The sequence below is a fragment of the Cavia porcellus genome, unplaced genomic scaffold, assembly GCF_034190915.1.
Source record: "Cavia porcellus strain 051 isolate PalLab524CR breed Dunkin Hartley unplaced genomic scaffold, mCavPor4.1 scaffold_26, whole genome shotgun sequence".
NCBI lineage: Eukaryota > Metazoa > Chordata > Mammalia > Rodentia > Caviidae > Cavia > Cavia porcellus.
The window spans coordinates 24566475-24638563 of NW_026947509.1; the positions used below are offsets into that span (position 1 = coordinate 24566475).

At 37.3% G+C, this 72089-nt stretch overlaps 1 pseudogene and 2 gene segments (V, D, J or C); all 3 read right to left on the reverse strand.

The window, feature by feature from the left end:
• Positions 1–15332: 15332 nt before the first annotated feature.
• On the reverse strand, positions 15333–16092 carry LOC101787021 (T cell receptor alpha variable 12-2-like). The segment is given in 2 exon segments: positions 15333–15700; positions 15883–16092. Coding segments are annotated over 2 exon segments (477 nt in total).
• A 4382-nt stretch (positions 16093–20474) lies between these two features.
• On the reverse strand, positions 20475–37009 carry LOC100716842 (TP53-regulated inhibitor of apoptosis 1-like; annotated as a pseudogene).
• A 1593-nt stretch (positions 37010–38602) lies between these two features.
• Positions 38603–39449, reverse strand: LOC134473123 (T cell receptor alpha variable 7-like). The segment is given in 2 exon segments: positions 38603–39136; positions 39295–39449. Coding segments are annotated over 2 exon segments (447 nt in total).
• Positions 39450–72089: the final 32640 nt, after the last annotated feature.

Here is a 72089-nt window from a genome sequence, read left to right on the forward strand (position 1 = left end):
GATTCTATTATTTGACTCTTGCATGCTTAATTGATTCTTCAACTTTGTCTCATCTAGACTTAAAACTGTACACCTACCTAAGATGAAAATGCCTGCATTCTACTGAGGGCCACTAGTTAAAAGCTCTTCAGAGTATTCCTGGCTGCCGTTCAACAACTTCAACCCCCTTCAGCCTGAAGAAGCCAGATTAAACACCATCCATTATCCCTCATGGCAGTTTGGGTTACTTCTTCAGAGGAAAAAATGCTACAGGCAGCGATGTTAGTTAAAATATTATAGGCAGTCAGACAGCCATCTGGCTCAAAGTAGCCATCACAAAGGACCAGATGTCTTGTGACCATGAAGAAGATATACACCTCCTGCTATGGGCCAGATCCCAAGACTAAAGGCCAAACTTGGTCCTCAAACTCCACAGAGAGATCTTCTTAATATGGCTTTTTGTGTTTTGTTTTCAGGCCATTGTTTTAAGTTCTCAGTCTCTTTAGTAAGTGTTGATGGCCAACCTACAAAGCCTCTACAGACAGAGCTTATTCTATGCAGGTTCCAGACTCTCTACTTTATGCATAGCTTCCTAGTAATTCCAACATGTCTCACACCCCTTTTAGATAGAGATCTTCTTCAAAAGCTTAACTTCTCCTTTACCTTCTCCCAGACCACAGCTCTAGTCCTCCAAACACCTTCACAATGTGCTGCAAAGCCATCCCCTCCTCTCCCATAGTTGATCCCATAGTTTGAGATCAACATAGTTTGGGATACCTCCAACCCCACCTATATATCCATGCCCTGCCTATTTTAATTTGTTTCAGGGATCCTTCAACTTTTCCTTGCATTCCCAATATCCTATATCTTCCAAAAATTTATGAGGACTTAAACCTATAATCAAACATCTTTGAGACAATGGTTTTCTTAAACCTACCCATTCACCCTACAATACTCCCACTCTCCTCCAGCCTAATGGGTCTTATCATCTAGTACAAGATACTCCAGCCTAATTGGTGCTACCATCTGGTACAAAACCTTAGAGTAATCAATGATGCTGTTACCCCAGTCCACCCAATGGTACCAAACCCTTGTACTAATGTTCTCTCATATCCCTCCCTCCACCACTCACTTCATAGTCCTAGACCTTAAAGGTACCCTTTTTACCATCCCCACTACATTCTGATTGTCAGGATTCCTTTGTTTTTATGTAGACTGATCCAGACACTCTCAGGTCTCAACAACTTATGCCTGTTATCTCTATATTAGAACCTCTCCTCAGAGACACATACCACCCCCTTCCTTTCCTATTCATCAGTTTCACAGACACATCCCTGTTCAGGACTGGCAGATAGATTTTACACATGCACCACCATGAAAGTCAAATATCTTCTCACCGGGGCTGGGGATTTAGCTCAGCGGCATAAGCGCCTGCCTTGCAAGCAGGCAGTCGTGAGTTCGATCCCTGGTAACGATAAAAACGAAAAAGACAAAAAAAAATATCTTCTCACCTTTGTTTGTAGTCTTTCAGGATACATAAAAGCTTTTCCCACAAACAAAGAGACTGCTGATATAGTTACTAAAGTCCAATTACAAAAAATCATTCCAAGACTTTACCTCAAAGTATCCAGTCTACCTCTATAATTTCCTAAACATAATTCAACTTTCAGGTCTTATGTTTCTCATGCTTCTTATTCTTTGCAACTCAACTCCTGGAGCAAGGACCAGTCCTACCTACACTTTTAACTTTTACCCTTTCAGATGGGGGAGTAACTATCTCTTGTAACTCCCAACTCTATGCTTATTTTTCAGATTCTTCCTCACCATGGCCCTGATGGAACAACACATTTGGACCAAGGGCACTTTTCTTTCTGCCTTTCCAGAATCCATTATTTATGATAGTGATCTGCTTCCTCATAGCATCTTGTATTTTTATTTTTCCAATCTAGGATGCGAGTGCTCACCAATCATTAATTCCTTGTCCTGGCTGAAACACTTAACACCAGCTTCTACATGGGCATCAACTGTCATTCAGTCAACCTCCAAACCCTAATGCTACAACCCTATCCAGCAGGAAGTAGTAAGCGACAGTCTTCACCATTTTCCTAACAATGCAAATTGGGAATGAAAGATTCTTGCCCTACTATAAATTACTGTACAGTTAGGGCAGTGGTCTAACATGGCAGAAGGCCAAAGTGGGAAGGCTTACCACCTCCTGTTTCTTTTTCAGCCCTAATTGCAACTCCCCTTCCTGTTTGCATGCAAAAGAATTCCAATTGGTTACCCACACGCCATCAGTATCCACCCCATGTGCCATTGCCAATCAGAGGTCCTGTAACCCTCTGCCTGTCTGTATCTGCTTGAAGGAGACAGCCCAGCCCCCATGTGTTGTGGGCTCCTTTCCACGTCCTCAACTCAATAAACCTGTTCATTTTTGTACTTTTGCTTCTCTATTGCACCAGAATACTCTAACAAAAATCATATCTTGATTTGTTTCTGTTTCATGGGTGCCATACATAGAAACATTGTAAATGTTTTCAAGAACACAGATGCTGACAAAATTATACATTATATATTCCTATGTTCCACTGTGATTACAATTTTCAGAGTGGATATCTCTCTGGTAGCATTTGTGGTCTCTACAAACACAGAATCAGTGAGCTAAGATGGAATCAAAATCATTTGACACAATTATCATTGCTTATTTGCTAAAATGCTTTATTTTATTAACTTTTCTTTGTCCAATTATCCTTCTCTAATAATGACATTGGTGAGAGGGTGAATGTGCAGTGGCTGTGCTGATTTTTCTATTTAGCACTAACAATCTCACTAAGCAGGCCCTCCACAGTGTCTCCCCCAGTCTGACTCTCATTGCATCTCCTTCAGAAACCTGCATCACAAAATAGGAGCTGGAGACACAAGGCTCTTTCTATGTACTAGAAAAAACTAGAAAATTATCCCTCCATAGCCCACTGCCACTAGTTTATTGGCTCATCAGCAAATTGATGAGAAAAATGTCATGCTGAACAGACAATTTTCTTGAAACTGATAATGGTTTTACGCCCTTAAAGTTTGTTCCCATTCCTGTCAGAGTGGATGGGTGGGTAAGACAGGACAGAGATATATCAAAGCTCCTTGTGTTACTTCTCAAGTCCAATTTGGACAATCTCAAAAGAGAATATGATCCTTAGAACAAATCACAGGAATCTTCTTTTTCATCTTCATTTTGTCCTATAATATTTATAGAAAACAAGTGTCAGACTGTTTAAAGATTTGCTAACATGAGCAAACAACACATTTAATGTGGAAGATCTTCAAAGTAAGATTACATTTTTGTGTATGACACAGAGAAAGAAAGAGGAAGTGGGGGAGAGAGAGAGAGAGAAAAGGAAAAGAGATTTTAAAAACTATACCTATGGATGAAATAGTCTGTATTGTATTATCTGTAATTAACCTGAAACCTGTAAAACCACAAAAGACAATATTCTCATTTCCAGCATAATATATTTAAAAAAGAGCCTCTTAATTGTAGAGAGTATAAACATCCAATGTCCTATAAAATAACAAAGTTTTTAAAAAATAGAAATTACATTTAATCCAGCAATATCTTTTTCTGGGCATCTTCCTTAAAGAGCTAAAGACATCCTATTACAATGATACATGCATATCCATGTTTATTACAGCACAACTCATAATAGCTAAAGGGAGAGAGTGGGCTGTATTCCCATCAACAGCTGAATGGATAAAGAAAACGTGTTATATATATATATATATATATATATATATATATATATATATATACATATATATATATGATGAAATATTACTCAACCATAAAGCATTAAGAAGGATATCCACTGTAGAAAAATGGATTCACTTTGAACCCATAAGGCCAGGTGAAATAAATCAGACACAAAACCATAAATATCACATGGTTCCTCTTGTATGAGAAACCCAAAGTATAAATAACAAAAGAGCAAAATAAAATATACATGGTAGAAAACAAGGAGGTAAACTTAGGAAGAAGATCAAGAAATATGGGAAAACAGGAGGCAAGGAAGGAGAAGAGTCAGTAAAAAGGATCAAGATATGATGTGATGGAATTAGAAAAGACCTAGGACAGCAAAAGCAATCCTGGACAACAAGTATAAGACAGGGAGCATCACAATTTCTGAACTGAAATAATGGTACAAACCTTGTATGATAAAAACAAAATATAGTATTACCCCAAAAAGAGGCTTCAGGATTAGTGAAACAGAATAGAAAGAGCAGAAACAACTCCAAGCATACTAAGCTACATTATCTTGACAAAGGATCCAAAAATCTGGAATAGAGATGAGTGGTTAAAAGGATGGGAGAGGAATGTGGGGCAGGGAGAATTAAGCTACTACAAACAGATCTCAGTTCCCCACAATGAATGTGATCATTATGTGTGGAAAACATTGGCTAATAAAAAATAAACATAACACACAAAAAACAAAATAGCAATGTATATGTAGACACGTTCTCCAATTAGTGTATTTATTATGTATCACAAACATGTACTAATAAAAAAATTGAAATAAAATAACAAAGTTCTACTTTTTCAGACAGAATGTCCACACATTATTATTGAGGTACATAGGAAAAGACAGGTAGATAAAAGACCAAAAAAAGTTTAGCTTTAAGAAAACTACTTTGAGTAGCCATCACAGATTTTCCTCCCCAGTAGCAAGTTTGGTCTGGGGGCAGCAGCTGGCTGCCCCTGCCCCTGCACACAGTCCAGTGGCCATTGTGGGGGCTCTCTGCCAGTGACCATCTCAGACAGAGGTGACAGCAAGCCCTGCCCACGTGCACACTCCATCAGCCACTGGGAGCCAGTACAGTCTGGGAAAAGCAGCACACAGCCCTGCACCAGTGCACCCAATGCCACAATCAGATACCTGTAGCCAGCACTGGCTAGCAGAACCAAACAGCCTCACTTCAGAGAAATGATAGCCAAGGCAGGAAGCACCTGGGATCCCATTAACCACTTGTCCAGAAGAACCCAGGATTACATCAAGATGAAGAAGCAAAAGGCAGTCTCAGGCCTCCAATCCAAGGACAGCAACTCCAGGGGATGTAAACATGAAAGAGATTGGGAGTCACACACCTGAAATTTATGAAGTGGTGGCAGTTGAAGTAAATAACAACTTAATTAGGCTATAAAAGAAATTAGAACAGAAATACTATCTCAAGTAAAAGAAGTGAAAAACATAATAAAAAGAGTTGCTAAGCAACTCTAAAGAAGATGTAGATTTTTTTTTAAATGGAGACACATGGGGAAATGAGGGAAACCTTAAATGAATAATATAACAAAGATTTAGAATACATGAAACAGATTTAAAGAGCTATCCAGGAAATTAAAAACTCCTTTTAAAGTTGGCAAAACCACTTGAAAGTAACTGAAGATAAATGTTCAAACATTGGCCAGAGTTTTAGCTCAGCAGCATAAGTGCCTGTCTGGCAAGCACGAGGTCCTGAGTTTGATCCCCAGTACAAAAAAAAAAATGTTCAAGGGGCTGGGGATTTAGCTCAGCGGCATAAGCACCTGCCTTGGAAGCAGGGGGTCGCAAATTCGATCTCTGGTACTGATTAAAAAAAAGTTATTAAAAAAAAGTTCAAACCTTGAAGACATGTTTATAGCTTGTGATTTCAAAAGGAAAGAGCTCTTAAAAATAACAAAGAACTAGGAATTAACCATCCAGTGGCTGCAAGACAACACAAAGAAACATAACTTTAGAATCAGAGGTGTGAATGAAAAAGCAGAGGTCAACAAAAATGACATAATAAGTCTATTTATGAAATAATATCCCAAGCATGGGGAAAGGTAGTGACATTAAGATAAGTGAGGCATATAGAACTGCAGCTGGCCATAAGCAAAACAAATCTATACCCTGCCTACACCTATGTCTTTAAGGTTTCTATCTACCTTGTCTTCCAGTAGATTCAGTGCTTCTGTTTTAACATTTAAATACGTGATCCATTTGACTTTAGTTTAGAGAATGATGATGGGCATAAATATAGAGAGCCATTTATTAAAGAGACTTTCTTCCATTGTACAGGTTTGACCACTTTGTCTTTGACAAAGTTTGGTTGGACTGTGTCTGCATCTTGTATTCAGTTCCACTGACCCTTAGGTCTGTTCTTTTGTCAATTAATATTGATTTTTATCAAGGTAGAATTTGCAGACCTTCAGGTCTGTTCTTTTGTCAATGTAATGTTGATTTTTATCACAGTAGAATTTGCAGTGTAATTCCAGGTCAGGGATTGTGATGCCTCCTGACTCGCCTTTGCTGCCCAAGATTGCTTTTGCTATTCTGTCTCTTCTGATTCCAAATGAGTTTTAGGAAGCTCAGTAGTGGTATTTTGTTTAAGATTTCATTAAATCTGTATAGCAGTTTTGAGAGTAGGATCATTTTCACTATGTTTATTTTTTTCTATTCATGAACCAGGGATATATTTCCATTTTCTGGTATCCTCTTCAGTCTCCTTTTACATAGTAATAAAATTTTCAGTGTATAGATCATGTACTTCCTTCATTAGATTGACCCCTAAGTATTTGATTTTCTTGGATGCTATTGTGAAGGGTGTGGTTTCCTTAACTTCTCTGTTTGTGAGTTTTTGCTTGTGTACAGGAATGCTATTGATTTCTGAATGGTGAATTTGTATCCAACTACACTACTGAATTTCATTGTTAAGTCTACTAGTCTTTCATAGAGTTTTTGGGGTTTCTATGTAAAGTGTCACGTCATCTGCAAATAATAATTTTACTTCATCCTGTCCTATCCTTATTCTTTTTATTTTTTGCTCTTTTCTAATTGTTTTTGAAAGTGTTTCCCAAACCATATTGAATAAGACTGTTGTTAGTGGACCTCCTTGTCTTGTTCCTTATTTTAGAGAAAAAGCTTTTGATTTTGACCATTTAGTATGATATTAGCTGTTGATTTGTCATAGATAACTTTTATGACCCTATGGTAAACATCATCTAGTCCAATTTTCTGTAGGGTTTATTATGAATGGGTTTTGGACATTGTCAAATGCTTTTTCTTCACCTATTGTGGTGATCACATGAATTTTGTCTTTAGTTATGTTAATACAGTGTATTACCTTTATTGATTTGCATGCATTGAGTCCTTCTTGCATTCTTGGAATGAATCTTACTTGATCATGGTTTATGATCTTCTAGATGATTTGCTGTATTCTGTTTGCCAGTATCATACTGAGGATTTTGATGTCTACATTCCTTAGGGAAATTAGTCTGTAATTTTCCTTTTTCTTGGGTTTTTCTCTGGTTTTACAGTCTGGATAGTATTTGTTTCCAGCAATAATTTTTGAAGTGTTACTCCCCTTTCAATTTCCTTAAGGAGTTTCAGCATTAGTGGCATTAGGTCTTCTTTAAATTTATTTTGGAATTCAACAGTGACTCCAGCAGGGACTGGGCTGTTCTTTGTTGGTAGGTTTTTAATTATATTTTCAATTTCATTGACTGATATAAGGCTGTTTAGAATTTAATATATTCTTGGTTTAGTTTTGGTAATTCAACTGTGTCTAGGAATCTGTCCATTTCTTCTGTATTTTCTATCTCTTTAGAGTATTGGTTCTCTTAGTAGGTATTGATAAATCTTCTGGATTTGTGATTTCCCCTATTTTATTCTTACTTTGTTGAATTTGTGTTTTTCCTTTCCTCTTCTTGATAAGATTTGCTAATGATTTATCAATTTATCCTTTCAAAAAACCAACTTTTTGATTCATTGATTCTTTGCATTGTTTTCTGACTCTCAATTGCTTAATTTCTGCTCTGATCTTTATAATTTCCTCCCTCCTGCAAGACTTTAGCTTACTCTTCCCTTTTTCTAGAAGTTTGAGGATCATCACTGAGTTGTTTATTTGCACTTACTCTGTTTTCTTGTCTATATAACTTCCTCTCTCTCATGAGCTTTTCATTTGATTTGTTGTCCTTTTTCTAGAAGTTTAAGGTTCAACTTTAGGTTGTTGATAGAAAAACTTAGCTCAAATTTTCCTGATGTGAGAGTTCATCACTATGAGTATCCTGCTTTCTGGAACACTGCTTTCATTGTGTTCTGTAAGTTTTGATGTATAATGTCAGCAGTATCATGTAATTGTATACACTGTTTACTTTCTTCTCCAGTTTCCTCTGTGAACCATTGGTTGTTCAGAAGATTGTTGTTTCATGTACATGTGTTTATGTAGTTTTGTGACTTTTTGTCATTGATTTTCAGTTTCATTGCATTGTATATGATCAGATTATATACATGGGATGATTTCAGTTCCTCTACATTCACTAAAGCATATTTTGTCAGTTAATATGCAGTCTATTTTGGAGAATGCTCCATGTGCAGCTGAGAAGAATGTGTGTTCTGATGTTTTGGTATGTTATACTCTGTAGATATCTACCAAGTTCATTTTTTCAAAGGCTTGGTATAATTCTGATATTTCTTTGTTTATTATTTTTATCTAATTGATCTATCTATTTATGAGACTTGGGTATGAAGGTCCTCCATTACAGTTTTATTAGTGCGTATTTGCTGTTTCAGATCTGTTAATATCTGCTTTGTGTCATTGTTTATACCAGTATTAGGTGCATATATATATATATATATATATATATATATATATATATTGTAACTTTTATCTCTTCTTCTTGGAATTTTCCCTTAACAATTATGTAGTGAACTTCTCTATTTTGGTCAATGTCAGCTTAAATTTTAAATTGCTACTAATAGAATAGCTCCCTCTCCTTTTTTGTGGGTTCCTGTGACATGAACAATTGTTTTATATCCTTTGAATTTTAGTCTATAAATTTATTTTGGGGTTAAATGTATTTCTTGAATGTAGCATATTGTTGAATCTTGTTTGTAGATCCATTCCACCAATCTGTTTCTTTTGATTGCTAAGTTTAAATCATTTACAATGATGGTTATAACTGTTATGTAATGGTTTATCCTTTTCGTGTTATTTTCCCGTTGATGGTTCCCTGTGTTTCAATTCTGTTTAGTTGCTTGCCCTTCATAGCAGCTTCTTTCTTTTGGTGTTCTTGTATTTGTGGTATTCTTATCTCTCTCTAATATATACTTCAGAGCCCTCTGAAGAAATGGTTTGGTGGTCTGAATTTCTTAGGTTATTCTCTGACATGGAAGTATCTTATTTCTCTATTGATTTAGAAAAATAGTTTTGCAGGGTACATCAATCTACATTGAAGACTGTTTTCTTTAAGGGATTGAAATACCCAGAAATGTGTACTCTAAGATTGCAGGTGAATATGTGCTGTATTTGAATCTGATATTAGTCTCTGAATTTGGAAGATGGGATTAATTTTCTATATCTGGAGTTCACCCAAACTGTTTATAAAAGAAAAAAGAGAGCAAAAGAAAAAGAAGAAAAGAGAGAAGACAAAAGAAGAAAAGGAAAGAAACATACCTGACAGTTTCTATTCTGTGAGTCATTGTCCCCATCCACAGCGGTGGTTCACCAAAATTAGTGATGGCTTGCATTGTAACTATTTCTTCAGACTATTCAATGCCACTAGTCCTGCCTGTCCATTGTGTGTGCCTGAGCTGAGGGACAGAGGAGCAGAACTCGGGGTATCTGTCTGCACTTTACCTGGTCCCCAGCAATAGGGAAAGGGAGGAGACAACCTTGGGGCATCTTCCCACAATTCTGATTTTGTTTTCTTTGTGGTACTGGCAATGAAAACCAGGGTCTTCTTACCAGGGTCTGATTTTGTTTTCTTTGTGATACTGGCAATGAAAACCAGGATCTTCTTACAGAGATTCCAGCCTTTTTTATTTCTAATCTGATACAGGTCTCACTAACTTGCTAACCTGCATAAACTGGACTCAAATTTGGAATCCTTGTGTTTCAGCTTCCCAGAATTCTGGGATTACAGGCACTATGCCACTATGCCCACCTAAAAAACCCTGATTTTAAAACGGGCAAAGAAGCTGAGTAGATGTTTCTCCAAAGAAGACACCAAAATGTGAAAAGGCATATGAAAATGTGCTCAACACTACTAATCATCAAGGAAACTTGATATAAAAATGAAATAGCACCTTAAACATGTTAGAATGACTATTATGAAAAACAAAATACAAGCAAGTGTTTGAAAGAGGAGAAATCAGAAACCTTCTGTGTTTATCCAAATCAATTGAAATGCAGAAAAAAAAGATATGCACTCTTGTTTGTTGTCACACTGTTTGCAATACTCAAGATGTGGAAGCAAAGCAAGTGTGAGTCACTGGGTGAGTGGATAGAGAAATGTGCATTCAATGCCCAATGAAAAGAGATGGTGGTGTGCCATACACCATGTGCAACAACATGCACAAACCTTGAGAATGTTATGATCACTAAAATAAGCCTCTCACAGGAGGGGAAACACTGCATGATTCTAAAATAGTCAAATTTTGCAGAAACAGAAATAGAATAGTAGTTGCTAGGGGCTAGGCAAAGTAGTTAATGGGAAGATATTGATCAAAAAGCAGAAAGTTAAACACACACAAATAAATAAGCTCTAGAGATCCACTGTGTAACATTTTGCCTATAATATCCTGAATTTTCTACTTAAAATTTGTCTAAAATCATATATCTTGTGTTAAGTTTTCCTACCATCAAATAAAAAAAATTTTTGATCTGGAAAATATAGCCCCTAGACAAATAAAGACATAAAGGCAAATATTCTGTCTGAGAAACTCTAGAAGAATGAAAAGATACATGAGGTAAAAGCTGGAAGGAATTATGTATGTCTACAGCCAAAGAAACATAAGTGAGAATTTAGGTCTTTGATTTAGCAGAAGTAGTAGTCTGTGCTAAATGTCTTTGAACACAAATTTTCTATCTACTTTTTTGTTCAATTAGGGTTTATTTGTTTAGTTTAGTTTTGTTTTTGTTGTTGTTGTTTCTGAAGTGGAAACTCACTATGTTGTCAAATCTGATCTCCTATTTCCAAACTGAAGAATCTTTTTGCTTCAGGTTCTGGACTGCCAAGAAAATAAGAATATTTTTAAATTATTTTAAAAGCCTGTGCAATATCTCTTGAGGTATATTTATAGTAAGGGTAAGAAATACCACTCCTGAAAAATGGACCCAAAATTTAAGTATCTTGAGTCTATCACAACTTTCTGCTCTTCTTATTGTCTTCCAAATATTTTTTCCATCCTTGGAAATATTTATTTGTGATCACTTGTGCAGGTTAAAAATAAGAAGCAAATCCTAATTTGTTGAACCACTTAGTGGCTATGTGAAGAAAACTGAACAGAAATCTTAATTTCCTATTTGTAAGTATTTTTGATCTCTGAACTATGTGAACAATGTCATAAATCACACTATAATGTCAGATTTGTAATCTGTGTGGCGTTTAGTTTTTCCCTACAGTTCCTCTTATGCAATTGTAAATGTGGCTTATCAAGCCACAAATACTGTTCCTGGATATAGTGTAAGTACAAGAAAAATCTGTAGTATACAAGAGTTAAAGGAGGGGGATAATTACATGATTTTTAATGTCCCCAACTATCCTAGTTACTAAAATACACTCAATGCCATGTGTCCTTTAACAGAACCATGTACCAGACCCAACCCTTTGATGCCTGGAACTCTTCTAGATACTTTCTCAAAGGTCCTTCCTAGGAAATCCAGGGTTATCCTATGCTCTCTTGTTGTTACAAGTTGTGCAGCCCTCTATGGCTATTGCTTCTCACATTCGCATGCCAACCCCAGGGTAGAAGAATCAAAATTCAGGCCAGAAACTCTGAGAGTCTCCCAGCTCACACTCAAGAACAGCAATACACTTCCAGGAGAACATGGCGGACAGACAACAGCAACTACCGGAGGCTCTCTGAAAGGCTCGGCTCAGAGGCCAGGAATGATGCGGACTAAGGAGACATGAACTGGTAGAGATATGCTCTGCTGACTTAGGAACGAACTGGGCTGAGAGAAACCAACTTAGAATACAGTCCTGGCGCTAAAATAGGAACAGAAAAGACTCGGTGTGGAGGCTCGACCCCGCGCCATTGGAAACCTCGATTTGGGTTTCCCGCCACTCGGCGGCTGGCTGCCTCCACAGCAGCTCGGCAAGGAGAGACGCGCAGAAGCTCTGGGAATGGGAGTCTGAGAACGGAGTCGAAAACAGGACGGACAAAGAGGCGTACACTGACTGGTGGCGAGGTGAGTGAGAGAAACTGACTCCCTACCACAGTTTGACTCCAGCGGAGGACTTTCTGGGCTCGGGCAGTCCTGTAAGAGCAGGGCGTGGTGGCGACTCCAGCCACACATTCCCCTCTCAGACGGGATTGGAGAAAAGTGCCTGGCCTGCGTGACGCTGCTGGCGGTCTCGGTAGACTGGCCTAACCCAGATCCCAGAGCCTGATGGTGGCTCGGAGGAGTGACTGACTCCCGCGTAGGCTGCCTCCTCCGCAACTCCCTGGTGCACAGCGGTGGGCGGGAACAACTAGCCAGCGCAATTTGATCAGGCTGTGGCTGACAGGCAGGGAAGCCGGGGCTCCTATGTAAGCTTGCATTTTATAAGGAACAGAAAATATGGGGAAGGGAAGCAACAACAAAGGCTCCTCGGCCCCCAATTCTGAGAAACAGGCAATAGTGGACACCGCACCAATATACATTAAGCGCCATATAGAGAGCCTCATAGACCAATTCAGGAATGAAGTTATCAACGACCTAAAGCTAGAAGTATGCAGAATAGTTAGAGAAATGCTAAGCACCACCCAGGAAAAAACAGATGGTGGAATGGAAGAATAGAAAAAGAGGAGAGAATTGCTTGATGGAGAAAACAGAGAAAGCATTGAGCATGTGAAGCAGGTTCAAAGGGACTATCAAGAAATTAAGAAGTCTATCCAAGACTGGCATAACAGCTTGAAAGAAACTAAGGACAGACTATCTGAACTGGAGGGCAGACTTGTAATATGGGAGAATGAAATGAAAAACTTCTTAAAAATAACAAAGAAACAAACAGCAATAATACAAAGACAAGAAGATGATAAGAGGAGCCATAACTTAAGGATTAAGAACATAAAAGAAGAAGTAGGGACACAAACAAGTTAACTACAAAAGCTACTCACAGAAATAATCCAGGAGAATTTTCCTAGTTTAGCAAAAGGTAAAGATACTCAGATGTATGAGGCATACAGGACCCCAGCTACCTACAACCCTAACAGAGAAACACCCAGGCATATAATAATTAAAATTCCAGAAATTCAATACAAGAACAGAATATTAAAAGCTGTAAGAGACAAGAAACAGACCACTTACAAGGGAACACCCATCAGAATTACAGCAGATTTCTCTGCACAAACCATCAAATCACGAAGAGCATGGGGGGAAATTATTCAAGCTTTGAAAAATAATAATCTCCAGCCAAGATTGAGATGTCCTGCACAACTGTCCCTGGAAATTGATGGAAAAACGAGGTGCTTCCAGGATAAAGAGGAACTGGGGGAATTTGCAACCACCAATTCAACCCTACAGAAAGTATTGCAGGATATTCTAAAAAAAGAAAAATACAAAGAACCCAGAAATAGTGGCGGGGAGGCCACAACGAATGGAGCAGAGAACAAAATGAAGAAGACAAACTGACAGCTACTGACAGAAAAAGAGCTCAACAGAAATGAGACAGAGAAGATTGGATGATAGGAACAGCTATTTTGGAGAAAATGACATCTTAATAGGTAATACTGATTTAGTATAATCTTGTTTTGAAGTCTCATCTAGCTTTTGTCCTTCTGTCTCCAATGGTCTAAATAGGCTGTATCTTATTGGATTTTATTATGTACGATAGTATAAGCAAAAACCTTTTAAAGACAAGATTATACAGAAACCATTGTTCATTTTCTGTTAGTCGATTCTAAATACTCTATAATGCTGTCATTCTCTTAAATGGTTTTACATTGTTTTGATATACTTAATGCTACAGTATACGAAGTTGTACTCAAGGACTTCAAGGAAAGAGTCAATATGGTAACTACTTTTGGGTCGGAATTATCTGGTGGTAAAACACTATTCTGCTTAAATGGTTATGTTTTGATCTGCCCTGTTTCGCTGTTATGCCCTCTTTTTTTCTCAATCTCCACTCCATTATTTACTTTTTCATTTTTATCCATTTAATTAAAGGGAAAAAATAGCAGAATATAATATAATAACCCACTTTGACTTTCTATTATCTCGATTTAAAGCCCTGTATTACTCTCACCATCTTGTTTTTGACTGAGGTTCCTCTATTCTGTTTTACTGGATAGTATCAGGTTCGAAAGTTTAGACATCAGCTGAGAAGATAATGAGATTCATTATAACGCCCATTCTCGTTGACTTTTATCTACTTTTGAAGACCTACAATGTCTCCAATGTTTTGGTTTTGTCGGTTTTGTTCTTTACTGTTTTGTTCAATTGTATTACAACTAATGATATAGGCAATTCTATTAGAGATAGCGGGAGGCATTATGGTAACCATTGTTGATCGCCTTGTATTATGTTTTTATATTATCTATTATGTCCACCCTTTTGACTTGACCGATTCTGTTCTGTTATGTCACATTTGGTTTTACTCTCTTCCAAAAAAGCAATAAGAACCGTGGGAGCAATGAAACCCAAAATGTGTAATAGTCATTGTACAAAAGAGAGGAAAAGAAAGTGCTCTAAACTATATAACTGCATGTATATTTAAGTGTATAAGATAGAAAATGATATCACAGAGTTTTATTGGATCATTGAACAGAACTGTTTGCAGTATCATTGTTGGAATGTCCACTCTACAAGCTTTAATTTTGTGACTTGAACAATTATTTCTAAGATGGCAATATGTAAGCCATTAACTAGTGATTTCCTACTGCGCATTTTTTCTTCTGTAAATCTGTATAACTTGTACCTCTTCACTGTTATTTTTCTTTTCTCCTTAAATAAAAAATAAAAAATTTAAAAAAAAAAAGAACAGCAATACAGACACTCTCTGATCTGGAATAGCTGCAACCAGCTGAGCATTTTGTTTCTACCAGCCCTCACATTCTGACTCTAGTCCACCCTTCCATTCCCCATCCTGAGGTGTCCTTAGCCAATGCAGAAGAGGAGTTGCAGCTGAGAGCAGAGATGACATAGGAGCTCTACAGCTAAAACAATCTATGACTTAAAACATCTTTAGGCAAGTGTTATGTTTACAGAATGATTTATGGTGACAGTTTCATGGGTATAAACTTACCCCTCATGGTCAGTTACTTTCATAATTGTTAAAAATACTTCTCTTCTCCATGAAACACTTCCCATTATTTTCTGTAATTTTCACTGCATCTGGAATAGGAACAGACTTTCCTGCCCTGCTATCTCCACTGTTCCTCAGGTCTGCCTGAGCCTCTGTGGTTTGAGTGCAGGCAGCAAGTGCCTGGGGAGCACTGTGTGCTCACTGCACAGAAGTAGGTGGCTGAGTCAAGGGGCTGCGAGGCCCCAATGTGCAGGGAAACATGTCGGTTGGGTCTGCTGAGCTGTGCTTTGAATCTTCCTTCTTCTTGGTCACCATCAGAGAATATGGATATCAGCAGCTCAGGGCCTTTCCCAGGGTACTGTCGGTACCACCTGAAGTTGTAAGAACTGCTGTCCCTGTAAGTGCAGTTGAGAGAGGTGGTGTCTCCCTCTGGAACACTGAGGGTCTCAGGACTCTGCTCCACCTCCTTATGTTGGCAGCTCACCCCTGTGGAAAAATACAACAGATGAAAAAGATCAATTGGGTAGTGGGCGCTTACTCTACATGATAAAATTTATCTTTCAGTGCTTAAGTCTCCCTTTTTTAGAAGGTAAAACCACCCACATTCTTGGAAGAGATGCTATTTCACACATGGTCTATTATATCCCCATAGAAATGTCAGAACTCACAGATAAACTGAAGCCACAGGATCACTAGCAAACCACTGAAAAAATCCATTCTTTCTCCCAGATTCACCAAGAATTCAGATTTTAAATCATAAAACAAATAAGACCTCATCAGACTCTTTCAGTTCAGGAAAGCTAAAAAGATTTTGTTCTCACAACAGAAAAAAATGAGGTTCATTTCACTATACCAACAAGCCTCTCTCTGCCTCTCTGTCTCTCTGCCTCTCTGTCTCTCTCTCTCTCTCTCTCCCTCTCTCCCTCCTTCCCCTCCTCCTTCCTTTCTCCCCTTCCTCCTTCTTCCCCCCTACACACACACACACACACACACACACACACACACACACGCATGCATAGGACCACTTGAGAACTGCCCTTAGGTTACTGAGAAGCCATTGCCATCCTGTGGACTCACAGTAGGGATGAAAGGAATAATAAAATATAATAAATATAATAAAATATAGACAATTGTTAAATATACTACTGAAAGGAAAAATCTGGTTCTTTAAATTAAAAGTTAGAGAAACATTTACTGCCAGTCAATCAATGAGTATGTATGGGATGTGCATAAAAATATGCACACGTGCACATTTATATTTTATATCAAATAGCAACTCTTTTGTGAGGAGGAGTAGTTATTTAAGATAGTCTCATGCACTGAAAAATCATTCATGCACTTCTGTTGTAGAAATGTGAGTCAGGAGTCCTTCACATTACATAGCTCTTCTATAGGTCAGGCCAGATACCCTGAGACCACTTCCTCCTCTTCAGCTTTTAAAGCATTTTCTTTGTAATTCAAAAGAATCCTTCAAAACAGAATGGCTTAAAATCTTGCTTAACAAACTTAGTTTTAGCACACAGCCAGACTAAACTTTTTTATCAAGACTAGAAACTAGGACAGTAGAAATACTTCCTTCAATTTGGCAGTGATTCTACAGCCATGCTGAAACAAGGCTTGCTCAAGGGTGCAGTGGAGATGGAGCCGCCTCATCAGCTATCCTCTCAGCAAAATGTGACAATCCTCTTTATTTGTCTAAACTTCTTTCTGTTCACTTCAATAAAGCCCTGATGTCTAGGTTTGAGCTCTGAAAGGTGTGGTTCCGGCCTTTTGTCCTTCCCTGCATTTTCCACTCTTCTTGATGCCTGAGAAACAGACCACGTCGATCAATAGAATATCTACATCGGAGAGAAACTGGACCAACACAGAAACAAATCCAGCCAACTCATGCTCCTCCTTTGCTTCACAGCCTGATGTTGTCTGTGCAGAAGCTGGAGGCTGGCTGTCAGCAAAGCAGAAGGGCTTTTCCGACTCTAAAATCATGGAATTAGCATCCACCAAACACGGCCTGGTCAGATCATTCTATTTTCTGTGTAGGAAACAAAACAAGGCAAATATGCTTATATTGGGATCCTTTTCACTAGGAATAAGATTTACTTGACAAAGCCAGGGATTTAGCTCAATAGCATAAGTGCCTGCCTGGCAAGTGTGAGGTCATGAGTTCAACCCCAGAATCAAAAAAAAAAAAAAAAAAGATTTACTTAACAAAACACGATACCATTTCTCAGTAAATGTGAAAAACAAAGGGCAAACAATAGAAGCAGTAGACGGCAGCCACCACAACCTTGGAAAGGGATTGAATAGGAAACACAGACCACGAAAACTAGGCTGTGGGCCTCTAGCACAGTAATTGTAAGGAGCGCAGCTCATTGTAAGACTTGTACCAAAAAATTACATTAATGGATACATAGATCTAGTGTGATAGGAGACACAAAAACCATATCAGTGGTCAGAAAGTGATAATACTCCTCTGTCATCAAAGCTACCCTGCAAAAGCACTCGTGTCTAATGATGTTTGAAGGACAGGTGAGCTCATTCAGGTCCATGAAGGAAAATGCTACGGCAGTGACTAAAGAGGAAACCATAGTTCTGTCCTCCATCCCTGCTAAGCAGTCTGCTTTTCCCACAGCAGTGTGCAGTATTTTGTGAGCCACAGATTACTGAAAACCTAGTTTCCATTTAAAGATAATTTATCTAAAGATAAATACTACTATAAATAGTTCTAATGTGAGGTCCATCTAAAATATTTCAGTTGCGCTTCTTAAAAAACAAGAATGAAGATCTTTATACCTATGGAAAATATCACTCACACACATACATTTACATACATACATTTTTATCAATTCTGTTCACAATGATAGTTTTAAAATCATATATGAAAAAGAAGTAATACAGTGCCATAAATTAAAAATCATCTTCCTACTTATGTTACTTTTCCCTTTGCTCATTATTTCTCTATGGTCCCAAGGTACTGAAGAGTGCCTTTCCATTTCAGTTTGGAGGACTTCCTTGAGGATTCCTTGTAGACAAGATCTACAAATGGCAGACTCCTTAAGTGCTATATGTCGTGAGATGTCTTAGTTTCTCTTTTCTTTTTGAAAAACAGTTTTACCAAATATAGAGCTGTAGTATGACAGGTCTTTTTTTTCCTTTCAGCATTCTATCTCATCTCAAGCCTTCTGGTTTCCATGATACCTGATGAGAAATTGTTATTCTTATTAAGGACTTCTTCCAAGTTATTGTTCATTTCTCTCATTCAGCTTGCAAGACTCCCCATCTGTCCATCAGCAGTTTGATTATGTCATTGTGGATTGTTTGTCAGATCTCCTTTGGTCTATTCTATTTGGTGAGCCTTTTGGAGGTACAGATTCTTATCTATCATCAAATGTAGGAAGTCCTTGCTCATTATTTCTTCAGTTATTCTTCCGTGTTCTGAGCCTCTCCCCTCTACTTTTAAGAATCCTATTATCCTTGTCTTTCTACATCTGAATAATGCACACAAGTCCCTTAAGATTGGTTTTCTTTTCTCTTTCTCAAAATTGCATAACTTCAAATTGAGACAAGATAGAAGAAATAAAAGTTGGGCAGAAAGGAAACTGACATTTTGTAAACATTAGTTTTATTAAAAGCTGCAGCTTCAGCACACAAGTTACTCAAGTCCTTCTTTCCCTTCCATGAAATTCACTCAAAAAAATTCCTAAAGATTTTAACAGCACAGTAAGCCTATAAATTGAACTCTTTTTTTTTTTAATTGTATTTAAGGAGAAAAAGAAAAAAAAACAGAAAAAAGGTACAAGTTATACAGAATTTCAAAAAAAAATAAACAGTAGGAAATCACTAGTTAATAGACTACATATTGTCATCTTAGAAATAGTTGTTCAAGTTACAAAATTAAACCATATAAAGTAGACATTCAAACAGTGAGATTGCAAACAGTTCTGTTCAATAATCCAACAAAAACTCAGTAATATGGTTACCTGTCTTACACGCTTAAATATACATGCAGTTATATCTTTAGAGCACTTTCTTTTCCTTTCTTTTTTACATTGACAATTACACTTTTTGGGTTTTATTTTTCCCACAGTTCTTATTACTTTTTTTTTTAAGAGAATAAAACCAAATGTGACATAATAAAACAGAGTCAGTCAAATCAAAAGGAGGGACATAGTACATAATGTAAAAACAGAATACAAGGTGATCAACAGTGGTGAGCCTAATGCCTCTTGCTATCTTAAAAAGAATTGCTTATATCCTCTGTTATAATAAAATTGAACAAAACAGTAAAGAACAAAACCAATAAAACCAAAACATTGGAGACATTACAGGACTTCAAAAGAAGATAATAGTCAAACCAGAATGGGCATCATAGTGAATTATGATAACTGTTAAATCTCTGCACTGTTAAATCTCTGCTGTTATTATTATTTGCTTGTTTGTTTGGTTTTTAAGGACTGAAAATTAATGTTAAGAGTTTATTCCATCTTCATGATTATAGACATTATAGGCAAATAAAGCAAGCACCTTTCCCCTCCATTTAAACAGATGTAGCATTTTTGGATCTTTTTTGATAGGCAGGTTGACTCAACTTATTAACTTGAGTTGAAAGCTGGCAACATCAAATCTCTGTAATAGGTGGTTCTTCCCGAGGCACTGCAAGTATCCTGATTCCTCAAGTACACTATGAGCTCTGTAGTGGTGTTTACTTCAACGTTCTTGAAGCTTTCATGTGTTAATTAGACACTTAGAGGCAGAGAATGCTAAAAGCTATCTCCCTCATTGCTAATCCAGGTCACCCACAAATGTAACTGTTAGTCACTGTATAAAAATGAAACTGATTGAAAGTGTTGTGCTCAGATATCTTTAGAGTATTTACTTCCTGAGAGAGAAAAAGAAGGTCCTAACCAAATGCTTTCACAATGACCCCAGTACAGTGTAATGTCTTCGCAGGAAAATCAAGACATCAGGCAACCCTCATCAACTTAACTAGTTTATCATTATTTACATAGATATATTTAAAGCTAATTCCCAACCATGTATTGCAATCATAATCTACAGAAATTGTTCAGTTTTAGCACACTGGCAAGATGCCAGAGTAAGTGAAAAATCTAAAGCAGAGATCATCATTTACAAGTTAAGAAAGCATCAAGAAGGAAGAAATAAAACTCCACCCTCCTAAACTCATCAATCCCATGGCTATTTTCAGGGCCTTAGTTGACAAATCAACCTTCAAAATTTCCTGATGAGGAATCCATTTTCAAGGTCAAGAAGAATTTTCAGACTTTTCTTTGCCATAGTCCATGAAATCTAGTCCTTCAATAGGAATTTCTTTTTCTTTTATTGCTTTCTGAATGCACTGCTGATAGTGCTTGAAGACATCAGTACACGGGTCCCCAGAACCGTCTCCCTTGAAAAACTTCTTGGAATCAGCGATTGAAGCACTGATTGTACTCCCGCTCCCTGTCAATGCAAGCCTCTCTGATGCTGTGCACAGCAATGGCTGAAGTAACTTATTTGTTTGTTTTTTGATAATGTCCTCTGACCATTCAGTTGTCAGCCTTGACAGCATTCTGGGATATGTGGAATTTAGGCAAGTCCTTTGCATGAGTCCTTTAAGGAGACACCTGACTGTCAAAAGGATTCAACTGCTATATTTGATAACAAGGTCCAGCATCACAAACCCACATTGGGAATGTGTGTTGCCATTTAAAGATTGTCCTTCAGTCAGAGAAGATATGAAGATGAGGCAAATGAAAATTAAAGCACTACTAAGTTTTCCTACCAAGTTTTAGTTACATTTTTCTTTGACAAGTGTTTTCACTTATCAAGTAAATTTTATGGGGTATTTGATTAGAGTATATCCATTATTGTCTTAAAGTTTTCTCCCTTAATAGGTTATCCTTTTCATAGGCCTTGGACCAGAAAGCTATGCTTGCAACAAGCAACCCTGAAGGATGACATGTTTCCTCTGAGACAAACAGCAAACTTGTCTGATGCTTACTACTAAAGCAGTGATTCTCCACACTCATGGCTCCACCACTGTGACACGCACCACCTCCAGACCTCTATCTGTACCACTGCGCATCCAGAAGAGAAAGAGACCCTGAAGCAGTTGGACAGGTGTTTAGGCTGTCTGCTGCAACATCACCAATAATAGCTTTTGTTTCTGACCCAGAGACTGTGTTTTTACTGACACCACCAATAGAGCAATAAACCTGTTAACTTGTGAAGAGGAAAATAGTAAAGAGTACCAAACCACTCTCTACTGTAGAAAACAATATTTATTTTGAGAAATATGAGTTTCCCTAAACTGGTCTGAAATGAATATTTTATTTAGCTTTGTATAGGATTTAAACATCACTTATAATAAAATAAGCTATTTTCTGATATACTTTAATAATATAAATATTCTTTCAGCAAAATTAGTGCTCGAGATGAGTATAAATCTTTTAAGAGTCTAATAGCTGCTGTGTACAAATCTTTTGGTGCTGCAAACAGGACAAAGGAAACCATGAACTTTTGAAAGTGTCTCAACAAGACAAACTTTATTTCTGCAGCAGTGTGTGTCATTAACAGAGTAAGCACACCAAGCAGGCATCTGCTCAGGTTTATCTCTGAAGCTCAGTGGCCACTGTGTCTCATTCTATTGGCAGGAATGTGGCCTTACAACCTAACCTGAGTGAAACTGCAGTTGTTCGGTGGAGTTGGCCTTGTGATCTGGAAAGCCCTTTGTTATAAAGTTTTACAGCAGATTGACAGGCATGTAGCCTTTTTTTTCAGGTTTTTAAGAAATGCAGAAACAAGCATATGTATATTTCATAAAAAGAAGATTGTACAAAAATAGGGATTTTTATAGAATGAAGTTAACTACCTCCTTTGACAGAAAAGACTACATTTCCCTACATAACCACTACACAATAAAAAGTGGAGCAATTATTAACTAACATATTGACCATGTTAGTGATCTTTAACCCTGTCCTTTTAAAATCTAATCTCCAATAAAATGTCTACCAGAGTTATTTGGATTTGTTTACTGAGGATCTTTTCAGACTATAATAATTTAAACTAAAGCTTTGACATGTAGTAATTTGACTTTTGCATTAAATTATTTGGCTTGAGACATTACACCTTGTACTTGCTCGTGACTTTTGATTATGTGTTTTTGACACTCTATGGGTTCATTCACCTTACAGCTGAGTCAATTCTTCTGATAAGATGAATTTGGTTGGGTGAAGAGAAGCTGAGATCCTGAATTAATCTATTTCCCAGAGCCCTGAGAACAAAAGAAAGCAGGAATCAGAATCTGAGGAGTGGGCTGGACAGAACTACATTGTTCCTAAAATGAAACAGACATTATAAACTAAAGTGGACTTGCTGTGGGAATAAAAGAAAGGAAAATGAAGAGAAAGGGAGGAGCCAAGCAACATCCTCTCCTTCATTCACCCATTAATTCATTTGGCAGATATTTCTGTACTGATTGCTACAGGTGAGGCATTACTGTGGACACTAAGGATAAAGCCATGAATCAAATACCCCTGACGCTGTAAATTTTGTATTCTAACTGAAGGAATAAGCACTGCACATTTCAACACATAAATCAACAATGTACCTACGTGTTACAGCGCCTACTGAAAAAGAAGTAGCCAGTGTGCAGTGGAGGTTTAGTGAGTGCTGTGAACAGTTACTGTGGAAAGACCAGCAGAAGTCAGAGGATTTCTCTAAAGTTACTGGTATTAGAGCTGCAACTTGAAGTGAGACAGTGAGTCAGGCTGACCAGGCTTGGAGGACAAACATTTCAGATGAATGAAAGAGTAAAATGCAACTTGGAAATGGACTTCAACGACCTGAAAGAGACCAGTGCTGTCACAGCACAGAGTGACAAAGGAGTTAGGAGTGGTGACTGAAAGGTCAGGTTCACACTGTGTGGAATCATGTGTGACGCCTGTCATTCACATTTTATCCCATGAGCAGTAGAACTCCACTGATGCGCTCCAGGCAAGGAGAGAGAGCTTTGGATTTACACTGGGAAACAGCTGCTCTGCAAACCCATCAGGCTGGTGCTTGTTTCTAGATTCGGGGAACCCTGTGCCAGTGCAGACTGGAGTTCTTCAGATGGAGAAAGCCTGAAGATGGGTGCCTGGAGAGAGACAGGGCCAGAGAAAAGGGACCAGAACAACACTTACCAAAGTTTAAAAAATATATTTACCTATGAAAAATTATACCAATTCTATGTCAAGGGCTCTAGTATTTTCTCACCTTGTTTTATTTATTTTTTTAAGAACAAAACATGCAACCTCACACATTAACAGAACAAAAATAAAATACTGTAAATACTTTCACATAAAATGGAAACTACTTACAAATAATAACATGAAGAGTTGACTAATTATTGGGAAGTCAGTATTATGACATGATATTGTTGAAATTACAGTTTTGTTCCCTTTATTGAAATTTGGCATTCAGTGACATGTTTTCTCTAAGTCAAGCAACTCTATTTACAATAAAAAAACAATGTACTGATATTTATAAAGCATATTGAATAATCAGAAACATATCAAAAAGTGATTAATTTTTAAATGTATATAAAAACACCCTGAAGAAAGTCTTGGCATGGAAATATCTAAATATATTACACAGAAAGACTAGTATGTTAAGAAATAATGGTTGTATAATAATCCCCTTTCGTTGTTCGCTATTGTTACTTATTTGTCTTTTCTGTTTCTTGTTTTTCTAGTAATCTATTTTGTTTTGTTTTGTTTTGTTTTGTGTTTCCCTCTAATACAGAAAGGATAGATATACATGTAGAGGTTCATACATGCCTACAACTTCTCCTAAACAATTGATGAGAATCAATTATATTATGTGTGGTGAAATGAAGAGCTACCTTGAAGAAAAAGAGACATAATGGTATCCGCTGCTGACTCCATGCTGTGAAATCCAGTAATGCGTCTATTCTTTGCTCAGCGTGATTTTAGTCTGTCTTGTATTGTTTAATTTCATCATAAATGAAAGTATGTACAGCTATTTTGAAGAGAACAAGAGACACTATGGTAGCCATTGTTAATTTTCCTATTGTCAGGTTTTGAAGGCCTGTAAAATGCCTTCATCACTCTACTCTGATAAGTTTAATACTATTTTGTTTTGTAAGAATTCATTGTGTGTGAAGATACAGACAACTATTTAGAAGAAAACAGAGACATTATAGGAGCCACTGTAGATTTCTTGTTGTCTTGCTTTGAAATCTGTGTGACATGCATTGTTTTTTTTTCTGATCTTCTTTGTTTTGTTTTGTTATGTTTAGTTTCGCTCTTTTTAAAATAAAAAATCCTAAATTTTTAATTTAACCTACTTTAAATTTACCTTTATCAGATTTTTTGTTTTAATAACAAAGTCCTAAAGACATGAAGCCATGAGGGTTCTCTTTAAAATGAGACCAAAGATTGTCTTGAAATAGGCAGATGGTGACCCAGTCATTATTTATCAACTCTCCATAAAAATTCTTTGTGGACTCTGGATGACTGTCCTCTTTAACACCTTAAGTTACAGATGCTAGGCTTTCTTCTTAAAGTAGTGTTCTGTATTTCACATAATATGTTGAAGTTTTAGAAAAATAGTCTACAGGGTTTGGAACGTATTTTCAGTTTCAAAGATTACTTAAATATTAGATGTAGATCATGTGGGACTGCAGAATAGTGCAAATGATTTTCCCTTATTTAAATGTCAGTAAAAATTATTAAGCTCCATTATGTCTACTTAAAATTTTACCGTGTGTATGAAAAACATTCTATGTATTGATCAATTCTTTTTATAAATGTTGGGGCACATTATTTAATACCTGTATATGAAAATATTTTAAGATCGGAATACAAAGAATGCATATTAAAGAAAGGGAAGGAAAGTGCTCTAAAGGATATAACTGCATGTATGTTTAAGTGTGTAAGATAGATAAACACATTACTAAGTTTTTGTTGGATCATTGAACAGAACAATCTGCACTCTCAATATTTGATTGTCCACTTTCTATGCTTTAATTTTGGGACCTGAACAACTATTTCTAAGATGACAATATGTAATGTATTAACTAGTGATTTCTTCGTGTGAATGTCTTTTGAAATTCTGTATTACTTCTACTCTTTTTTCTGTTTTGCTTTTTTTTCTTTAAATAAAAAAAATGCATATTTCTTCACACATTTTTTTGTTCTTAAAGAAGACACTTTTTAGGTAAAATTTCTAATCTGGATTACACCAGTACTTTTTTGCTGAACAAAAATAAAGGTGAGAAAATCTTTGAAAAATAAGGCATATCTTTTTTAAAAAATTTTATTTAAAAGGAAAAAGAGAAAAAAACAAAACAAAACAAGATAGTGTAAGGGTACAAGTAATACAGAACTACAAAAAAACAGTAAGAAAACACCAGTTAATAGATTACACATTACCATCTTAGAGATAGCTACTCAAGTCACAGGATCAAAGTGTACAAAGTGGACATTCAAATAGTGAGACTGCAAACAGTTGTGTTCAAGGATCCAACCAAAAACATTAATATGGTCAGCTATCTTAACACACCTAAACACACTTGCAGTTAGTTGTATCCTTCAGAGCACTTTTTTTTCCTCTCTTTTTTACAACAAAATTTATGCATTTGGGGTTTTATTACTCCCATAGTTCTTATTACTTTTTGGGGGGAGAGAATAAAACCAAATATGACAAAACAAAGCTGTCAGTCAAAACCAAGGATAGGCATAGCAAATGATGTAAAAACAGAGTACAAGGCTATCAACAATGATTAACATAGTGCCTCTTGCTTCCTTAAAAAGAATTGCCTATATCATTAGGTATTATAAAGTTGAACAAAACAGTACAGAACAAGGCCAATAAAACCAAAACATTGTAAACATTGCAGGACTTCAAAAGAAGATAATAGTCAAACCAGAATGGACATCATAGTGAATCTTATTGCCTTCAAAGTAGTTGCCTATACCCTCAAACTTGATACTATCAAGCAGAAAGGAACAGAATCTAATCAGTCAAAACAAGATAGTGGGAGTAATACAGGACTTCAAATCAAGATAACAGGAAATCAAAAAAGTTACTATATTATATCCTGTTAATTTTTTTTATTTTTTCCCCTTAATTATCAAGACAGTGTAAAACCATTCAAGTGGATAAAAGTATTGTAGAGTATTTAGAACAAGCTAACAGAAAATAAACAATGGTTTCTATATTATCTCTTTGCCTACAATAATTTTTGTTTATACTATCACATATAATAAAATCCAGCAAGATACAATATGATAAAACCAATGGAGACAGAAGAGCCATAGTTTGGTGGAGCTTCAAAACAAGATGATATTAAATCAGCACTAGCTATTAGGATGTCTTGTTTTCTTTGAAAAAGCTGTTCATTTCATCACAGGCAATAATTTCAAGCAGCCCAGAATAAAGCCATTCCAATTAACAAGTGAAAACTTTATAAAGCTTCAAGGCCACATAATAGGGAATCATTATTACCACATACTTTTATATATTTGAATCATTTCTTACACTAGGGAAACTGTTCGGTATTCACACAAGAAAGTTTGATTTATTACACTTATGAGCATGGTCTGAAGCTGCGCCCACTTATTTATAAATATCTCAATGTGCTCATTCTTTATAGCTGAGTAGTACTCCATTGTATAAAAATACCACAATTTTTAATCCATTCTTCAGTTGATGGACACTTGGGTTGTTTCCAGGATCTGGCAATTACAAATTGTGCTGCTATAAACATAGGTGCGCATATATCACTGTGGTATGATGCTTTCAGTTCTTCTGGGAATATGCCTGAAGTGGAATAGCTGGAATAAATGGGACTGCCAATCCCAGCTTTTTGAGAAATCTCCAGACTGACCTCCACAAAGGTTGTACCAGTCTGCACTCCAACCAACAGTGCAGGAGAGCTCCTTTTTTCCCCACAGCCTCTCCACCATTTGGTGGTGCTGGTTTTCTTGATCCTGGCAATTCTTTCAAGAGTGAGATGGAAATTCAGTGTGGTTTTAATTTGCATTTCTCTAATGACTAATGATGATGAACATTTTTTCATGTATTTGTTTGCCACTTGTATTTCTTTATCTGAGAAGTGTGTATTCATCTCAGATGCCCATTTTAGGATTGGATCTTTGAATTTTGGGGGTCTGAGTTTTCTTAATTCTTTGTATGTTTTAGACAAGAGTCCTTATCTGAGGGGGAGTTCACTAAGATCTTTTCCCAGTTTGTGGGTTTTCTTTTCACTATTGCTGGAGATTTTTTGTGACATGCAGAAACTTTTTAATAAGAGGAGGTCCCAGTTATTGATTCTGGGAAGTATTTCCCGTGCAGTTTGAGTCCTTTCATGAATTCTCTACCTACCCCTATGTCTTCAAGGTTTCTACCCAATTTGTCTTCCAGTAGATTTAGTGTTTCTGTTTTAATATTCAGATCTTTGATCCATTTAGATTTTAATTTAGTACGTGGTGATAGGCATGGGTCTAGTTTTAGTTTTCGGCAAATGGAGAGCCAGTTTTTCCAACACCATTTATTAAAGAGACTGTCGTTCTTCCAGTGAACCTGCTTGGCTCCTTTACCAAAGATAAGGTGGTGGAGTGTGTTTGTAGTTGTGGTTGTATCTTCTAATCTATTCCATTGATCTTCGGCTCTGTTTTGATTCCAATACGATGTTGATTTTACTACAGTTGCTTTGTAGTATAACTTCAAGTCAGGGATTATGATGCCTCCTGCTTTGCCTTTGCTGCTTAGAATTGCCTTTGCTATTCTAGGCCTCTTCTGGTTCCAGATGATTTTAGGAGTGATTTCTCTAGATCTAGGAGGTATGTTGATGGTATTTTTATTGGGATTGCATTGAATCTGTGTAACAGTTTTGGGAGAATGGCCATTTTCACAATGTTTATTCTTCCTATCCATGAACAATGGAAGTCTTTCTATTTTCTGAGATCATCTTCAATTTCTTTTTTCAGTGTATTATAATTTTCCTGTGTAGATCTTTCACTTGGTTCGTAAGAGTAATTCCTAAATATTTCAATTTTTTGCTTGCTAGTGTGAAGAGTGTGGCTTCTCTTATTTCTCTCTCTGTGATTTTGTTATCATATATGAATGCTATTGATCTTTGAGTATTGATTTAGTATCCAGCTACATTACTGAATTTATTTACTATATCTAAGAGTCTTTCAATGGAGTTCCAGGGTCTTCTATGTAGAGTATCATATCATCTGCAAACAATGATAATTTAACTTCTTCTTTTCCTATCTTTACTCCTTTTATTTCTCTCTCTTGTCTAATTGCTCAGGCTAGTACTTCCAGTACTATATTAAATAGGAATGATGATAAAGGACATTCTTCTCTTGTGCCTGATTTTGAAGTAAAGGCTTTCAATTTTTGGTCATTTAGTATGATACTGGCTGTTGGTTTGTCATAGATGGCCTTTATTATATTGAGGTAAAGATCATCTATTCCAATTTTCTGTAAAATTCTCATCATGAATAAATGTTGGACCTTATCAAAAGCTTTTTCTGTATCTATAAAAATGATCATGTGATTCTTACTTTTGGCTCTATTGATATGGTGGATTACATTTATTGATTTACATATGTTGAACCATCCATGCATGCCTGGGATGAATCCCACTTGTTCATGGTGTATAATCTTCTTGATGATTTTCTACATCCTATTTGCCTGTATTTTATTGAAGATTGTTGCATCTGTGTTCATTAGGGAGATTGGTCTGTAGTTCTCTTTTTTAGTTGGGTCTTTCTCAGGTTTTGGTACTAGAGTAACATTTGCTCCCAGAAATGACTTAGGAAGGATTATTTCCCTTTCAATTTGATTGAATAGTTTGAGGAGGGTCGGCATTAGGTCTTCTTTCTATTTCTTGTAGAATTCTGCAGTGAATCCATATGGGCCTGGGCTCTTCTTTGTAGGTAAGTACTTAATTACATTTTCAATTTCATTAATAGAAATTGGGTTATTCAGCAGTTTTACATCCTCTTGATCTAGCTTTGGTACTTCATATGTTTCTAGGAATCTGTCTATTTCTTCTGTGCTGTCAAACCTTTGAGAGCAGCGGTTTTCAAAATAGGTGCTGATGATCTTCTGTATTTCTGTAGAGTCTCTAGTGATTTCACCTTTTTTATTTCTTTTTGCATGAATTTGAGCTTTTTCTTCCCTTTTTAAAATAAAGTTGGCTAGGTGCTTATCAATTTTATTTATCCTTTCAAAGAACCAACTCCTTGATTCATTGATTCTTTGGATTGTTTGCTTAGCCTCTATTTCATTGAGTTCTGCTCTGATTTTTATAATTTCCTCTCTTCTTTTGGCCTTGGGCTCTTCTTTTTCTAACTGTTTGAGGTGTACCATTAGGTTATTTATTTGTATTCGTTCTGTTTTCCTGATGTGGGAACTCTGCAATAAATTTTCCTCTGAGGATGACTTCCATTGCATCCCACAGATTCCGGTAAGTTGTATCTGTATTTTCATTTTCTTGTAGGTATTGTTTAATTTCTTCTTTATTTTCCTCTATGACCCACTGATTACTGAAGAGTGTGTTATTCAGTTTCCATGTGTTTGTGGAATTTTTCAAGTATCGTTTATCATTAATTTCTAATTTCAAAGCGCTATGGTCCGATAACATGCAAGGGATGATTTCAACTCTTTTGCACTTATTTAAATATGTTCTGTGAGCTAATATATGGTCTATTTTAAAGAATGACCCATGTGCTGCTGAGAAGAATGTATATTCTGATGTTGTTGAGTAGAACATTCTGTAGGTGTCTATCAAGTCCATTTGTTCACAGATGTGATTCAATTCTGTTACTTCTTTGCTCATTTTCTGTCTGGTTGATCTGTCTCTTGCTGTCAATGGTGTGTTAAGATCTCCTGTTACAATTGTGTTGCTAATAGTTTGAGTTTTCATTTCTGTTAATAGTTGTTTCATATAACTGGGTGCTCTGGAATTTGGTGCATATATATTTAAGATAGTTATCTCTTCCGCCTGGAGTTTTCACCTAAGGAGTATGTAGTGATCTTCTTTGTCCTTTCTGATCATTGTTGGTTTAAAGTTCATGTTGTCTGCAAACAGAATGGCTACTCCTGCTTTTTTTTTGGATTTCTGCTGCATGAAGTATTGTTTTCCATCCTTTGACTTTCAGTCTGTGAGTATCCTTCTGGGTCAGTTGGGTTTCCTGTAAACAGCATATGGGTGGATTTTGTTTCCTGTTCCATTCTGCCAGTCTCTTTCTTTTGATTGGTGCATTGAGACCATTTACATTAATGGTTATTACTGTTAAATGCTGGTTTATTGTTGACATGTTATCTCTCTGCTGTTGCATCTTTATCTTTCTGTTCTGTTTAATTATCTGCTTTGCTTAGTGTTTTTTTTTTTCTTTGTGTATCTAAACTGTCTCTCAATATTTTTGCAGGGTTGCCTTGGTGTTCATGAAGCTCTTCAGCTGTTCTTTGTCATGGAAGTATCTTATTTTACCACTGATTCTGAATGATAGTTTTGCAGGGTACATCAGTCTAGGTTGGAAATCATTTTGCTTTAGGATCTGGAATACTTCACTCCATGCTCTCCTACACTTTATCGTTTGTGCTGAGAAGTCTGCTGTGATTCTGATAGGTTTTCCTTTATAAGTGATCTGTCTTTTCTCTCTGACAGCTTTTAATAATCTATTCTTGTGTTGGATTTCTGGGATAGTGATTATTATATGTCTAGGTGTAGTTTTATTTTGGTTATGACTATTTGGAGTTCTATATGCTTCACTGAACCTGATGTTGGTTTCTGATCTCATGCCTGGGAAATTTTCAGCTATTACTTCTCTAAATATCCTCTTGACATCCTTTATGTTGTCCCCTTCTTTTTCATTAATCCCTATCAATCTTATGTTGTTTTTCTTTGGGTCATCTTGCAGTTGTTGAATTGTTATTTCCTGATTCCTTGTTATTTTTAAAAGATCTTTCCTTTCCTGTTCACTAGCTGCAATTCTGTCTTCAAGCTCTGAAATTCTATCTTCACTTCCATTGAGGTGGTTTTTATAGCTTTCAGTGGAGTTTTTGGTTTCCTGTATGTCTCTGTGCATCTGCTTTATGTATTCTGTTTGTTTCTTATATTGTTCATTCAGGGATTCTATCTTTTTGTTTAGTTCCTCCAATTTTTTAACTGTGTTTTCTTTAGATATATTCAGCATCTCTTTCATTTCTTTTATCATTTCTTCTTTTACCTGGGAGATTATTTCGAGTTCGAATTCCTTTAAAGTTTCCCAGAGTTGCTTGTTTATTTCAGTAGTTATTATATCGGATATTTGAGGTGTGTGACACGTATTTTCCTCTGTATACATTGCTCCTAGGGTTTCTTGAGATGGGCTGAGGTTTGAGGTTGTAATTTGGTCTTTCATTTTGTCATTTTCCTATATTTCCGTGTTTCAAGTGTTATTTGAAAGCTTTCTCAGGGTCTGTTGGAAATCCACTTCTATGTTCACAGCTCCTGGATCCTGGCACCCATTTTCCCCAGGCTGCTGGGCCTCTGGAGCCTCTTGCCTGCCTGCTTAGAATTCCACAGTCCCAGATAGGCTGGGCTCCAGGAACAGTGTGTGGCTGCCTGCTTGCTTGGAACTCCACAGTTCACTGAGCCAGCCTAACAGAGAGGTCGATGTAGGAACCTCCGACCCGCCTAGCCACTTCACTGCACCTGGAAGGCTTGAGAGTCCCGAACAGGCTGGGCTTGGGGGAGAGTGCGCGGGGCACTTACCCCAGGCAGCGGGTCCTCTGGAACTGGTGATGCTCGCCTGCTTACTTAGAAATCCACAGTCCTCCAGATACATGGGGAGGCAGATGCAGGTGCCCCAGACCCGCCCAGCCGTTCCACTGCACCCAGATGGTGGGAGGGTCCCAAATAGGCTGAGCTCCAGGGATAGTGTGCTCCTGCCTGCTTCCTTGGAACGCCACAGTTCTCCGAGCCAAAATAAGGCATATCTTAAAATTCTAAATAAAAAAACTTATGAAATTTGCTATGGATGTCTTAAAATTTAAAAATAGAATGGGGACTTTCTTGTACCTGGGTGCTGGGGATTTAGCTCAGGGGCATAAGCACCTGCCTTGCAAGCAGGCGGTCGTGAGTTTGATCCCCGGTACCAATAAAAAAAAATGAAATTTTAAAAACAACTGCAGGGTATTAGTTTCTTGAGCATTAACATTAACCCTTATAAGTTATATATTCATTCATGAGTTTTGTCCCTTCTTGTCAATGGACCTAATGGAAAATATTGCACAGAACTCAAGTATGAAGGAAATAATTAATAAAATATCTAAGCAACAAGTACATACTTTACACTTACAAAATGAATCCAAACAAATAATTTGAAACACTTTTCTGATTTAGAGGTTCTAAGTGTTATCTCATGTTTTATTTGAGGTTTTTCTTTCATGTTTTGTTTTGTTTTTATTTACAAATTGACACTGCAAAAAGAGTTTAAATGATCAGCAAAACTGCCAACTTAAAACTGTTGACTTTAAGTAATAGAGGCATAATTTAAATTCACATCACAAATTTCTAAAATGGCAATTGTACAAGCATATGGCTTTTTCTTGTATCTGAAATCTGTTCTGGCTCTCCCTTGGCTAAGAATGGAAAACTGGGGAGCCTTCAAAAGCTGCCACAGTGTCCTAAAGTGTTTTAACAAATGTTGGCCTACTTCATTTCCCCTGCATACCTTGATAACACTGGGCTAAACAGCAAATGAAAAAATTCAGACAATTGTAATTTAAGTAGTAGTTATCTCTGAATCTGGGGGGACCTTGATAAAATTGATCAGAAAGTAGTTTTCCCAAATTAGACCAAAAAGCCCACATGTAAGAAACAATTACCATGAATCAACTGAACATTAAAATATTTGGCTCTTGGAAAAAAATAAGGAACACAATGGAAGCTGAAAAGTACATTTAATTTAGAATCTGCTCTTGTAGAGAAATTTATAAGGTTTATAAACTATGGGCTTTCCAAATTTTTATTTCATGTTTAATTTTTGGCACATAATTTATTATGTCACTGTTTTAAGCCAATTCAATTAACCATATCCAAGTAGCAATAACTTTCGAAATGCCTTGAAAAAGCATAATGAAAGAAACTGCAGATCTGAAAAGTAACTATTGTCTGCAAAGCTTATGTCCAAACTTAGAATATATCATGTTAGTTCCCAATTCCTCCACAGATGGCTTAATTGTATGTTTAGCCATCACTTCCTGTTCAAGTTTAGCAATAAGATAAAAATTTTAAAGAACTGTGCTATTTCTAAACATTTGCTTTTCATATGCACCATTTAGACCATCCCTCACTACTTCCCTTATAATATTAATGTAATAAATAAATATAGACTTTTAGTTAAGGTCCTCTGCCTTAAGTTAAGTGAAACATAAAATAAGGTAGTTTTATCAGTTCTTACTGGAACGGCTTTAAATATACTTACCAAATAAGAAATAGTAAACTTTAAGTTTCACTCAGAAAGCAGATATATCCCAATCCACTTCTAATGTCTGCATAAAACATGTCATCATTTTAGTTTAGTTTGTATCATTTTCTTAGAATTGCATCTCAGGTAAAATTTTAATGAGCAAAATAACAGAAATTACACTTGTCAAACTTTGAAAAAGTCAGCAAGTTCTTTAGGAAAACGAAAATAATTTGATTAACAATTACCTGTCACTAAAAATTAATAAATAATAAATGTGATTTTGTTGTATTTTACTTACTATTAATGTAAAATGGAATGGGAAAATTTGCAGATGTAATGTTGAAGAACTAGAACCAGAACACTGGTAAGATTTCTTTTGTCTTCTGATACCAATAATTTCCAGAATGAAAAACAGTAACATGTGTTTTACAGAATTTGAATTTATAAATTCAGAAATGAAATTAAAATTCATCTTAGTGGTAGAAAAATTAAGATAGTTAGTGCTGCCTAAATTTCAAATAAAAACTCAAGGGTAATAATGGCTGCTTTTTCTTCCAAACAGTCATTTTTCTATGAAATATTGGTTTTATCATAATGAATCCCTTGTGCTTTCTGTCAACTGAGGCTTGCCAAAGCATAACACATTTCCTTTGAAATTTAACCTCAACTAAAGTGTCAGCATACAAAAGAGTAAAGTATGTTCTTATCCAGATTAGCAAGTTGTTCTCCTGAATAGAATTGCTTAAATTATGTGACGCAACTACAGAAGTTTGCAAAGTGCATGCAGAGTATAAAAAGATGTAATACCACTAGAATCTTGACATCTTAGGCACACTTCCTATATTAAACTACATCTAAAATTGCTAACATGCCACACATACAACTATAAGGATATTATTGAAGATGCTCATAAACAAATCAATGAAAACGTACTCCAACTGCCATCAAAACTGTATCCACATTTTCCCATCTATGGAATTTTATAATTTCTTCACTTGCTTACACAGACATTAGTATATTAAGTGTTGGGATCTCTTTGCAAGTTTATAGTGGCTTAGTGAAGTGATTGGAAAGGCACAAGAGATTCAACCCAGTAATGTCATTCCTACCTAACATAGAACCAAAAACCCCACCATTAAGTATGCTTTTCTTTGTATGTCCTCTTCCAGACACCTGTTTTCCAAGTGCAGACACTAGAGAGCACAATAACACAGGAACATCATTTATATTTCATGCAACTAACAAAGTGGATTGAGAGGCAGAAAATGGAAGTTACAAAGGGAAGAAGAGTATTTTAGATGAGGGACAAGAGAGAAAAAGAGGAAAATCAGAAATAGAAGAGGGAGATAGAGCAAAAGGTGAGCAAAACTATTCAAGTCTGCATCCCAATAATTGGGTTATTTCTTTTGGCAGAGACATGATCAGGTTAACAGACAGCCTGAGATCATAGCATGGTATTTTTCTCTCAGGAAAAGTCAACAAATATTTGTTAAAAGGGTGGATGGGCAAAGTAATAAATTATTTTATGATAAAACTTTCTATTACTCAAGAAATAGAATGAAAGTGGGGGAAATGATTACAGTTATATTCAATACCAAAACACCAGTTAATGTTGCCATATTTAGTGGATTAAGAGACTTGTAAAGAGGCATTTGGATAGTGGGGTTGCCTGCGTGTCTATAGCTGAATGTGCTGTTAGCAGAGTGCATGTGAAGGAGATGCATCACTGGGGTTGTACCTTTAGAGGGGATATCTCTCACTAATAAATCACAGAACAAAAAGACTAGTATGTGTTATGGGCTGCACCTAGATGTGCCCCCACAAAGCCTCATGTGGTCATGGGTGGCAGGTCTTTCAAAGACAGCTGAGTCTAACCTTTGGATTGGTTCGTTGTCTATTGCCGGGATTGGCTGCACCTGCCTAAGGATGGGTAGCTGGCATACAATATAAGGGTGGGAAAGCAGTTTGCTCCCACTTTTTTCCCTTTCACGCTTGTTGCTTGCAGCTACCATGAATGTTGCCCCTTAGCCACCCCAACCTGCCTTGGAGCCAGCAAGTATGGAATGAGATCTCCATGAACTGTGAGTTGAATAAACTTTTTCTTCCTTCATTTTGGGTGTTGGGCATTTAGTCCCAGCAGTGAGAGAAAAGTAACCAGGACAGTATAAAAATATGACACAATAATATTTTATCCCTTTCTTGTTGCTAGGAGAGAGTGTCTGGCATTCCAACTTAAAAAAGAAGATTATCTTGGCTGATATTTTCAGTGCATGGACAGCTGAATCCAAAGAAAAAAGATGTGGTGGAAGATACTGGCAGAGTAAAGCTGTTCATGTCATGGTGTCTGGAAGTATAAGGAGAGGGAAGGAGGATTGGAGGGAGACATATCCTCACAGGTCACCCCCCCCAGTATCTCACCTCTTAAAACCCACCTCCTAACAGCAAGTCAGTTGTAACATATGCCTAACCCATCACCTTCCAAACACATGAGGTTTTGGGGGTCATTTAGATCTAAGTCATTACATTGTACGCATGGCCCTCAAAGAATCATGTATATTTCTTTATGCAAAATATATTTAGTCCATGCCTAAGAGTCACCACTCATAACAGTTTTAGCAGTGCTGAAAAGTCCAAGTCCAAAGTCTCCTCTCAGACTCAAGGCAAGCTCTTACATATGAGCCATGTAAAACTTAAAAAGATAATAATACACTGCCAACACACAATGATACAGGATAAATATTCCCATTCAGAAAAGAAGAAGTATTGGGGAGAGGAGAAATCAGATCAAAGCAACAGCAGAACCCAGCAGAACAAACATTAAATTTGGCTCTGTGCCCTGGACAAATTGTGCTGAAATGTGAATATCATAATGGTTTGAGCAGCTTTGCCCCCATGGCACTGTGGGTGGTAGTCCTTTCTCTTCATTGGCTCTGCTCACTGCCTCCTGCTTTCCTCAGATGTTTCCCATTCCTGGATTCTTCAATTCCTTGGGCTCTCCGCTGCACTTCTGGCTCCACTCAGTATTTCACACACTGCCCTCTCAAGGGCACAATGCCCAGCCTCCAAGGCCTTCTTCTGCAATCTGAGTGGAAGCCTTCCTAACTCCACAACTCTTACATTTTTTGCACACCTACAAAATTCTTGCAAAAAAAAAAAATCTCTTGCCATTCAGCCTAGGGTTCTTTTGCCTGATTCAGATGGACATCGTGAATCAGCAAGTGGAGCTCTACTTACTTTGTGCTTCCACCAGATAACACCAGGTAATGCTGGATATCAGTGGTTGATGCAGCAGCCCCTGTTCACTGCTGCTGCTGGCCATCACCATCTAATGTCAACTTCTGCTGGACACTGTAGATTGGCTAACGGGTACTGGGTCTCTGACACTTCCAGCTGTCTGCCAAATGTCAGGTTGTGATGGACACTGTAGGGTGACTTTACTAGTTGTGAGTATGTGCTGGTAGCCTTCATTGGCTGCTGATCACTGGAGCTCTTTGGAGTTAACAGCTCTGGGTGTTTATTCAACTTTCTTTGGAATTAGACTGTTCTGTCCACATTACCCAAGAAATGGATTGTGAGCAAGTTTATAGGAACATTACAGTGAGTCTATTTTAACAGAGCCTATACTGCAGCACAGGAAGGAGCCCTCCTAGACTAAAACTTAACAAGTGCCTAGGAGTGCTACTTATGTAGCAGCTTACAGGCATGTTTCAGGAGAGTGAGGGCTGAAACCAGGGAATGTGCTGACAGGCATGCTTGAATGTTGGATATGCAAACAAGAGGTCCAGATCCCCCGCTTCCTGATCTTAGCCTGCAGAGGTGCCCTCTCCTTTGCATCAAAATACAGCAGTACACTCACCTCCAGTCTTGCTGTTTCACAGTGCCCACTTAGCCTGTGTTAGGCTGAGTTCTCAAACAACACCAACAATTGGTAACGCTTATCCATAGAAAAGGATTTTACACTTATTTAAAATAATATCCATTTACTTAGTAAAGTTTGTCGGTGTCATATGTTATTTTATTTCATCTCTACAATTTTACTGTTGAATAAAGGGTTAAGCTTTATTATGTATTTTCCCAGTGGTAGCCTGTAACCTTTCACAGTGTAGGGATTTTTAGTACCAGAACCACCTCACATGTTTTCCTCACCTCTGCCCATGAGTACTTCAAAATGGGAAGCAGTTCCATGACCATGTCAGTGGCAGTAAGCCAGTGACACTCTTGTCCCAAATTCAAGAAGCACTCAGGTATCATCAGTGCTTTCATAGGAAGAATGAGTGATGGGGAAGAAACTAAACTTTGCTGCAGTCTCTCAAAGACCTCTAATTCCCAACACAGTTTCCCATCTGTGAAGTATAGAACTTTCAGGAAACATGAACTTCCAAAGCCCTACCTGTTACATTTGCTATCCATGTATCCCAAAACCTATGAAGGGTACCGGCACATTGTAGGAGCTGGTAGATGCTTGCTCACTCATGCATGAGTTTCACAGATGGCAGCTACCAATGCATTATTTCTTCCAGCTTGAACTCCTTTGTAGCAGAAGCAGAGTGTGTGATACTTATTAGGTTTTTAAATATGTTTTCAGGGGCTGGGGATTTAGCTCAGCGACATTAAGTACCTGCCTTGCAAGCAGGCTGTCATGAGTTTGATCCCCAGTACCGATTTAAAAAAAAAAAAATGTTTTCAATAAGGTGTTAGTCGCTAAATTTACTCTCAAGTCACAGAACATTGTACATGCTGATGGAAAAACTCAGATGCCCATTTTTAGTGCATGTAACCCATCCAAGTTTATGCTCACATTTGCAATTCCTTTGTCAGGTTTGGTAGAAGAAAAGCTTTATTGGCCTGTGTTTCCACACTTCCCAAAAGAGAACAGCTTCCTGCCATACACAGAGATGGACTTGGGGTCTGGTGGATCTTGTAGAAGACAGCAGGGGTCAGGACTGGCATATTCAGATGAGGCTGTAAGAGGATGTGGAGGGTGACCTGATAAAATTGGTGGACCAAATGACAGAAGCATTTGCCATTCACTCTATAGACAGCCCAACACTCTACTCTGCAAGGGGCCCCAGCTCAGAGCCCACTTCTGATGCTTCTCTCATGCTCCCGGTGCCAAGCTGCAGGTTTGGGTTCAGATCACAGGTGCCTAGCCACCGCTGTGTGGCTACAGCACAGAAGTAGGTGGCTGAGTCTTCAGGCTCTGAGGCTGTGATGGACAAGCTGCTTCCATTCTTCAGTAACGTGGCTCTCAGTCTTCCCTTTTGTTTCACGTCTCCAGCTGAATACATGGAAAACAGGTGTTGGAGTCCTAGCCCCTCATCCTGTCTGTACCACAGCAGGCCCTTAAAAATGCTAACTGGGTAGGTGCAACTCATGGAGATAATGTCTCCCTCTTGGGGTACCAGGGTACGGGGACGCTGCTCCACCTGGGTTTCTCCTTTCAGACCTGTTCAGAAATACAACAGAAGTCACAATGTGCAGGCTTTGGTTCATAAGTTTGATTCCAAATCTCCCACAAAAAAATACAGTTGAATCCAAACTACATCCCTAGGATTTCAGTGCATATCCCCTGGGACTCCCAGCCCTTACAGCCCCTCAACTCACAGCCAAGATGCAGCCAAAATATAACCAGCACAGAACCTTGCACCTTCTCCATTCTGCTACTTTGTCTTAATAAGATGAAATGTTATCTAAAGAGTGTAGCCAAAGAAATCTTCCTTTCCTTATTATTTTGGTAGAGCAATCTAGAAGTGCTTTTCATCTGCTATATGAGTCTCTTGTGTAAACTTATTTTCTAGGCACGAGGGTTAAATTACAAAGAGAAAGAAACATTGCTACCCAGTGGTCACAAGTAGAATCATTTTTTTTTAAAAAGTACTGTGTGCACCTCTTAGACCAGGTAAGGCATGGCAAAGGAACGGGTCTACCATTCTCATATGGTGGATTTTTAAACTTTTGTTTATTTTATAAACCTCTGTAGTGTAGTCACTAAAACTCTTAACTTTTCTGCCTTGTTAATCTATTCATTGATGTCTATTTCAAGGAAAAATAATCACCAGTAATTACAGAGCAGGTAAAATAAAAAGGAAAACATTAGCGTTTCTCTTCAAAATGCAGAAATTGTAGCTGATAAAACTAAAGAAGGAGGAACAGAGATAGCTGAGTGCTCCAAACAAAATAATAACGCAGTGGAGACCTACATAAGTATAAAAAAAAGAACAGAATATTAGGAATGCATCTTAGGAAACGCATTTTTGTAAATTATAAGCATCTTTCACTGGATCAGATGTGAAAGTACTAGGGACAATCTTTAGACAGAGATAAGTGAACACAATAATATATTTGGTCAGCCAAGAATGTGATGATGAAGAAAAAATGTCTCTCTGACTAGAAGCAATAGCTCAGTATGTAAGACTTCAATAGAATATTTTCAGGCAACAACATATGATTGCACCATAAAACTATATATTTAATGCTTAATTTTAAAAGACAAGTGATTTCATGTGCTCAGCCTTAGCAATATCTTGACTTACAGTGCAAGCTATAGTTAAAGTGTCATAAATGATATGATAGAATAACCCAGAATACATGTTTACTGACCAAATCAAAATTCATTTGATTTCATCCACTTCACTTATAATAACAGTACATGAATGCTATCAGTCATAGGCTTTGAAACAATTCCATTGATAGTAAAGCAAAGAATCCCCTTTAACTCTGTGTATACTTAATATTGCATCCCTGAGGGCCATGACTCTTCCCGTGCATCAAATAAAACCAAAGTCAGTGCAACTTGATGCTTCTGGGTTTTTCCCTCTGATTTCTTCTAGGCAGCAAAAAGAAAGCACATGTATCTGTGTTTACATGAATGGTGTAATTCTATAGGTAGGAATCTGTGCTAAGAATATAAACCCCCTCAAGTATTCTTTATCTTCTAATAATCAAGATTCCAGGGCCATACTCGGTCTGCTTCTGGCTTGCAGAGAGCCAGATCCAAGCCTCTCTCTGTGAGTCAGTGCCATTTGTGGACTACAGAGGGAGAGAACCATGACCAACAGAGAGGAAATTCCCCACCCAGAAACCATATAATTTTCATTGTTTGGGGTATTTGGGAGTTGGGGTTTATTTTCTTGTATTTTCTTTATGTGAAATCTGATGGCATGAGCAGCTTTTTGAAAGAGTGCAAGACATATTATGGAGCCATTACGTATTCACCTCAGGCTTGTTTTGAGGTTCTTTTTGCATTTATTGTTTTGTTTTTATTGTTTCTACTATACCCTGTTCTGTTCAATTTTTAAGACATCTGACTGTGGATCTGCAGCTATTTTGAAGACAACAAAGGCACTGTGGTAACTATTATTGATTTTGAAAGGCTTGGAAGTCCTGTATCACTTATTCTGGTTTATTTTGATTGATTTTATTCTGTTATATTTTTCTTGGTTTTTTCCTCTTTAAAATAAAAAAATTTAAATAAAAACCAAAATTTTTCCATTGGCCTGTAATTCATTCTACCTAACTTGTTAAATAGTCACGTACAGGAAATAGCATCACAATATTAAAAAGATATTTATATGCCAATGTTTATTGCTGCAGTATTCACAGTACATAAGAAACAGAATCAGCCTAGAAGCCCATAGATGGATATGTGGATACAGAAATTATTATTCAGCTATGATATTATTCAGCTATGAAAAAGAATTATATCACTTATGGCAAAATAGAACTGGAGGAGATTATGTTAAAGGAAACAAATCAAACATAGAAAAACAAATATCACATGTCCTCCCCATGTGATTATCTTAAAAAGTTAATTGGAACATATGATAGTGAACAGTAGAGGCGAGTATGGAGGAGGACATTGAGGAAGGTTTGACGACAGGGACCAAAATGCTAAAGATTAAGGTAGCAATTTCTAGTGTTCTCTAGCAGAGCACAGTGACTATAGTTGTCTGTTATATATTTTAAGCATAACTAGAAGAGAAGAACACACAGTTTCCAAATAAAAACTGGTGACAGGAGATAGAAATACTGATTACCCTAATTTGATCAGTACATATTGTATACACAAATTGAAACACTACTTCACATAAGTGTGTGTAATTATTACTTATTAATCAAAATTTTAAAAAGATGTTGAAGGTGATGAAAATGTAAACATATTCTGATCTCATCCTAACACTGTGTATTGAATTGGAACTGTATCCTCATAGATTTGCGTAGCGAAAAGAGAGATAGGGATTGTGATGCCTCCTGCTTTGCTGCTTAGAATTAAATGCTCATCATCATTGGTCATTAGAGAAATGCAAATTAAAACCACACTGAGATACCATCTCACTCCTGAAAGAATGGCCAGGATCAAGAAAACCGACAACAAATGCTGGAGAGGCTGTGGGGAAAAAGGAACTCTCCTGCACTGCTGGTGGGAGTGTAGACTGGTACAGCCTTTGTGGAGATCTGTCTGGAGATTTCTCAAAAAGTTGGGACTGGAAATCCCATTTATTCCAGCTATTCCACTTCTAGGCATATTCCCAGAAGAACTGAAAGCATCATACCACAGTGATATATGTGCACCTATGTTTATAGCAGCACAATTTGTAATCGCCAGATCTTGGAAACAACCCAAGTGCCCATCAACTGAGGAATGGATAAAAAAGTTGTGGTATTTCTATACAATGGAATATTATTCAGCTATAAAGAAGGATCACATTGAGATATTTATCAATAAATGGGCACAGCTTGAGACCATACTCATAAGTGAAATAAATCAATCTCGCATGTGTGAATACCGAATAGTTTCCCTAATGTAAGTAATGATTCAAATATATAAAAATATGTGGTAATCATGATTCCCCATTAGGTGGCCTTGAAGCCTTATAAAGTTTTCACTCATTAATTAGAAAGGCTTTATTCTGGGCTTCTTGATATGAAAATATTTGAAGCTAGAGTATATGAAGTTTTACCCAAATATTTCAAGGAAAAAGACACTATGGTAACTACTATTAAGTCAGGTTATAAGGTGGTGAAGTACTAGGTTATTGAAACAGTCATGCTGTGACCTCTATTGTTATATTGTTATGTCCTGTTTTATCTCAATCTCCCCCTTATTGTTTCAAAAAAAATTATTTAGTCATTTCTTATGTTTGTCTTAATTAAAGAAAAAATTCAAAAAAATTAGGATATATAAATAGTAACTCTTTTCGATTTCCTATTAACTTGTTTTGAAGTCCTGTAGTACTCCCACGATCTTGTTTTGACTGATTAGACTCTGTTCCATTCTATATGATAGTATCAAGTTTGAAGACATAGGCAACTACTTTGAAGACAATAAGATTCACTAAGATACCCATTCTGGTTTGACTATTGTCTTCTTTGGAAGTCCTGTAATGTTTACAATGCCTAAGTTTTATTGGTCTTGTTCTCTACTGTTTTGTCCAACTTTATAATATCTAATAAGATAGACAATTCTTTTTAAGGAAACAAGGGACAACGTTGATAACCATTGTTGATAAACTTGTACTCTGTTCTACACCATGTGCTACGTCTATCCTTGGTATTGACTGACAGCTTTGTTTTGCCATATTTGACTGTATTCTTCCCCCCCCCCAAAGAAAGTAATAAGCACTAAGGAGTAATAAAATCCAAGATGTGTAAATTTTGTTGTAAAAAAGAGAGGGGAAAAAAAAAAAAAAGAAAAGGAGCTCTAACGGATATAACAGCAAGTGTGTTTGGGGGTGTTAAATAGCTGACTTTATCAATGTTTTTGGAACATTGAACACAGCTGTTTGCAGTCTCCCTGTTTGAATGTCCACCTTGTGTTCTTTGATACTGTGATTTGAGGAACTATTTTCAAGAAAATAGTGTGTAATCTACTAGCAGGTAATTTCTTACTGTTATGGTTTTTTGTTTTGTTTTGTTTTGTTTTGTTTTGTTTTGTTTTGTAGTTCTGTATTGCGTGTACCCTTACGCCGCTTTGGTTTGTTTTGTGTTTTTCTCTTTTTCCTCTTAAATAAAAAAAAAAAAAGAGAGAGAGAGAGATAGGGTCCAAGGGAGGAGGAAACACTGCCCTCTTGTGTTCAGATAGTTAAAACACCAGTGGACTATGCTGCCAGTTGTCATGACTACCCTTGTAAACAGCAAGTAGGGTAATGTCTGCTCAGCCTCAGGACACGAAACAGTTTGCATTGTGCATTAATTTTGGGCACAGGACAAGTGACCTCATAACTCAAGGCCTCTGTTCCATACCCCAGCTGAAATATTCTGTACCCACCGTGGTTACCAGAAGGCACCACGCACTCTGGGTAGTACAAGGAAAGCACAGGAAAACATGTGGCAGAATTGTGGAAAACTCTCAAATACATGGAGTAAGCCTCCACTCTGGGACTCTCCATAGCTAAGAAGTTTAGTGCTTTGACTTCAAAGTACTTTTTTATTTTATTGGATTGGCACCAATAGATAGTTTAAATCCAACAATAACTCCAACCAGGGAAAACTTTTCCTCTTAGAAAATATTAAAACCTTTTTCTCCAATACATATGATGGCATGTATCAGAATTTCTTCTCTACTTTGCTAATGCCTGGATGGATACATTGTGATCATTTCCTCAAACATATTTAAGCTGTTCTGGAGAGAGCTGAACAGGTAAATGGATGGCTGGACAGATGAAGGAAAAAATAGGGCCTGGGAAATTCAAGAAGTGGGAAATCAAGAAAGGAGAATTTGGATCTAGAAAACAAATTTTGAATGTTCAACCAATTTGTAGGTTACTTATTGGCAAGCAAAGAACGACTGAGATTTTTGAGCAAGTGGGTAGAATTACAAAAGTGGAATTCTATACACTCTTACTGCACATCCACAGAAATAAATTGGATAGAGAGTTTGATAGGCATTTTAGATGACTAGCTGAGAGATTATATTCCAATCTCAAATATATCTGAAACCTACCCTTTTTTTTTAACCTCTCTGCATGGTCCTGGACAAGATCCTTACTGTCGTCAGGTATCAGTTTCTTTGTCTGACAATGAGGATACCAACAGAATGCTGTGAAGAGGGCTAGGCAGGCTAATGCAAGAAAAAGCTTCAGTAAAAGCTAAATCAAGATAAACTATTAATTTAAACATAAGCATACAATTGAGGCTATATGAACTGTCAGGAGGTTATTGCTGTCTTCTCAGGTGGAGTTTCAGTGACAAGACCAAGATTATGCAGCCTCAGAGCTAGGAAGAATTTTAGAGAATAAATAGAAAATGATAGGTCAGAAAAGTCTTTAGAAAAGAGCCCTGAGACCCAGGAGGGCTGGCCCTGATGCAAGGGCACACAGGTGCCATTAGGGGGTGGAATAATCAGTGAGACCAGAAACTGGGAAGCATCTGAAGCAGCAGCAAGAATCCAGCAGTTTGGCTCTGGAAAACTACACCAACAGAGTTCCAGGCCCAGAGTTCCGGTCCCAGCCCCCACATCCTCTCCGAGAGGCCAAGATCACCTCCATACCCAGCACACTTCTGGGACCTAACATAGACATGGTCTGAGAATTGTAAACACCAGAGGCTTTATTTGTTTGTTTGCTTGTTTGTTTTTACACCAGAAGTATTTTACTACATTTATTCTCCATTGTTTGTTTAACTGGCTATTTATCTCTCTCCTGTCTGGTTGGGTGTCATCTTGTTTGTTTTGTATTCTGTGGTTATTTTTGTATTTGAGATTTTTTTCTCTCTCTCTCTCTCTCTCTTTCTCTGGTCTCCACTTACTTTCTTCTCTTTTCTTTTTCGTTCCTTTACTCTTTCTTCCTTCTTTTTTTCACTGTTTAGGTTTCTTACCTTCCTTTTTCATTTACTGTTCTTCTTTCTTTTCTCAACTACTTCCTGGGTTTAAACTTTCAAGTGAGTAAAACTTGTCTCTTCCCATTATGATCACTCCTTTGCATTCTATTTCATTTTTACCTTTCTGTGTTTGATTTTGTTATATAGAGTTTGTTGTTGTGGTCAAAGGTAGCAGGTTAATAGTTACCATAGTTTGCCAGTAGTTAAGCTTACTTCAAATCATTATTACTAACCATACTACTTTAGCCCGGATATCATAAATGTCATAATCAGTTTTTCTCCCCTATAGGATAACACTGTGATTGTATGAGGGTCATAATCATCACCACAGCCTAATACTGTAATAATTTTACATTCTTTACAAGTTAGGAATATAGATTCCTAGCTATAAAGAACCATCTACATCTACAAGATATTCCTGAATAACAGATATCTCCTAATGAAGCCTCAATACTAGTGATAAAGCTATCATAAGAAATCAGCAAGCATCAACATAGAAAAGAAATAGAGAAAAGAGAAAACAACAAGATGCAAAAAAAAATATAATTCCCAATCCCCAGCCCACACAGGAAAAGCCCAAAACTCAATGAGGTAGATGAAAATGGAAACCAAACAATGGAACTTTCTGAAACAATAGTAATAAAAGTGAAAAAAAAACCAGTGGAAAAAGCTATAGAAAAAATAATCTCTCAGGGACAAAAAGAAATAATGCTTAAAGGTATTAGAGAAGACACAGATAAAAGAATAGATTAGCTTAGAAAAAAATGAAGGAAACAAAAGTGCTCAAAATGGAAAAAACTAGAATTTCATGAAATATGTCTAAACAGAAATCCAAGACATTAAAATCTCCTTTGAAAACATACGCCAAGATCTGAAGATGGCAGCTTGATAGGCAGCAGGGTAGAGAGCTTCCCTGAGAAAAACAACTCAGATGCTAGAATTTAACACCATGGAAAAGACCAGACAAACTAGAGGGATTGTCATGACCCAGGATGAAAATGAGAAACAAGAAAAAGAAAGGAAGGAAAAACATGGATGAAAGGCTGGAACTAGACGAGCTCACTGGGACCAGTCCCAAACTGCGCTGGGTACACCTTGGAGTCAGATGATTCGAAAGCGCACTCAAGTTGTGGCTGCTTAAATTGGGAGTTGCTGAGTCAGGGCCCTTGGTGGGAGAATGCAGCATAGCATAGAGGGAAGCCAACATGGAGAGCTGCATTAATTCACAATGAGTGCTGGAAACTGGGTCCTGCAGTGGGTGTGGCCAGCTGGAGGCATACTAGAATTGGGCAGGACAGGCCTGAACCCAGAGCTGCAGTGGCATCAGTCAGTGGCCTCTGGCCCAAAGAGAACTAGTAGGATCTGCTTGGGCTGGGTCATGCCCCTGGTCAGGACTCAATAGCCAGGAAAAACTATCAAACCTGCAACATCCACACAGAACAAACTATCATACTGAAGGCATTTGCTGGTTGACTGGCTCACAGAGACGGGCTACCCTGCATCATCCCTGCGTGAATCTCAGATAATAGTAAACTGGAGAAGGCAGCAGCCCCTAGCCAGCACACTTCAGAAAAACCATAGGCAATATGGAAAGGGCCTGAGACCTCCACCATACACCTGTCTGAGTGAAACCAGAAACATGACAAAAGAAAGAAATAAGAAAAAGCCTCCAGCCCTGATCCTGGGAAAATAGGTCCAGGAGAGATAATTACAGAAGAGATACAGGGCAGCAATCATGCACTATCAGCCACAGCATCAGCAGACACAAAGAAATACCTTCATGACCTTATAGATGAATTAAAACTGAAATTTTAATCCAAGTGAGACAAGATATAAAAAGACTAATAAAAGAAATGCTAAGACCCTCTCAAGAAGACACAGATAGAAGAAAGGAGGAACCCAGAAAAGGAAGAGAAACCTTTGGTGAAGAATATAAACAAAATCTAGAATACATGAAACAGATCCAAAGAGACTACCAGGAAATTAAAAACTCCATTAAAAGCTAGTAAAATGCCTTGACAGAAACTAAAGTTAACCTTTCAAAATGTGAAGATAGATTTGTAATGGGTGATCATGAAAGAAAAGACCTCTTAAAAATGACAAGGAACCAGGAGGTAACAATAAGGCTAGAAGATGACAAGAGGATCTAAACTTAAGAATAAAAAATAATCAGGAGTAAACACAAATGAATCACAAAGGCTATTCACAGAAATAATTAAGGAAAACTTCCCAAGAATAGGAAAAGGAAATGATATCCAGATAAATGAGGAATACAGCACTCCAACCAACTATAACCAAAACATCTACACCCAGACATATAATAATCAAGATCTTAGAAATTCACCACAAGAACAGAATACTAAAAGTGTTCAGAGAAAATAAACAGATTACCTACAAAGCAAAATCCATCAAAATCACAACAGACTTCATAATACAAACTACCAAATCAAGAAGAGTTTGGAGTGAAGTAGTCCAAGCCCTGAAAGAAAATAACCTCCAACCCAGATTGATGTACCCTGAAAAGTTCTCTCTCAAAATTAATGGAGAAACAAGATGTTTCCATGATAAAGAGGAACTGTGGGAAAGACACAAACCCTAGATGAACAATATAAGAAGAAAACACAATACATGAAGCACATTCAAAGAGAAATACACGATCAAAAATTCCATTGAAAGTTCTCAAAACCGCCTCAATGAATGTGAAGATAGAATTTCAGACGTCAAAGACAAGATTGCAGTGAAGCAGGTGAGCATCACCAGTTCTGGAGGCCCTGCAGCCTGTGGTAAGTGCCTAGTACACTCTGCCCCAAGCCCAGACTGTTCAGGACCCTCCAGGCTTCCAGGTGCAGTGAAGTGGCTAAATGGGTCTGATGCATCTACATCTGCCTCCCATTCTGGCAGCACTGGGAAAACTGTGGAGTTTCCAGCATGCAGGGGGGCGCACAGTGTCCCTGGAGCTCAGCTTATCTGGAACTATGGGGCTCTAAACAGGCAGAAGAGGGCCACTGGTTCTAGAGGCCCAGCAGCCTGGGGAAACTGGGTGCCAGAGTCCCAGGAGCTGTGAACATAGAAGTGGATTTCCAACAGACCCTGAGGAAGCTTTCAAATAACACTTGAAACACAGAAATATAGGAAAATGACAAAACAAAAGACCAAATTACAACCTCAAACCTCCAGCCCATCAAAAGAAATCCTAGGAGCAATGTATATAGAAGAAAATATATGCCATGCACCTCAAATATCAGACATAATAGCTACTGAAATAAACAAGCAACTCCAGGAAGCTTTAAAGGAATTCAAACTTGAAATAATCTCCCAGGTAAAACAAGAAATCATAAAAGAAATGAAAGAGATTCTGAATATATCTAAAGAAAACACAGTTTAAAAATTGGAGGTACTAAACAAAAAGAATCCCTAGACGAGCAATATAAGAAACAAACAGAATACATAAAGCAGATGCACAGAGATATACAGGAAATTAAAAACTCCTGATAGCTGTAAAAACCACCTCAATGAAAGTGAAGATAGAATTTCAGACCTTGAAGACAAGATTGCAGCTAGTGAACAGGAAAAGAAAGATCTTTTAAAAATAACAAGGAATCAGGAAATAACAATTCAACAACTGCAAAATGATGCAAAGAAAAATAACATAAGAATGACAGGGATTAATGAAAAAGAAGGGGACAACATAAAGGATGTCAAGGGGATATTTAGAGAAGTAGTAGCTGAAAATTTCCCAAGCATGAGATAAGAAACCGACATCAGGTTCAGGGAAGCCTACAGAACTCCAAATAGTCATAACCAAAATAAAACTACACCTAGACATATAATAATCACCATCCCAGAAATCCAACACAAGAATAGATTATTAAAAGCTGTCAGAGAGAAAAGACAGATCACTTATAAAGGAAAACCTATCAGAATCACAGCAGACTTCTCAGCACAAACAATAAAGTCAAGAAGAGCATGGAGTAAAGTATTCCAGATCCTAAAGCAAAATGACTTTCAACCTAGACTGATGTACCCTGAAAAACTATCATTCAAAATCAATGGTGAAATATGATACTTCCATGACAAAGAACAGCTGAAGAACGCCATGAACACCAAACCAACCCTGCAAAAATATTGAGACACAGTTTAGATACACAAAGGAAAAAACCACTAAGCAGAGCAGATAATTAAACAGAACAGAAAGATAAAGATGCAACAGCAGAGAGATAACATTCCTACAATTAACGAGCATTTAACAGTAATAACCATTAATGTAAATGGTCTCAATGCACCAATCAAAAGAAAGAGACTAGCAGAATGGATCAAGAAACAAAACCCAACCATATGCTGTTGACAGGAAACCCATCTAACCCAGAAGGATACTCACAGACTGAATGTCAAAGGATGGAAAACAATACTTCATGCAATAGGTATCCAAAGAAAAGCAGGAGTATCCATTCTGTTTGCAATGTGAACTTTAAACCAACAATGATCATAAAGGACAAAGAAGGTCACTATATACTCGTTAGGGGAAAACTCCAAGAGAAAGCAATAACCATCTTAAATATATATGCACCAAACTCCAGAACACCCAGTTATATAAAACAACTATTAACAGAAATGAAAACTCAAATTATCAGTAACACAATTGTAACAGGAGACCTTAACACGCCATTGACACCAAGGGACAGATCAACCACACAGAAAATGAGCAAAGAAATAACAGAACTGAATCACACCTGTGAAACAATGGACTTGATAGACATATAAAGAATGTTCCACCCAACAACATCAGAATACACATTCTTCTCAGAAGTACATGGGTCATTCTCTAAAATAGACCATATATTAGCTCACAGAACATATTTAAACAAATGCAAAAGAGTTGAAAAAATTCTGTGCATGTTATCGGATCATAGCGCTCTGAAATTAGAAATTAATGATAAAAGATACCGCAAAAATCCCACAAACACATGAAAACTGAATAACACACTCTTGAGTAATCAGTGGGTCATAGAAGAAATTAAAGAAGAAATTAAACAATACCTACAAGAAAATGAAAATGGAGATACAACTTACCGGAATCTGTGGGATGCAATGAAAGCCGTCCTCAGAGGAAAATTTATTGCACTGAGTTCCCACTTCAAGAAAACAGAACAAATACAAATAAATAACCTGATGGTACACCTCAAACAGCTAGAAAAAGAAGAGCATGTCAAGCCCAAAGCCAAAAGAAGAGAAGAAATTATAAAAATCAGAGCAGAAATCAATGCAATAGAGACTAAGAAAACAATCCAAAGAATCAACAAATCAAAGAGTTGGTTCTTTGAAAGAATAAATAAAATCAATAACACCTTAGCCAACCTTATTTTAGAAAGGGGGAAGAAAAAGCTCAAATTCATGCAATAAGAAATGAAAAAGGTGAAATCACTACAGACTCTACAGAAATACAGAAGACCATCAGCACCTATTTCCAAAACCTCTACTCTCAAAGGTTTGATAAAACAGAAGAAATAGACAGATTCCTAGAAACATATGAAGTACCAAAGCTAGATCAAGAGGATGCAAAACTGCTGAATAACCCAATCTCTATTAATGAAATTGAAAATGTAATTAAGTCTTTACCTACAAAGAAGAGCCCAGGTCCAGATGGATTCACTGCAGAATTCTACAACAAATACAAAGAAGGCCTAATGCCGACACTCCTCAAACTATTCAATGAAATTGAAAGGGAATCAATCCTTCCTAAGTCCTGGAAGCAAATATTACTCTAGTACCAAAACCTGAAAAAGACCCAACTAAAAAAGAGAACTATAGACCAATCTCCCTAATTAACACAGATGCAATAATCCTCAATAAAATATTGGCAAATAGGATGCAGCAAATCATCAAGAAGATTATACATCATGACCAAGTGGGATTCATCCCAGGCATGCAGGGATGGTTCAACATATGTAAATCAATAAATGTAATCCACCATGTCAATAAAGCCTAAAGTAAGAATCACATGATCATTTCTATAGATGCAGAAATAGCCTTCGATAAGGTCCAACATTCATTCATGATAAGAACTTTACAGAAAATTGGAATAGATGGTCTTTACCTCAATATAATAAAGGCCATCTATGGCAAACCAACAGCTAGCAACCTACTAAATGGCCAAAAATTGAAAGCCTTTACTTTAAAATCAGGCACAAGACAAGGATGTCCTTTATCACTACTCCTATTTAATATAGTACTGAAAGTACTAGCCAGAACAATTAGACGAGACAGAGAAATAAAAGGGGTAAAGATAGGAAAAGAAGAAGTTAAATTATCATTGTTTGCAGATGACATGATACTCTACATAGAAGATGCCCTAAACTCCATTGAAAGACTCTTAGATATAATAAATAAATTCAGTAATGTAGCTGGATACAAAATCAATACTCAGAAATAAATAGCATTCCTATACACTAACAACAAAATCACAGAGAGGAAAATAAGAGAAACCACATTCCACACTAGCAAGCAAAAAAATGAAATATTTAGGAATTACTCTTACGAAAGAAGTGAAAGACCTATACAGGGAAAATTATAATACACTGAAAAAAGAAACTGAAGATGATCTCAGAAAATGGAAAGACATCCCTTCCTCAGGGATAGGAAGAGCAAACGTGAAAATGGCCATTCTCCCAAAACTGTTATACCGATCCCAATGAAAATACCATCAACATACGTTGTAGACCTAGAGAAATCACTCCTAAAATTCATCTGGAATAAGTAGAGACCTAGAATGGCAAAGACAATTCTGAGCAGCAAAGGCAAGGCTGGAGGTATCACAATCCCTGACATGAAGTTATACTACAAAGCAACTGTAATAAAATCAACATGGTACTGGAATCAAAACAGAGCTGAAGATCAATGGAATAGATGAGAAGATACAACCACAACTACCAACACACTCAACCACCTCATCTTTGATAAAGGGGCCAAACATGTTTACTAGAAAAACAACAGTTTCTTTAATAAATGGTGCTGGAAAAATTGGCTCTCCTTATGCCAAAAACTAAGACTAGACCCATATAATAAACTAAAATCTAAATGGATCCAAGATCTGAATATTAAAACAGAAACCCTAAATCTGTTGGAAGACAAATTGGGTAAAAACCTTGAAGACATAGGGGTAGGTAGAGAATTCATGAACAGGAATCACACCGAATGGGAAATATTTCTAAGAATCAATAAGTGGAATCACCTCTTATTAAAAAGTGTCTGCATGTCAAAAGTAATCTCCAACATAGTGAAAAGAAAACCCACAAACTGGAAAATATCTTAGTTACCTGATCCTTAGACAAAGGACTTCTGTCTAAAACATATAAATAATTTAAAAAATCAGACCCCCAAAATTCAAAGATCCAATCCAAAAATGGGCATCTGAGATGAATACACATTTCTCAGATGAAGAAATACAAATGGCAAGTAAATACATGAAAAAATGTCCATCATCATTACTCATTAGATAAATGCAAATTAAAACCACATTGAGATTCCATCTCACTCTTGAAAGAATGGCCAGGATCAAGAAAACCAACAACAAATGCAGGAGAGGCTGTGGGGTAAAAGGAATTCTCTTGCACTGTTGGTGGGAGTGTAGATTGGTGCAACCATTGTGGAGGTCAGTCTGGAGATTTCTCAAAAAGCTGGATTGGAAGTCCCATTTGTTCCAGCTGTTCTGCTTCTAGGCATATTCCCAGAAGAACTGAAAACATCATACCACAATGATATATGTGCACTCATGTTTGTAACAGCACAATTTGTTATCGCCAGATCTTGGAAACAAGCTAAGTGTCCAATGACTGAAGAATAAATTAAAAAGTTGTGGTATTTTTATACAATGGAGTACTACTCAGCTATAAAGAATGATCACATTGAGATATTTATAAATAAATGGATGTGACTTGAGACCATACTCATAAGCAAAATAAATCAAACTCACATGTATAAAAACCATATAGTCTTCCTGGTGTAAGAAATGGTAAGAGTACATAAAAGTTTATAGTAATCATGATTCCCCATTACATTGTTTTGAAGCCTTATAATGCTTCCATTCATTAATTGGAATGGTTTTATCCTGGGTTGTTTGATTTTATGATCTGTGATGGTATGAATAGCTATTTTGAAGAAAACAAGACATTATAATCACCAGTGCTGATTTAATATCATCTTGTTGTGAAGTCCTACCATACTTTTGTTCTTCTGGTTCTATTGATTCTATCATATTGTATCTTATTGTATTTTATTATGTGTGGTAGTATAAACAAATTTTTTATGGACAATGAAATAATATAGTAACCATTGTTCATTTTGTTATTTGCTTCTGAATGACCTGCAGTACTTTCATTCTCTTTAATGGTTTTATGCTATTTTGTTGTTTGATGCTATTGTATACGAAGGCATGCTCAACTATTTTAAGGAAAGAGACATTATGGTAGCTATTGTTATATCAGGTTGCCTTGTGGTGAAATATTATGTTGCTTAAATTGTTCTGTTCTAATCTGCATTGTTATGTCCTCTTTTATCTCAGTCTCTTTAAAACCAAAATTTTTTAAAAAAGAAATATAGTTAACCTAAAAGAGGATTTACAGACTGAAAGTCAAAGGTGAGAAAACAATGCTCTCTGTGACAGAGAACCAGAAAAAAGTGGGAGTAGCTCACCCTTCAGCTACAGATTGGTTGGAAAGACATAACACTTTTATACAATGGAGAACTACTCAGCTATAAGGAAGGAAAACCTTCAGGCTCTTGTAGGTAAATGCATACAACTTGAGATCATGCTCAGGAGTAAAACATTTCAGAAGCACTTAGTTAAAGAGTTGGTTGCCTCTCTAATCTAAAAGCTAAAGGTGTTAGTAGGATACAAAAGTACATTGCACCCTGTGAAATTGAAAGGGGAGGAATTGTCTAAAAGGGAAGGCAGTGGCTATTTTTAATCTTGTATCATGATTTGAAACCTACATTGTTTTCATTGCTCTTTTTAGTTTGGTTATATTCTGCTCCAATTTGTCTATTTATACAAGATTTGATGGCATGGAGAGGTTTCCAAAGATAGCAGGATATACCATGGTAACATTTTTGGTTTCTTGCTAACTTAATTTAAAGCCCTGTATTGATTTTATTGTCTTTTTTTTACTCATTTTATTTGAATCTGTTTTGCTTGATCGCTGTCTTGTCTTGACTAATTTTATTCGAATCTGTTATGTTTGATAGTATCAAGTCCGAAGGCATAGGAAACTACAAAGAAGAAAATAAGGGTCACTATGATATCCCTTCTAGTTTGACTATGATCTTCTTATGAATTCCTATAATGTCTCCAATGTTCTTTTTATTGATTTTGTTCTGTACTACTATGTTTAATTTTATTATGCCTGATAATATGGGCAATTCTATTGAAGATAACAAGAGACATCATGGTAACCATTATAGATCACCTTGTATTTTGGTTTTAAGTCATGTACTATGTCCATCCTTTTGTTTTGAATGACATCATTTTGCTTTCTCTCTTTTGGTTTTATTCTCCTTAAAATAAAAAAAAACTTCCTGGTTAAGAAAGAAAATTTTTCTATAGCAAAAGGTACACATTTTTCCACTTTAGCTTTTTTTCAGAGTTCAGGGGACATAAAACACAAGAAAAACTTATAAGGATTTTCCTGAACAAAAAGACACTAGCTTGTATACACATCCGAAACCAAAGATGTTAAAACTCCATCAGCAGTTATAGCACTTGTCTAAGGACTTGCATTGTTCTCATCTCCCCAGAAGCTAGCCTGCTTTATTTCTTGGCCCAGATATTTTCCAGATACTCCGGGGTTTTATGTGATAAAACTGAGACTTGCAGAGACAGACAGGGCCCTTCATCTCATACAGACTCCGGGGAGGTGCTAGTCTACTCCTGGTGAGTTAAATGTCTTTGTTACAGCCACTAGAATCATGTGATTAGAATCAGTAGGAGCTGTGTGAGGACCAAGCTGAGATGACAGTCCCTGAGTCAGGTGGTGTCCCTTCACCTACAATGACTGGCAGGGATGGATATCAAGGACTTAGTGTGTGGGTGGGATTGTTGTATGATTTCTGGGGTCATGTTGCAGCTGCCATTGGCCTAAAATGAACAAAACACAGTGCAGGTCTAGAAGCAGGTCCTAGAAGCAGATCCTAGGAGCAGGTCCTAGGAGCACGTCCTAGAAGCAGGTCCTAGAAGCAGGTGAAAGCCTCTCTAGAGAGAATTTGACACTAAGATGTGGGTGAACACACAGGTATAATAGCAGACGTTGGATACAAAGTAAGACTGTCAAGACAAACAAGAGCCCCAAGAACTTTCAGGAGCAATGTGATTTAGAGGACAGGAGAGAGTAGAGGAGGTGATGTTAGCATTCTCAAAGAATGGCTGAGAGGCAGTAGCAAAAGGAGTGGGCTGTGTGATGCAACTTAAGAGAGGGTTTCAGGAAGAACTTGGGTACTACTGAGGATTGCAAGCTAGTGCCCAAATTGGATGAAGTCATAAGAGTAATTGAGTCATAAGAGAAGAGTTGAGAAGCATCCAAGGCAACCCAAGGCACTATCAGTCCCCTACAGCCATGACACTGGACATGAGCACAGGCTGCAATTGTCCATGGACCCTTCAGCTTTCTCCAGTGAGAGCCATTCAGGTTCAGGCGGCAGCAGTGAAGGTCAAATTAACATTTAAACACTCAGAAGCAGCACTGGGGCCTGGATTGAGAGCCAGTCTTTCATTGCCAGTCTTCAGTAGCTTCACAGTGCCTCCACTCATAGGTGGAATAGGACCCCTTAGTTGTTGACAATCAAAATTATCTGCAGACATTGAGAAATGCCTGAGTTCAAAATCATTAACTCAAAAGAATGATTTCTGGGGCTAACCTGCCTCTAAAATAATTCTCTCCAGAACTAATGGATACATAAACACACATCTGGAAATATCCTAAACCCTAGTTTTCAACTAGGAGCTTAAGACCTAGAAAACAAAATCTAAGCTAAAAGAAAGTTAAGCAGTGCGTCCTCTGGCTGCTTGTAAACACTTCCCAGGATTGTACGTAGGTATGATAGTGAGGTTCACAAGAAAAGAAAATAATGTTATTTCCTTATAGGATATGTGCCCAAATCACAAAGGAAATGTAAGCTCTCCTTTCTGAAAGGACATCAACAAATGAAACTGTCACATAGAATGCTCCTGTTTCATATGTAAACTGAAGAACAATAACAATGCAAAATTTTCTACAAGCCTCTCAGGAACTTGGCCAAGAGTCCCAATTGTCAGTCTCAAGAATGTCATGACAAAAATTTTAAAAAGAGACAAGTATCATATTCCAACAATGGCTGGAAGTCAATGTCTTTGGATCCAACTTCATCCACTCCAAAAACAGCCACTATTTATTTTACCTGTACAGTGAAAAATGGGGCTAACAAAGGTTGACAATTCACCCAAAGGACTCCAATTACAGGGGTTACAATCTTGTGTATGAAGTATCTTCACCTGAGTATAATCCTGTGATGATCTAAATAAGCACAGGTGATCTTATGCTTGGAAGAGTCAATGGGAAATCTCAAATGAGTGATACCAATAATCCCAATGCTTCCTTTTATCCGATAGGGAAATATGCAAAACCAGTCACTGAGAATTTGTGGTCCTCATCAAAACCAGTGCCCAAGGGGATGATGGTCTCCTCACTGAGCCGTAGTGTCTAATGATAGACTCCCATTGTTCCTGGAACACGCACTGACGCTGTAGATACAAGTGATGCTACTAGCCTCTAGGAGAGCCTGCTATAGTCCAAATTTCATGAAGTCTCCTTAAATTTGTAGGTTGAAATCTTAAACTTTGATACCATAGTTTTCAGAGGTGAGCAACTGGGGATGATTAGATCACAAGAATGGGGCCAACATAAATGGGACCAGAGTCTTTATCAAAGAATCACAGAGAGATCCACTGGCGCTTCCACCACTCAGGACTCAGCAAGAAGGTGCCATCAGTGAATCAGTGACAGATTCCTTACTGGACACTAACTGTGTCAGTGCTTTGATCTTGACCTCAGCCCCAAGACCTGAGAGAAATGGATTTTTGCTGTCCCTAAGCTTTCCAGTTTATGGCATTATTGGTACAGCACACTGAATGGACTACAAAAAGCCCCCCTTCCTTCCTGATATTCATGCCGTGTCATATGCTGCCCTCAGAATTAGCTAATGTAAGTACAAGAGCCTGGAAATGACAGTGTGACTTCCTAAGCCAGGTCATCCCCTGGTGTCTTGAGATACTTGCTCTAAGGAAATATGGTGACCCGGTGGTCAGACATTCAGCAGTGTTATAAGAGACCATTATAGTGGATAATTGGCCCACAACCACTTGGAAGAGTCATGCTGGAAGGAAACTGTCCAGTCACTGTCAAGCCTTCCAGGCTGCAGGACCAAAGTATCCAAACCAAGCCACTTCTAAGCTCCTGACCAACATAAATTGTGGGATAACATGTGGTCATTGCTATTTTAAGTCACTAAAATTGGGCTTATTTATTTTATAGTAGTAGATGACTAACACTGTAAAGCATTGCCTCTAAATTGAACAAAAAAATGCTTCTTTTCACCAACCTGATTAGTCATTGATATGGGAGGTATCCTGAGCCCTACAGAAAACAATTCAGTTCTCTGTGGAAGTTCCATTGTCTTTGTCACTAGCAAAAGTAGATCACAGTCTCTCTCCCCAAACCTGCAGCTCAGCTGTCTTATAATTGAGCTTGCTTTTCTAAAATCCTTACCCCTTCCTGGAAGATTGTCCCAAACACAACTGAATAATCTAATGAAGACCAGATCAGGTGAGGGTGGTGAAGTAGAGCAAAAACCAACTAAGTATAACAGGAAACTATTTTAATCTTTTCTGGGAAAGAAAATCCCTACGCTGCCAATTCAATTCCAACTTAGGAAACACAATAACACCTCACTAGTGTTTTGAACAATCACATTGAAGTTTTACCCAAAACTTGAGCCTTGCTTGTCATTCATTACTCACTGCTGTCCTTCAAACAGGACGAGTCGCTCCCAACTTCTGTTCCAGTTCATCCCAAGAGTGGGGCCCAAGCAGAGCAGTGAACATGGAGAGACAGTAGATTTCCAGTCCTGCCTAGAGCACTGGACAACAGCATTCACTCCCCCAGAAGAATGACCATGTTATACACGAATGTTTATAACACTGTACATCAGGTGATCAACCACCCGCGTCTGCCTGGAACTAAGAGGAACTCTTAATTCAGAATTGCAAGACTCAAACCAGACAAGTTCTGGGCTAGCTGAAAAGTGCCAGCTAGTCCGTGGGAGCCACTAATAGTCACCTGGCCCAAGACTGTCTATTAATGCAAGTGTCAGGATCAGCATTGTTTACAAGGGATACCTTTTGCCTCTGTTTCTGTTTTCTATAACAAAATAATCTCGTCATCCAAGACACTGTTCTGTCAAGCACAAATTCAACATCCTGAACCATGTCCTTATGATCACATTAGTTTTTTTCTCAAAAACCCAACATCGATATGGCCAACAATCCTGTGTGAACCTTGCAAAATCTGAAGACCCAATCTGTGACCTTCTCAGTATCATACCCTATAAATTTGGATCTCCACTGATAACACAACAATCCAGGGTCATACAGAAAATTGCACTACAGAACACAATTACTAGTGTTTGAATTATATTATAATAAATTCAAGCATACCCCCATGTGGTTTTTAATATATATTCTTACAGTTTGATCCTTAGTAAATCCTACAGATCTTCAATCATATACCCACAGATAATGTCTTGAAAAAAATTGTTATATTTCTCTAATGAAACATTCCAGGCACACAATTTTTTTCCTTATAATATATAACACATAGGTTACAACTTACAAGAACTTGATGACAAGTATTACCACAAAAATTATTTTAAATATATTAATAAAATTGTTATTAACTTTAAATTAATGGATTGTGTAGGGTTCTGTAGAGGAACAGAATCAATAGAAAACATATAATCATGCTAGGAGATTTAGCAGTTAGGGTTAGAGGATAAGAAACGGGACAGTCCACAAAGCTCTCAGTGTACTGAAGAGCCAGAGGGTCCAGTCCCTTCTCAGCTCAAAATCATACTCACGAACCACAAAAGATCTGCATTTCCAATTCTTGCTGAATGATAGAAATCTTGTTATCAACTGTACACAAAGGTTTAAGATCCTTGACAAAAGTGCAAGCAAATAAAAAGGAAATACAGAAACACCAACAAAGAAAAATGAATAATGTGGGGAGCCGCTGAAGTTGGAGACTGATCACACTTGTGGCGCTAAAGCAAGGTCAGGGCTGAGAAGTCAGACAGCCTGACAATATGGTCATCAACTCATGGTAATAGTTTTTCTATTTTGTTTGTGCTTTTGAAGACCCAGTTGTTCAATGCATTTTAGTTTCAATTTTTTAGTATCAATTTCATTCAATCTAATAATAAGTTCTTATTTGTTTCGTTTTGTATCTTTTTATGATCTCTAATTCTTTTCTCTCCTAGATATTCATGTTTAAATCTTTTTGTTTATCTCATTTTGCTTTTTATTAGTATCTTCTATACACTTGCTGGCTGCTTTTTTTATTAGGCAAGTTATCTGTTTAGTGATTCCTTGTCATCCTCTTCCTTTTCTTCTCTTTTTTGACTTCTTTTTTTGTCTTCTTCTTCTTCTTCTTCTTCTTCTTCTTCTTCTTCTTCTTCTTCTTCTTCTTCCCTTCTGCTGCTTCTTCTCCTTCTTTTTTCTTTTTTTATTTAAAGAAAAAAAGAGAAAAAGGGTAGAAACAATACAGAATTTCAGAAAAATAAACAGTAAGAAATCACCAGTCGATAAGTTACATACCGTCATCTTAGAAATAGTTGCTCGAGTTACAAAAGTAAAGCATACAAAGTGATATTCAAACAATGACACTTCAAACAGTTCTGCTCAATGATCCAACAAGAACTTAGTAATATTGTTATTGGTCCTACACACTTGTTTTCTTCTCCTTCTTGACAAAGGTCTTGTTATTCAAGACTGGACTTGAAGTCAATATGTAGCTTAGGCTAGCCTCAAACTCAGTGAAATCTTCCTGCCTCAGCCTCCCAGAATCAGGGATTACAGGCATGTGCCACCACACTTGACTAGTTATATATATATATATAATAAATATTATTGAGCACAATTAATTATCTAGTTTTAAATTAGAACCAAAATAGCAGTAAAGTATGGTTAAAATGATTTCTTCTGCTTGGCTGGCAGTGAAACCTTAAGGCTGCCTGCATGCTGGCAATCCTCTGCCACCTATTCTATTGTTTTTAGGAAAGTTTACAAAATCTTCCCTCTGCCTATTATTTGATTAATATGCATTTTTACTTTCACTAACAACTTTCTGGATTTTTTAGTTCCTATGAAATTTATTCCATGTTTATTGTGTAATTATTTATTGATTGTCTAGTGATCTTACAACTCTTCCTTTTCAAATATTTGTCTTTCGTGCAGCATTACCCTGAATAAGAATTTTAAATATCCAGACTACCAGGAAAATTGGCCCTGTTAAATTGTTTAAGCAAGCTCCTAGACAGAAGAAGATATTTTATTTTGTTTTCAAGCTGCAAAAGTAACTGGCGCTTGTGGAATAAAAAGCACCAAGAAATACACACACACACACACATTTGTCTTTGTGTTTCTCAAATTAGAGTGTTCTTCCACCCAGACAAAATATAAGGTAAATAGAATGCATCTTCTGAGAGCACTTTACTGCTGGAGTATAAGATCCACAGGTAAAAACTGAAAAGATTGTGTTGCACCAATATTAACCAAAATGTACCATGAAACAGAATAATAATTATCACTCCAGTGTTTTGTAGTGAGCAGCAGACCTTGCACTTCTAGAAGGCTTGGCTTTCTGTGTCTGTTGTTATCCAAATTTCCTCTTGGGAGAAAGAGGGTCACACTGACTTTCCCTGCCCTGAAGGGATGCTTCAGGAAAGCCTGTGAGAGCATCTGACTTACACAGTACAGCACAACTTGAGGAATAACCCCGATCTTTCCTATTACCCCAGATAAATAAGATAATGGATAACAATGAATGCAATGGAAAATAAGAAAGAAGTATGGGGGAATCAAGTGAGGAGGCTTTTAATTTAAACAACTTGGGCAGAAAGAGCTGTGAAGGAATGCTTTTCATATTTTAAATGCTATGGGGAAACTTGAAAATATTGAATATGAGGCCCACGAATGGTGTATGTGTGATAGACTCAACATTCCAGATCTGACTGAAAGAGAAATGAGGAGAAAAATCTTAAACAAAGACAGCATTTATTTCTGGACATGTTTAATTCAGAGTGCATCATGATATGCAGCTTTATTTAAAAGGGTGAACATGCAGCCTAAAATAAGAGAAAATGTATCTACTGCAGTTTTGTCTACTTAAGTCTATAGTGAAGGGAAACACAACAAGATACCAATGTCATTCTATAGTGAGTGATTATGAATTAAAGCCAGGATCATGGTCAGTGCTTCACACACAGTACTAAACATGTTGATTAAGTTGGTGATCTGTGCATTGAATGTATTCATACTAGCTCCATCTCTAAATTTCAACTCACAAAATAAAAATATATTGATATGGAGATGGAGGCAGAGATGGAGATGGAGATGGATATGCAGATGGAGATGGATAGATTATATAGATATGTTGGGTAGGAAAGAATTCAAGGTCTGGGCCCAAAAGCTGAGAAGTTTCTTCTTTCAATTGGATGTGATGGTTCAGATCTAAAATGTGCCCCCAAATTCTCAGGTATGTGGAAGGTGATTAGGTCATGGGGCACTATTCTCATCAATGAATTCATCCCCTGATCGATACAGAGATGTTAGGAGGCGGGGCCTATTTGGAGGCAGGTTACTAGAAGCACGACCTGGAAGGGTGCCTTCTCATCCCTGCCTCCTCCCAGCCTCTCTGCTTCCAAATGCCATGGGTTGGACATCTTTTCTTCCACCATGAGCCTCTGCCATCCTATTTCTGCTTTGGAGTCAGCTGCCCAGGAACTGTAACCATGAACCAAAATAAATATCTCCTCCTGTATGCTGAAAGTCTGGGCATTTTCTCCCAGCAATGAGGAAATTAATTAAAATAGTGGTGTAAAGGTGCAGATTTGAGGAATAATTGAACCTATCCAGATGTTTCTGCCAATATGAAACAAAGAGCACCTGAGATGGAGAAGCAATTCTAGGAACCAATGAGCCATTAGCCTCAAGTTTCTACAGCAATGGCAAGGCCCTTGGGAACAGGAAGAGATCAATGAGGTGAAGCTGAAAATCATGGGTAATTCTGATCATAAACCATAAAGGAAGAACAGGCTTACATTAATAATGAAAATAATTAATAAGTTCAAAGACAGTTAAAACATAAATTAGGTTAACATCAACAGTTCTTTTTAAGATACTTCTGAAAGTAAGTGTTTTGTTTCTTGTTTTTTGTTTTTTGTTTTTTTTTTTTTTTGTTAAACATTTGTATACTGGAGCAAAATTTTCTTTCCTGACATGCTATTAAAGGAATAGCAAATAGCATCATTTATCAGGGACCTGGCCAAGCTCCCCAGCTGCCTTTATGAAGGGTATGCTGAAACGATGAGAAAAGAGACCAAGGCAAATTTACTAATGCCTGATGGGGGCTGAGAGGACAAATCCCTCAGAACAGGCAAGACAGAGACACTCCAAGCCAGCCACTCTGGGTGCACACAAAAATCAAAGGAAATGTTGGATGATTCAGAGGGCAGGTAGGTGGTGCTCTCATGATGAGGATTTTATGTTGATGAGAATCAGTTCATATGATGGAGTGATGTACAATTAATTCCAAAACAACAGTGACTCTTCTGTCTGGCAGAGTCTTAGTAAGTCCATTGTCATCCATGATAAATAATAAATAAAAAAAATTACAATTTACAATGCTGGGAACACACAATTTTTTATATTGATGCAAGAATAGAAAAACTATGTGACAAGTGAAAAGATTCAGCACCTAAAGGAAGGAAAGAAAGCAGAGAAGCAGCACGGGTTGATGAAATAGATTATTCTAGAATAACACAAATGTAAAACATCTTATATTCATAAAAGCACTTATCTGTGTAAAGGAAAACATTCAGGAAAAGTTTTGCCTTTCAGTACACATATAAGGAGATGAGTAGAGGAGAAAGAAGAATGACAGTCATAAGATTAAAACTTAGATTTTAGAAGAGTTGAGAAATGTGAAATCATCAGGTTAGTTTATATAATTAGATGGAATAAAGACAAAATATTAGCCCTAATTTTAATGACATTTTAATGAAAAAGAATAACAGACATTGCCCATGATTTAGCTGTGCCACAAAATTGCAAAGAATTTGAACATTTTACAGTTTTTCCTATACCATGCAGCTAATAACTATATTATCAGAAGCAGTTAGTAACACACTTATTAGAAGATAAAAAGCTTTTCAATTAAAAAGAATATTCCTTGACAACACCAGATGTCCTTGGAAGAAAAGAAATCTACATGTCATTCAAAAGTCCACCCTAGAGACTTGGCATCTACCTAAGACATCACTGGCTCTTGAAAGTTCATTCAATGTATTCTAGTACTTATTTGGTCTTTTTTAAAATACTGCATCATTTTGAAATTAATCGTGTCTCAGAATATTTTTAAATGTTCATGTCTTGAAAACATAATATAAGAAAACCCTGAATTCAAAGGTAAGAACAGCAGGCTGTGTGCCCAGCCCTAGTCCCAGGTTTGCGCACGGACTGCAGGTGCCTCAGGAGCTCTGTGTGCTTGCTGCACAGAAGTAGGAGGCTGAGTCTCCAGGACGGGCAGCTGTGATGCTCAGGGAGAGATGTTTATCCTTTTTATTCAAAAAGACAATGAATCTTCCATCTTGTTTGCTGGCTGTATTTGAAAAAATATTTATGAGCATTTGGAGTCCTGCACCAGGCTCTTGTTTATACCAGTAGAAGTAGAAGAAAGTGCTGTCTGTGTAAGTGCAGTTGAGAACAGAACTATCTCCCTCCAACACATTTTTGAAAGACGGATGCTGATCCACTTGCTCGCCTCCACTCAAACCTGAGCACATGAAAAAGTCAGACAATCACCAGTCATTCTTCTCCAAGTTTTGCAGGGTTTCCTCTATCAATTTCAGTAAATCTGGGAAAGGCCAGACTTGTCCCAGACTTGTGAAGAATAACACTAAACACCTTGTTTCCAAAAGCTCTCAACTCACTGTGCAACTGTAGCCACAGGCACAGGAACCAAGGAGCAGTCGGGGTCTTCATTGCCCTCTCCAGTAGGGTTGCAACCTTCAGCCAGGAGAGATGCTTCTGCTATCAGATTTTCTCTTCCTCTCCTCCACAGAACAGCAGGTTTTTAAACTGTCTACATGGGCATCCGCTTCGTCTGTGCTCTACTCTTAAATTCAACCACAAGAATCTTACATATATTCTGCATCAAAGAGATGCTCTGCCATCTTCTGGTCAGATCCCCAATTGCTAAGTCAGCTCTAGGTTCTCTTTTAAACCATAGCTGTGAGAATCACTGATATACAAAATGGTAGAAGGTCAAAAGAAGTCTCAAGTTTCTCTCCAATCAAAAATCATGTATACAGCCAGGCATGGTGGTACACTTCTGTAATCCCAGCACTCAGGAGGCTGATGCAGGAGGTTCATTGCAAGTTCAGGACCTCCCTGGGCTAGATAGTGAACTCAAGCCCAGCCTGAACTGCACAGCAAAACCCTGTCTCAAAAAGCCAAAAATTGTTTTAAAAGTTATATACACTAGTCAAAAGCAGGCACAGTGAAAATATACAGTTAAAAGTTGTATTTCATCTTCTCGGCATACTATTGACTTATTTTAGATAAATTCAAATTTTTAGGTTATGCAAGTTTGTGCAACAGGGTTAGTGCTATGATTGAGTCTACTACACAATTAAAGTAAAACTTTTCTGCCCCATCCCTCTTCTTGTTTTAAAATTGGCCAGGGAATCATTCAGTGAAATCAACCATGAAGAAAAACTCTTTCTTCAAGTGACATTTAAGCCCAAGGACCTGAGTAAAGGACAGAGACTCTCTAGATATGTTAGGTACATACTATGTTGCACTCTGATCCTCCAAATTTGGTCTTGTGCCTGAGCTGCCACTCCCAGGAAATGGACTATACCAAGGATGAAAACACAGTACTCCTTAAGTAAAGAGAGAATAGGAAAGAGAAGTTCTTCCATGAGTAAATAGTATTAGTCCACCCAAAGGAATGTTTTGGGGTTTTTTGGGTTTTTTTTTATTTAAACAAAAGGAAACAAAAAAAATACATGGAGATAAAAAAAGGGTAGAAATAATACAAAATTACAGAAAAATAAATGGTAAGAAAACGCTAGTTGATAAGTTACATATTATCATCTTAGAAATAGCTGTTCAGGTTACAAAATTAAAGCATGTAAAATGACATTCAAAAAGTGACACTGCAAATAGTTCTGCTCAATGATCGAACAAAAACTCAGTAATATGGTTACCAGTCCTACACACTTGTTTTATATCTCAAAGAGGGTAAGATTAAACATATCAAAACAGAACAAAACAGTTAAAAAAACAATTTAAAGAAATACAAATTTCAAAGCAAGTCCACTGGAGATCTTCACTGTTTATCTAATTGTCTCTAGTTTCTTACAAATAGTTGTCCCCACCTTCACGCACATTAAATACATATTGCAGGGGCTGGGGATTTAGCTCAGCGGCATAAGTGCCTGCCTTGCAAGCAGGCAGTCGTGAGTTCGATCCCTGGCATCGATAAAAATGAAAAAGACAAAAAAAATACATATCGCACATTATAGAACTAATTAAATCATTACAGGACGATGAAGGCTTTTTAGGTCTTCAAGATCTGACATTGGGGAAGACAATAATAACTACCATCACATCTCTCATTCTCTTCGTAGTAGCTGTCCTAATCTTTACATATGCTGAAATTGAACTTAAGAGACTAGACTAATATCATTCTGATCAGTGAATAATAGTATTTCTAGAATTTATATCACAATGCTACAAAATTAGCATTGGGTTTCTCAGTGTCTCTTCTTCAGAGAATCTGTTCATTACATCTTACATTATATAATCTGTTCCCATAAATAATTTTTTTAAAAAATCTCATGTGTGGGACTTCCAGGAGAACATGGCGGATAGATAACAGCAACTACCAGAGGCTCTCTGAAAGGCTCGGCTCAGAAATCAGGAATGATGCGGACTAAAGAGACATGAGCCGGTAGAGATATGCTCTGCTGACTCAGGAACGAACTGGGCTGAGAGAAACCAACTTGGAATGCAGTCCTGGCACTAAAATAGGAACAGAAAAGACTCGGTGTGGAGGCTGGACCCCGTGCCATTGGAAACCGCGGTTTGGATTTCCCGCCACTCAGCGGCTAGCTACCTCCACAGCGGCTCGGCAAGGAGAGACGTGCAGAAGCTCTGGGAACGGGAGTCTGTGAACGGAGTCGAAAACAGGACGGACAGGACAAGGAGGCGTACACTGACTGGTGGCGAGGTGAGTGAGAGAAACTGACACTCTACCACAGTTTGAATCCAGCAGAGGACTTTCTGGGCTCGGGCAGTTCTGTAAGAGCAGGGCACGGTGGCGACTCCAGCCACACATTCCTCTCTCAGACGGGATTGGTGAAAAGTGCCTGGCCTGCGTGATGCTGCGGGCGGACTTGGTAGGCTGGCCTAACCCAGATCCCAGAGCCCGACGGTGGCCCGGAGGGGTGACTCCCGCATAGGCTGCCTAGTCTGTAACTCCCTGGTGCGCAGCGGTGGGCGGGAACACCTAGCCAGCGCAATTTGATCAGGCTGTGGCTGACAGGCAGGGAAGCTGGGCCTCTTATGTAAGCTTGCATTTTATAAGGAACAGAGAATATGGGGAAGGGAAGCAACAAGAAAGGCTCCTCGGCCCCCAATTCTGAGAAACAGGCAATAGCGGACACCGCACCAATAGACATTAAGCACCATATAGAGAGCCTCATAGACCAATTCAGGAATGAAGTTATCAACGACCTGAAGCTAGAAGTATGCAGAATAGTTAGAGAAATGCTAAGCACCACCCAGGAAAAAACAGATGGTGGAATGGAAGAACAGAAAAAGAGGGGAGAATTGTTTGATGGAGAAAACATAGAGTACGTGAAGCAGGTTCAAAGGGACTATCAAGAAATTAAGAAGTCTATCCAAGACTGGCATAACAGCTTGAAAGAAACTAAGGACAGACTATCTGAGCTGGAGGGCAGACTTGTAATATGGGAGAATGAAATGAAAAACTTCTTAAAAATAACAAAGAAACAAACAGCAATAATACAAAGACAAGAAGATGATAAGAGGAGCCATAACTTAAGGATTAAGAACATAAAAGAAGAAGTAGGGACACAAACAAGTTAACTACAAAAGCTACTCACAGAAATAATCCAGGAGAATTTTCCTAATTTAGCAAAAGGTAAAGATACTCAGATGTACAAGGCATACAGGACCCCAGCTACCTACAACCCTAACAGAGAAACACCCAGGCATATAATAATAAAAATTCCAGAAATTCAATACAAGAACAGAATATTAAAAGCTGTCAGAGACAAGAAACAGACCACTTACAAGGGAATACCCATCAGAATTACAGCAGATTTCTCTACACAAACCATCAAATCACGAAGAGTGTGGGGGGAAATAATTCAAGCTTTGAAAGATAATAATCTCCAGCCAAGATTGAGATATCCTGCACAACTGTCCCTGGAAATTGATGGAAAAACAAGGTGCTTCCAGGATAAAGAGGAACTGGGGGAATTTGCAACCACCAATTCAACCCTACAGAAAGTATTGCAGGATATTCTAAAAAAAGAAAAATACAAAGAACCCAGAAATAGTGGCGGGGAGGCCACAACGAATGGAGCAGAGAACAAAATGAAGAAGACAAACTGACAGCTACTGACAGAAAAAGAGCTCAACAGAAATGAGACAGAGAAGATTGGGTGATAGGAACAGCTATTTTAGAGAAAATGACATCTTAATAGGTAATACTGATTTAGTATCATCTTGTTTTGAAGTCTCATCTAGCTTTTGTTCTTCTGTCTCCAATGGTCTAAACAGGTTGTATCTTATTGGATTTTATTATGTACAATAGTATAAGCAAAAACCTTTTAAAGACAAGGAGATTATACAGAAACCATTGTTCATTTTCTGTTAGTCGATTCTAAATACTCTGTAATGCTGTCATTCTCTTAAATGGTTTTACATTGTTTTGATATACTTAATGCTACAGTATACGAAGTTGTACTCAAGGACTTCAAGGAAAGAGTCAATATGGTAACTACTTTTAGGTCGAAATTATCTGGTGGTGAAACACTATTCTGCTTAAATGGTTATGCTTTGATCTGCGCTGTTTTGCTGTTATGCCCTCTTTTTTCTCAATCTCTACTCCATTATTTACTTTTTTATTTTTATCTGTTTAATTAAAGGGGAAAAAATAGCAGGATATAATATAGTAACCCACTTTGACTTTCTATTATCTCGATTTGAAGCCCTGTATTACTCGCACCATCTTGTTTTTGACTGATGTTCCCCTATTCTGTTTTGATGGATAGTATCAGGTTCGAAAGTTTAGGCATCAGCTGAGAAGATAATGAGATTCATTATAACGCCCATTCTCATTGACTTTTATCTACTTTTGAAGACCTACAATGTCTCCAATGTTTTGGTTTTGTCGGTTTTGTTCTTTACTATTTTGTTCAATTGTATTATAACTAATGATATAGGCAATTCTATTAGAGATAGCAGGAGGCATTATGGTAACCATTGTTGATCACCTTGTAATATGTTTTTATATTATCTGTTATGTCCACCCTTTTGACTTGACCGATTCTGTTCTGTTATGTCTCATTTGGTTTTACTCTCTTCCAAAAAAGCAATAAGAACCGTGGGAGCAATGAAACCCAAAATGTGTAATAATCATTGTACAAAAGAGAGGAAAAGAAAGTGCTCTAAACTATATAACTGCATGTATATTTAAGTGTATAAGATAGAAAATGATATCACAGAGTTTTATTGGATCATTGAACAGAATTATTTGCAGTATCATTGTTGGAATGTCCACTCTACAAGCTTTAATTTTGTGACTTGAACAATTATTTCTAAGATGGCAATATGTAATCTATTAACTAGTGATTTCCTACTGTTCATTTTTTTCTTCTGTAAATCTGTATAACTTGTACACTTTCACGTTTTTTTTCTTTTCTCCTTAAATAAAAATAATCTCATGTGTGAATTTCTACATATATATCTATCTTCTCTGTATTATAGGGAAAAACAAATCATAACAAGACAGCAAAACAAATTCCTAGAAAAACATGCAATGGATAAGACATATAAGACCACAATATAGGGGATCTTCCATAGTTACTATGTTTTCTCTTGTTATTTTCAATAGATTTGTCCACATCATTGGCTTAATATAGTTAAACACAGTATTACCTATTTTTATAAACACACAACTTTGAAAGTACTGTAGAACTTGAGAGCTGTTAATAATTAATACCAGTATGGATATCTTTTACATCTTGTCATCTTCAGAATAGTTGCCTCTACTTTTAGGGTTGATACTAACAAACATACCAAATTGAAATAAAATCAACCAAGGCAAAACCGTGGTCTTATGAATCAGATTCAATTAAGATCCGTCATAGTAAGACAATATAAATAATACAGGATTTCAGTTTAAGTTAATAGGAAAGTACGGATAGTTACCATGGTATAACCTGCTATTTTTGGGTCAAATGTCTGTGCCCTCAAATCTGACATGAGTGGACAGACCAGAACAAATTAAATTCAAACTAAACATGGCAATAAGACTACTGTGTCTTTTAAATCCTGATACACTTTTAACAATGACCTCTGCCTTCTTTTATAGTGTTTCAGAGCTATCTATACTAAAGACTATAGCTTACCATCTCTGCCTCATGTCTGCAACTCCACTTTTCTGCTATAATTTGTCCACCTTATTCCCTCATTCCACTGTCTGCCCCATTCATTGAGGCCTCTCTGCCACTGTTGCTGGAATCCTGCTATCCCTTCCTCTCTTTCTCTGGAATGTCCTTCAGCACTCTCTGTAGGGTTGGATTGGTGGCCACAAACTCCCACAGTTCCTCCTTGTCTTGGAAGCATCTTATTTCTCCATTAATTTTGAGAGAGAGTTTTGACGGGTATATGAGTCTTGGTTGCACGTTATTTTCTTTCAGGACTTGGAATATTCCTCCCCATTCCCTTCTTGACTTAAGAGTTTGTGTTGATAAGTCTGTTGTTATTTTGATAATTTTCCTGTTGTAGGTAATCTGCTTCTTTTCTCTGACTGCTTTTAATATTCTGTTCTTTTGGTGGATTTCTGGAATCTTGATTATTATATGTCTAGGTGTAGATCTGTTTTGGTTGTAGGTAGCTGGTATTCTGTTTGCCTCTTTTATCTGGATATCATTTATCTTTGCTATACATGGGAAATTTTGCTTTAATATATCTGTGAATATTCTTTGTATTTCATTTTTGGTTGCTCCTGCTTCCTCACTCACATTCTTTATTCTTGAGTTATGTATCCTTTTGTCATCTTCTAGCCTTTGGATTGTTTCTTTCTGGTTCCTTGTTATTTTTAAGAGGTTTTTTCTTTCACGATCATATGTCATAAATCTCTCTTCAAGTTTCAAAAGGCTGGCTTTAGTTTCTGTCCAGGCATTTTGCCAGGGTTCAATGGAGTTTTTAGCTTCCTGGTAATCTCTTTGGATCTGTTTCATGTATTCTAAGTTATGTTTAAATTCTTCTTCAGAAGTTTCTTTTTCTTTTCTGATTTCCTCAGTTCTTCCATCTGTGTTCTCTTGGGTGGGGCTTGTCATTTCTTTAATTAATCTCTTTATATTTTGCCTCACTTGGATCAGGAGTACAGCTTTAAATTCATCTATGAGGTCATGGAGTTATTTTTTAATTTCGGCTGATGCTGTATCCAGTATTGGATGGTTACTGTGCTTGTTCTCTTCAGTGTTTACTTCTTCTGGGCTTATTTTCTCATGTTGGGCAGCTGGAGATTTTTTTTTATCTCTTGTCATGTTTCTGGTTTCTTTCAGACTGGAGTGTCCTGGGGGTCTCTGGCCCTCTCTGTATTGCTTAGGGCCTTTCAGTAGCATGCTGACTTGAGTTTTTGCTGTCCTCCCCAATTTGCTGTTATCAGGGGTAGGCAGGGATGCAGGGACAGTGCAGGATAGCCTCCAGCCTCCATGCCAGTCAATCCATAAATTAGGCTGTACTTTGTGGATGTCACAGATTTGTGACTATTTTGTCACAAATTATGAGACTGTGAATTTCTTATTGGGCCTCAAGCAGAGGCTTGGCTCAGCCCCAGCAGATTCTGCCAGTTTTCTCTGTGCCAGAAGCAGCTGACTAATGTCACCGTGACACAGGGTTCTGCCCAAATCCCAGCTGTCCTCTTGCAGACCGCTCTGTGCCAGGAGCACCGGAA